The following is a 72,089-nucleotide window of genomic DNA, read 5'->3' as shown; positions in this document are numbered from 1 at the left end:
TGTCTTTCTGGGTGTGTTTAAAATATAAACACATTCAGAATATACAGTGATATGCCTAGAAACACACATAGGCCTCTCTTCAGGTTTTCAAATTGTAGTTTGGTACTTTATTTTCAGATGAAAATTGGAACCTACTATTACCATTACTATACCACTTGCTTTTATTCTCCAGAATACTCCATGGATGTCCATACTGAGAGATGTGTTTGTGTGTGTGTGTGTGTGTGTGTGTGTTTGTGTGTGTGTCTTTATAAATGTCCATATATCCATATGTCCATCCAATCAAGCACAGGAATGCATTGAAGGCTTCTTAATTGTGAGCAATAATCTTTCCACATTTTTACAGGGATATTGCAATGTCTAATATAGATATTTCTCCTCCTTCTTTTCCTTTGAATTTGTCATGACTCTCTTTAAAATTTCGCTTTCTATTACTGATTGCATTGTAAGATTAACATATATCTATTAGTTACCTTTGCTAGAAGAAGGTTAGTCTCTGGAGTTTAGCACTCCATGTAGGTATTAATTCCAGGTGGTGAGGTAGTAAAACAATCATTTGTAGGTAATGGAGGCACTTTGGTTCCAGTTGATGAAGTCGGGTTTTGTCAGTTACCTGCACCCAGTGGAAAACTAGAGAAATGTAATCTCTAATATGGACATCATCACAGTCAGGAACAAGGGGAAGCTTCTGTTCTGAAAAGGATTCCACCATACAATGAGTTTGGGAGGAATTTGCTTGCCAGTTCCTGGATTGTTCTACTATGTATCTGAAATAGCAAAACTACTGGGGCCATTTAGTTTAAAGAAATATAATTGAATAGCTATGGTGAATTATAATTACTAGAATTACTGAAAATCTTACATCTGGTAGATCACTGCGTAGATTGTAAAGGGTCAATTAATGTGTCCTAAGTAATTTTTCTTAGGTATGTCTCATTATGTTGTGGTAATATGATGTATTTAGTTGTTGCTTTTCAGACTCTGAAAGAATCTCCTGTGTTTCCCCTCAAAACAAATCTGTCAGTAAGTTAGCAAAAGGTTCAGTGGCAGGGGTTTGCCATGAGGGCCAGATGAGAACATATAGATAAAAGCCTCAAGTACATTGCCGACTGTGTAAGTAAGGAACAAAGAAATGCAGCTTCTCCTTCCTGTTCTTTCCTATTACTTTTTTCATTTTATTCTTCCTCTTCCTGCTTTTCATCTTTCTTTACTTCCCCTTACCCGTCCTCCTGTATTTTCTCTAATTTCTCTTCTTCTCCTCCTCAATCTTGCACTATTATTTTTCTTTTCATTCTTTAGTATTATGACTAATATAAGTGCTACTACTACCACTTTGAGTAAGTTTATGACTCCTTTTCATTGCACATGTGGGAGCAAGTGAATTATCACTTGGTGTTACTATCTTGGGATATCCTGGGACATGCAAGAATAAATGGCTTCCTGCTTATTAGACTATTTTTCTGAATTCTGTCAACTCTAACAAAGATTAGGTGTACATGAGGCTTAATTAAATATCATCAGAAAGAAATTCATTTGCAGCACTTAGACAGTGCTACTCCCATTAGAACCATGACGAGCCTGTCAAACTCAGTCATCTTCAAAACCTAAGGATGACCAGTGGGGCAATGGGAGCTAATCTGAACAATTAGGAAAGAAGGCTCCCAAAACAGATCTAGCTTATCTCCTGCTATAGGTTCCTGAGAGGTTATATGATGCAGCCCTGCAGTTGTTCTGGAAAGATTTACTCTTTTCTTCATAGATGTCTGGAAAGAATCACATTTATGCCTAGCAGATAAATGTAGAATATATATGTGTATGTCTTTGTATATTTATATTTTGCTTTCATTCTTTTCTGGCAGGTTATTGTTTGTGGATAAGAAATGTACTGTTTATTGAATATTTCCTTTTTGCCCTACCACCTACTTCTTGACACTATTCATTTTTACATCATTCTAGCTTTTTTGGATTATACCTAAAGAGTTATGGAAATAATTTTAAGTGAAACATCATGTAATCTACTTAAAGTAAGTGCTTTAAATCATTAGCAATTTTTAGCTCTCCTCCTATGTAGATTAATATTGTTCGGAGAACTGAACATAACTTAAGGGCTTTGCCTCCTTCTCATCTAGCCTCACAAATTATCTTCTTGAAGCATTAACATCTAGAGAACTCAAGGTCAGAAAACCCCCAAATTTTAGCTTCTTTTAAAAATTTATAAATGAACTTACTTCTTTTCTTTTCATTTCAATTTTTATTTTAAATATAGGAAGTACTTGTGTGGGTTTGTTACATGGGTATATTGCATGCAGGTAGAGAACATAGTACCTGATATGGTTTGGCTCTGTGTCCCCACCCAAATCTCATCTTGTGGCTCCCATAATTCCCATGTGTTGGGGGAGGGACCTAGTGGGAGATAATTCAATCATGGGGGTGGGTCTTTCCCATGCTGTTCTAGTGATAGTGAATAAGTCTTATGATATCTGGCAGTTTTAAAAGCAGGAGTTTCCCTGCACAAGCTTTCTCTCTCTTTGCCTGCTGCCATCCATGTAAGATGTGACTTACTCCTCCTTGCCTTCTACCATGATTTTGAGGCCTTCCCAGCCACATGGAACTGTGAGTCCATTAAACCTATTTTTCTTCCCAGTCTTGGGTATGTCTTTATCAGCAGCATGAAAATGGACTGATACTGTACCCAATAGATAGTTTTTAAACCCACCACTCTTTTCTCCTGCCCTCTCTAGTAGTCCACAGTGTCTATTATTCCCATGTTTATGTCCATGGATCCTCAATGTTTAATTTCCACTTATAAGTGAGAACGTGCAGTATTAGGTTTTCTGTTCCTACATCAGCTTGCTTAGGATCACAGCCTCCAGCTTCATCCATGTTGCTGTAAAGGACTTGATTTTATTCTTTTTTATCGCTATATAGTTTTCCATTGTATATATGCATCACATTTTCTTTATCCATTTCGATCATTGATGAGCACCTAGGTTGATTCCATGTCTTTGCTATTGTTAATAGCATGGTGGTGAATATGTGAGTGCACGTGTTTTTTTTTTTTTGGCATAATGATCGTTTTCCTTTCAGTATATACCCAGTAATGGGATTGCTGGGTTGAATAGTAGCTGTTTTTTTGTGAAATCTCAAAACTGCTTTCTACAGTGGCTGAACTAATTTACATTCACACCAACAGTGTACAAGCATTCCCATTTCTCCACAGTCTCTCCAGCATGTGTTTTTTTTTTTTTTTTTTTTTTTGGATAGGGAAAAAAGTTAACAATAATAATTGACCCTTTAATTTAATTTAATTTAATTTTTTTTTTATTTTTTATTTTCATTTTTTGAGATGGAGTCTTGCTCTGTCGCCCAGGCTGGAGTGCAGTGGCGCGATCTCGGCTCACTGCAAGCTCCGCCTCCCGGGTTCACGCCATTCTCCTGCCTCAGCCTCCCAAGTAGCTGGGACTACAGGTGCCCGCCACCACGTCCAGCTAATTTTTTTTTGTATTTTTAGTAGAGATGGGGTTTCACCATGTTAGCCAGGATGGTCTCGATCTTCTGACCTCATTATCCACCCGCCTCTGCCTCCCAAAGTGCTGGGATTACAGGCGTGAGCCACCGCACCGGGCAGCCCTTTAATTTTAAATGATACCTGGTTATTTAAAATTTAACCAAGGTTTAGTTTTCATATTATAATTGCTTTATTATTTTTGTTGATTTTTACTTTTCAATGTACTTTCTGCAAGTTTTCTTAAGGAATCGTGTGTCAGGATAAATTTGTTTGGTCTTTCTAGGTTAGCACTGCTCGTAATAACTCAAGGCTGCAATGTAAAAAAACATTACTTTCTAGAGAGTGGGGCTACTTTGCTTCCAGTAATGAAGTTGAACCTGGGCCGTCACCAGCACACAGTACAAAACTGGAGAACTCTAATCACCAAACATGGATGGCATCCTAGTTAGTAAGTAGCAAACTTCTGTTCTGAAAATAACTATATCACATAATGGATTTGGAAGTAATTGATAGCAATGGGCTTAGGTTGTCACATCTAAAACAGCAAAATTGTGGGACCATTTGGCTTAAAGAGATACAATTGAATACTGATGGTGAATTACAACTAATAGATGGAATGAGTGAAAATAGTACATCTGGTAGATCAGTAAGTAGATTGTAAATAGGAAATGAATGTGTCATAATACCCATGAGAAATCTGTTTCAGTGAGTTAGTAAAAGATTCAGTTACAGAGGTTTGTCAGGAGGGTAAATGGGAAATTTCACCCAAAGTCCCCTAGTCCATTGACAGTTCAGTAAGAAGTAAGTAATGTAACTTTTTCTTCCTGTTGTGTTTTTTCTTTATTTATAGACAGTCCAGATATTTATTCCCATTTTAAAATACGAAAGCTTTAAGACTTTAATACCTAACTAGTAGTAACGTTAGAATTAGTTATTTTTCAACTTTTATTTTAGAATTACAACTAATAGAAGAAAGACTGAAAATAGTACATCTGATAAATTTGTAAGTGGATTGTAAAATGTAGTGGGTACATGTGCAGGTTTGTTACAAACGTACATTGTGTGATGCTGAAGTCTGGAATATGAATGAAACTTGTCATTCACGTAGTGAGCATAGGACCCAGTAGGTAGTTTCTCAATGCTTACCCATTTCCCTCCCTCCCTCCTCTTGTATTCCCCAGTGTGTATTGTTCACATCTTTATCTCTATATGTATCCAATGTTTAGCTCCCACTTATAAACGAGAATATGTGGTACTTGTTTTTCTGCTTCTGCATTATTTCGCTTAGGATAATGGTTTCCAGTGGCATCCATGTTGCCGTAAAGAACATGATTTTGTTCTCTTTGTAATGGTGTAGTATTCCATGGTGTATGTCTACCTCATTTTCTTTATCCAGTCCACTGCTGATGGGGATATGCATTGATTCCATGTATTTGCTATTATGAATAGCACTGCGATGAACATATGGGTGAATGCACCTTTTTGGTAGAATGATTTATTTTCCTTTGGGTATTTACCCAATAATGGGATTGCTGAGTTAAATGGTAGTTCAAGTTTTAGTTCTCTGAGAAATCGCGAAACTGATCTCCACAGTGGCTGAAGTAATTTACATTCCCAACAACAGTGTTTAAGTGTTCCCTTTTCTTCACAATCTCACTAACATCTGTTATTGTTTTTGCCTTTTTAACAAAAGCCATTCTGACTGATGTGAGATGGTATGTCATTGTAGTTTTGATTTGCATTCCTCCCATGAATAAGTGATGTTGAGCATTTTTTCATATATTTGTTGGCTGCTTGTATGTCTTCATTTGAGAAGTGTTTGTGTACTTTGCCCACTTTTTAATGGGGTTTGTTTTTGGCTTGTTCCTCATAGATTCTGAATATTAGACCTTTGTAAGATGCATAGTTTGTGAATATTTTCTGCCATTCTATAAGTTGTCTGCTTATTCCCTTGATAGTTTTTTCTTGCCTTGATGAAGCTCTGTAGTTTAATATGGTTCCACATGTCAATTTTTTTGTTACAATCGCTTTTGAGGAATTAACCATAAACTCTTTGCCAAGTCTGAAATAAAGAAGGATATTTCCTAGGTTTTCTTTAAGGATTTTTACAGTTTGAGGTCTTACATTTAAGTCTTTAATCCATCTTGAGTCAATTTTTGTATATGGTGAAAGGTTGGGGTCCAGTTTCATCTGCATATGGCTAGCTAGCTATCCTCACACTATTTATTGAATAGGGATTCCTTTCTCCATTGCTTATTATTGTTGGCTTTGCCAAACATCAGATGGTTGTAGGTGTGTGGCTTTAGGTCTGGGTTCTCTAATCTGTTTCATTGGTCTGTGTGTCTGTTTTTGTACAAGTGCCATGCTGTTTTGGTTACTGTAGCCTTGTTGTGTAGTTTGAAGTCTGGTAGTATGATGCCTCCAACTTTGCTCTTTTTTATTAGGATTGCTTTGGTTTAATTGGAATCTTTTTTGGTCCATATGAATTTTAGAATAGCTTTTTCTAATTCTGTAAAAACTTGATATCATCCATTTATATTGAGGTAAACATTAGAAGCACATTCTCAAATTCCCTTTAAAATAATAATCACTGTTAATTGTAGATTGATAATGAATTTATTTAAGAAAAATCAGTAATACTATAATATAAATATTGTTTGGCAGGTCATATTTAAATTACCTGTTTCATAATCATTTTATTTGTATATGTCATTTGCCAGGATATTATGATATCTGCTTGTTATAACAGAAAAATACAACGTAAGTTCATTTTTAGAAATTTTAAACTTTTAAAATGTTTTGCATGCATTCTTATTTCGATATTCTTTGGTTAATGATTGATTGTTGATGTTATTAGGAGATTCTGATTTTTAAAATAGGAATTTAACATATATGTAAATGATACTTCATAGCTTTTTGCTGTACTAATATTGCTTTAGAGTTTGCTAACTTTCTATTTCAAATGTACTTTTGTGTATCACTTAACAAAGGGGATATGTTCTAAAAAATGTGTCCTTAGGCAGTTTTGTCACTGTGTGAACATCATAGAATGTACTTACACAAACCTAGATGTTGTAGCCTACCACACACCTAAACCGTATGGTATAGCCTATGGCACCTTGACTACAAACCTGTACAGAGTGTTACTGTACTGGATACTGTAGGCAAATATAACACAATTGTAAGTATATTTGTATCTCAACATAGAAAAGGTATAGTAAAATATAGTATGAAGTTAAAAAATAGTACACATCTATAGGGCACTTACCAGGAATGGAAGTTGTAGGACAGCAGGTGGCTCTGGGTGAGCCGGTAAGTGAGTGGTGAGAGAACGTGAAGACCTAGGACATTACTGTATACTGCTGTAGGCTTTATAAATACTTTACACTGAGGCTACACTAAATGTATTTTAAAATATTCTTCTTTCTTCAGTAATAAATTAACCTTAGCTTACTGTAAATTTCTATTAACTTAATTTTTTAAACTTTTTACTTTTTTCTAATAACCCTTAGCTTAAAACACAAAGTTGTTTTAAGCTTTCTTTATCTCCTTATTCCATAAGCTGTTTTCTTTTTCTTTTTTACTGTTTAAAAGTTGTTGTTAAAAACTAAGATACAGGCTGGGTGTGGTGGCTTATGCCTGTAATCCCAGAACTTTGGGAGGTCGAGGCAGGTGGATCACAAGGTCAAGAGATTGAGACCATCCTGGCCAACATGGTGAAACCCCATCTCTACTAAAAATACAAAAAAAAAAAATTATCTGGGTGTGGTGGTGCACACCTGTAGTCCCAGCTACTCGGGAGGCTGAGGCAGGAGACTCACTTGAACCCAGGAAGCAGAGGTTGCAGAGAGGCAAGATCACGCCACTGCACTCCAGCCTGGTGACAGAGCGAGACTCCATCTCAAAACAAAAACAAAAAAGTAAGATACACAGACACACACATTAACCTAGACCTATCTAGGGTCGGGAACATCAATGTCACTGTCTTCCACCTTCACATTTGCTCCACTAGTTCTTCAGAGGCAGTAACACACATGGTGTCGTCATGTCCCATAATAACAATGCCTTCCTCTGGAATATCTCCTGGAGAAACTGAGGCTGTTTTATAGTTAACTTTGGTTTTAAGAAGTACAAGGAGTACCTTCTAAAATGATAAATAGTATAGAAAATACATATTCCAGTAACAGTCATTTATTATCATTATCAAATATTATATACTATACATAATTTTGTGTGCTATGTTATGACAACACCAAATCGTATGAATTTTTCAGCTATACTATAATCTTATGGAACCACCATTGTATATGCTCAAATAATAAAAGGTATGGTATAGAAAAATTTAATCCCATAACGTACTTGCTTATTGTCATCACATATTATGTATTGTATGTATTATATGTGCTACACTTTTTTTTTTTTTGAGGCAGAGTTTTGCTCTTGTTGCCCAAGCTGGAGTTCGATGGCGCAATCTCGGCTCACCACAACCTCTGCCTCCTGGGTTCAAGCGATTCTCCTGCCTCAGCCTCCCAGGTAGCTGGAATTACAGGCATGCACTACCACGCCCAGCTAATTTTGTATTTTTAGTAGAGACGGGGTTTCTCCATGTTATGTTGGTCAGGCTGGTCTCAAACTCCCAACCTCAGGTGATCCGCCCGTCTCGGCTTCCCAAAATGCTGGGATTACAGGCATGAGCCACCACGCCTAGCCCTGTGCTACACTTTTATATGAATGGTAGCACTGTAGGTTTGTTTACACCAGTATCACCACAAACACGTGAGTAATGTGTCGCACTAGAATTTTAGGACAGCTACTATGTCACCAGGCAATGGGAATTTTTCAGCTCCATTTGAAACTTATGGGACCACCATTGTATATGCAGTCTGTCGTTGACCAAAACATTTTTATACGGGGCGGAACTGTCATTTCACATACTGTCTCCTTTCATATTCATTAAATGTTATGATTATTAAGAAGTATTAAAAATGTCAATACATATTTGTTATGATTGTTAAATTAGAAAATCTATTATATTTCCTGTCTAGTGTGTAATTATTCAGGAGATACTACTTTTTGCCGTTGCTGTTACTACTGCTACTCTTATGTTTATTATTAACACAAAGAACACTTTTACTTACCACTTTTAACAGGATGGTATTCATAGAAATTGTAATGACTAAATAACCTGATAATATCACACAGGAAGATTTTTAAAAATACATTGAACTATTATGATTCAATGAATATTTTTAAATTCAGTGAATCTAGTACAACGAGTAGGTGTTTATAATGTAAAATTTAATTATCTCTCACAATAAACATGCTTCTCCACATCTCGCTTTAAACCAGTTCTAGATGCCCGGTGTTTACAATATAGCTCTATTTTTCATATGCCATTTGTCATCATATAGACAGACCAGTGTGTTCAATTGTATTTCCAGGATGTTGTAGTTTTTTCCGGTTTTTTGTACAGATTGAAATATATTCTGCTGATTGATATTCAATGTGTTCACCCTTTAGATCACTTCTTGCAAATCCATGCCAAAAGAGATCTAAATGCATTTTCATACAGTTGAAGCCTGGAAAACAAAAAGAAGACGTTGGGAAGAGAGCAGATGTGAGCGGCTTCAGTTGACCGCTTTTGATTCTTTTCAATCCAAGATTCAGATTACATATTTTTAAAAATCAATTCATTCTGTTTTTTGAGCACAGTATCTCTTCTATTAATGTACTGTTGGAATGATTGACTTCTATGTAGTTAGCAAAGTTTGATCCCAGCTATTGCCAAAATATGTATTATTCTGTCATCACTCTTGTTGGGTTTCACTATGTTAGTCCCACATTTGGAGGTGAGTTTGAAGTTACAAAAGAAGCAACATTCAGTTTGCATCACCCTGGGCCAAGTGTGCTTCCAGTTAATGAAGTTAGGTCTTATCTCTCTCCTAGGACCCAGACACCACGGGAACTTAACCACGAAAGATGGGCAGTTAGAAAGGATGGTTAGTCTTCACTAACATTCTGGAATTTTTGTGTATGTATGTGAGGAATTTCTGAATGGGAAATCTCTGTAGTTACAGTCACCTTACCATAATGGAAGTTCATGTTGTGATAATGTACTCACTTATGTGCCTGTCACTATTTTTGTTAAAAATTTTTAACGCGTATTTTTCAAATATTTCTAACAACAGTTCTGGGATAGAAAATTAATAACAATTTCATGTAATGAGGAATGTTGTGAGTGATTTTGAACACTACTAGAATTTGATCAAAGGAACTCATAATGACAGGTAAGTGATCATTAAGTCAGTGTTAATGATCAGTATTAATGCTTAATTATGATTTTTATTAACATTAAAAATTATTGTTATACAGATAGAAAACTTTTGGCCGGGCGCCTGTAATCCTAGCACGTTGGGAGGCCCAGGCGGGTGGATGACGAGGTCAGGAGATTGAGACCATCCTGGCTAACACGGTGAAACTCCATCTCTACTAAAAATACAAAAAAATAGCCGGGCATGGTGGTGGGCGCCTGTAGTCCCAGCTACTTGGGAGGCTGAGACAGGAGAATGGCGTGAACCTGGGAGGCAGAGCTTGCAGTGAGCCAAGATGGAGCCACTGCACTCCAGTCTGGGCGACAGAGCGAAATTCCGTCTCAAAAAAAAAAAAAAAGAAAAAAAAGAAAAAAAGAAAACTTTTATTAGATTAAAGTGACTAGTTTAGGACACCAGAGAAAGTAACCATTGTTTTTCTTTTTTTCATATTGGATTTTTAATGATGCATGTACTTTTATTTTTACAGTAATTCGTGAATCTAAGATACACTTAACCCCAGACGAACACATATTTCTGCATTCCCATATCTTTTTCATAATGAATTCCATGGTAACTTAATAATGAAATCTATTTTTTTGGTTTAAACAAACATGTATTCTGTCCCCATAATCGAAGCTAACATGTGCATTTCTGTGTGAGTCTTGAGCCTGTCATTTGGTAAAATACGGTATTAGACTCTGATTTTTATGTATTATCGGTTCATGAATGTGAAAAATTTTCACCTGTCTAGATCAAAAAGCATTTGGTGTTTTATAATACAACACTGTAATTAAAGTGGTATACATTTGGATTAATGATGTAAACTGAGGATGTAAATATTTTTCTACTATATACACGTTTTCCCATATGTCACAACAGTTTGCACTCTTTTCTAACAAAGTCTCTGTGAATTACTTGGACAATAACCCTGGATGTTCAAATTTTGACAATACCATTGAGGATGCAGTGTGGCAAATATTTTTCCTACTTTCTCTAAGGATTTCTTGAATGATATAACTTGTTGATATTTAGATGTTAAAAATAACATTGCTTTGTAAAATTTCCCTGACTGTAACATCTATGTTCTCAGTGTGCATTGGCAATGAGATAATCTGGGCAAAATGAAATCAAAGTCCTTCTTACAAAGTAGACATTTCGCATCTCCTGATTTTGGTACATTTTGTTTTTGTCAAGAAATCCATGTTATGTTCTTCATGAATATCTAGAAAAGATATGATAAGAACTTTCTTAGCCTTTTTTGTTTATGTTGATAATGTTTTTATCTCCATTATTTTTGGTATTACTGGCAGTCAGGTATATAACTAGGTTTTTACTAAATGTGCTGCTGAGGCGAGCATGTGTAACTAGGTTTTCAAACCCAGCTGTGTTCTCTAGGAGTCCTCCTTATATTTTAGACTGTTCTTGTTAGATTATTACACTTACAGTTTTTACGAATTAGAGTTGAATAAAGCCTTATAGCATCAATTACTAACTGATTTAGAATGCAGTGAAAATGGGTTATAGCAGGTAAGTGATCTAATCATGTGATAATCAAATTGTTTTTACTTCTATGTTGCCTTTTAGGTTCCCAAAGTACTATATCTCCTAGATATGTAATCATTCATCAAATGATGGTTATGACCATAACTACTATGATGATGATTAATTTTACAAGTGTTTCTAGGGTGAAGTTTAATTTTCACCTTTTTGGAAATTTTGGGACATTTAAAGGCTAAATGACTTGCTAATATTCCATTCCAAGTGAACTTTTAATAAAGTCATGTTCTAATGAATTTTAATGAAAATTTTCAGTTCTTGGCATATCTAGTAAAATGGGAACAAATTGTTTAAAAACTATTGCTTTTTATAAATGTTATTCCACGTATCTTTCTTAATCTATCTATAACTACCTGGATCTTCACATGAAACAATCTTTGCCATGTGCCACGTAGACCTCAGGCAGCTGTGAGGATTTGAGGTAATAGAGGCAAGCAGTGAGATGGTAACAGTTAGTTCTCAGAAGGACTTTGCTGAGGTTCACATCCTGTGGTTTTGTATGGTAGGTCTGAATGAGAAATAACTGTGTCACTAATGTATGCGTCTTTAGTAAAAATGGATGCTGTGATTACATAAACATTTATGTTTATATTGTCACTTCTTAAGTTTCAAAATTATTTTACACCTCTCCACTTAAAACTAGTAAAAATCATATAATATAAATTAAATAAGTTTATATAATTTTTTGATGATTAAAGAGTTCACAAATTCAGTTCAGACACTCTATCTGAAACGTTAAGAAGCATCAAATTGATGTTAATATTGGTTGTTTTTATTTTATGAATACCACAAATGATTATCATTTAAAAGATGGGAAATATTGGTGAGTGTGGAGTGTAGTGAATTGTTCATGGCCCTTGATAATAATTAGTGATATAGTTTCCATTGTTTGAAAAAAGGAAATGTCTTTAGTAATTTTTTAAAAAATAATAGATATGGTATAATTTCATAGTAAGTAGAGAACCTAGGCAACATAAAGTATAGGCATACCTCAGAGATATTGTGTGTTCAGTTTCAGACCACCACAATGAAGTATATATCACAAGAAAGCAAGTCACACAAATTCTTTGGTTTCCCAGTGCATATAAAACTTAGGTTTACGCTGTACTGTAGTCTATTAAATATGCAATAGCATTATGTCTAAAAAGTACATGTCTAAATTTAATAATTCTGTATTGGTAAAAAAAATGCTAAAGATCATCTAATCCTTCAGTGAGTCATCATCTTTTTACTGGTAGGGGTCTTGCCTCAATATCATTGGCTGTTGTTGGTAGTTGCTGAAGGTTGGGGTGGTTGGGGCAATTTCTGAAGTTGAAGTTTGCTGTATCAATTGATCTTGCCTTTACAAAAGATTTCACTGTAGCATGCAATGCTCTTGGGTAGCATTTTACCCACAATTGAACTTTTTTGCCAATTTGGAGTCAATCCTCTCCAACCCTGCTGTTGCATTTACAACTAAATTTATTTACTATTTTCAATTCTTTGTTGTCATTTCAACACTGTTCACGGCATTTTTACCAGGAGTAGATTTCATCTCAAGAAACCACTTTCTTTGCTCTCTTGTTAAAGTTTTATCATGAGATTGTAGCAATTCAGACACACCTTGAGGCTTCAATATTTCTTGTTCTCTTGCTATCTCCACCAAGTCTGCAATTACTTCCTCCACTGAAGTCTTGAACGCCTCAGATTCATCCCTGAGGGTTGGAATCAACTTCTCCGAAACACCTATTAATTTTGATATTTGACAGCCTCCTATAAATCATGTACATTCTTAAGGGAATCTAGAATGGTGAATCCCTTACAGAAGATTTTTAATTGACTTCGCCTAGATCCATCATAGCAATTACTATTTATGACAGCTATAGCCTTATGAAATGTATTTCTTAAATAATAAGCCTTGAAAATTAAAATCACTCCTTGATTCATGGGCTCCAAAATGGATATTGTGTTAGCAGACAGGAAAACATTTATCTCCTTGTATTTCTCCATCTGAGCTCTTTGGTGACTAGGTGCATTGTCAATGAGCAAAAATACTTTGAAAGGAATCTTTTTGATTTTTAAGCAGTAGATCTCAATAGTGGGTTTAAAGTAGTAAACCATGCTGTAAACAGATGTGCTGTCATCCAGGCTTTGCTGTTCCATTTATAGAGTGCAGGCAGAGAAGATTTAGCATAATTCTCAAGGGCCCTAGGATTTTTAGTATCATAAGTGATCTTTGGCTTCAACTTATAGTCATCAGCTGCATTAGCCCCTAACAAGAGAGTCATCACCCTGTCCTTTAAAGCTTTGAGGCCACGCAGTGTTATTTCCTCTCTAGCTACAAAAATCCTAGATGGCTTGTTCTTCCATTAGAAAGTGGTGTCATCTGGACTGAAAATCTCTTGTTTCATGTAGCCAACTTCATCTATGATCTTAACTAGATCTGGATAACTTGGCTATAGCTTCTATATCAACACTTAGTGCTTCTCCTTACATTTTTGTATGGCAATGGCTTCTTTCCTTAAACCTGACGAACCCACCTTTGCTAGCTTCAAACTTTTCTTCTGCAACTTCCTCACCTCTCTCAGCCTTGATAGAATTGAGGAGAGTCTTGCTTTGGATTAGTTTCTGGCCTAAGAGACTGTTGTGTCTGGTTTTATCTGTCCAGAGCACTCAAACTCTCCATATCAGCTATAAGACTGATTTATTTCCTTCTCCTTTGCATGTTCACTGGAGTAGAATTTTTAATTTCCTTCGAAAACTTTTCCTTGCATCCACAACTTGGCTCACTGTCTGGTGCAAAAGGCCTAGCTTTTGGCCTATCTTGGGTTTTGACATATTTTCCTCACTAATCTTAATCAGTTTTTAATGTATAGATAGGGATGTGTGACTCTTCCATTCACTTGAACACTTAGAAGTCATTGTAGGGTTTTTAAGTGGCCTAATTTCCATAGCTTTTTTTTTTTTTTTTTTTTTTTGGTCTCAGGGAATAAGGAATCCTAAGGAGAGGGAAAAAGAAGGGAAATAGATGATTGGGGGGACAGTCAGGACACACATAACATTTAACAATTGTTTGCTGTCTTATATGGATGGGGTTTGTGGCACCCCCAAAACAATTACAATAGTAACATCCACGATCACTGATCACAGATCAGCATGGCAGATATGATAATAAAAACAATTTCAGTTCTTTAAACAAGGTCTGTGATCCTAATCAGCAGGAAGTATCTAGAATGGTCCTTACCCCTTTTCTCTCAAGATTGAGGAATGGACATAAAAAAGGGAGGGTTTGTAACAACTTTTCTGTAACAAAGTTGTGAGTTCTTTTACAGTTGCTATGGACCCCCACGTTGAAGGTCACATAACTTGAACATGATCAGATGAACTAAGCGTGCAGCCATGGGAGGGACCTAAGTGCTCAGACCAAGAAGTGGGGACTGAATTAGGAAGTGGACACTGCATGGCAGGACCCAGGATACCACCAGGTTGAGCCCTTGTGTCACCCCATGGCAGGATCCCGTCAGATCCTGCCTCCTAGCATCACCTCATTGCAAGAGCCAGTCAGATCACTCCTCATCACCCTCTGCTTATAAAATCCAACCCAACGCCCGTCAAGGAGAAAGATTTGAGGCTTTCCTCTTGTCTCCTTGCCAGTCGACTCGCAAACAGTCTCTTTTGTCAAAAGCCAGAACGAAGGTATTGGCTGCTCTGTAAGACGCTTGTGGAGTGTTCATAAGTGTTTGTTATGAATTACCTCTTTTGAGTTTATCCTAGGTACTGTTTTAGGCCTGTATTTGAAACTGGATTCAATATCATGCAGATTAAAAAAATAAATGGTTTGTTGTAACAGGACCAACATTACTCCCTGGTAAGATCATTGGGATTTGGAATCCACTTAAACCCCAGAAAATTGAGAAGAATCTAGAACCTGAAGAGGACCAATGGAATAGTGGGGTTTAATATTCACTAATAATAGCAACGAGTACAGGATTAACCTCAGAAATTCCAGGACTTCTATGTTTTAAGTAGTGTCGAAATTGGACATTGCTGTGGCATTAAGAATTAGCCTTGACAGCCACAGTGATGAACGCTGTGATACACTACTCAGTGATGTGCTTATGACATTTTATGTAACTCAAGTAGTTTATACATGTTGCTCCACTCAAACTTCACAGCCAATCTGTGCTATCAAATTAATAATGATTTTTATATAATATAGGTGTTTTCTGGATCAAATGAAAAAATCTCCAAATATATATTATATAATCTAATTAAATCAACATTGAGTAAATGTTAATAATTATCTTTATTGCTACTGTATTTATTAATTAAATTGAGCAAATATAATTTACAGAAGGAATTCATTGCTGAGTGTAGAAACGTTTTGCAAGTCACCACAGAAAATTAATGGAACTGTTCTCTTTCTATGAAATGAATTTGTCTTAATTTTTCGTAATAAATGTTTTGCTGTCTAACCATAATTGGGGAACCTAGGAAAATATATTCAATATTCAAATGTATTAATTTATTTCATTCATCTTTCTTAAATGTTAGCTTCCTAGTCTTTTTTTTTTTTTTTGAGACGGAGTTTCACTCATGTCACCCAGGCTGGAGTGCAATGGTGCGATCTCGGCTCACTGCAACCTCTAGCTCCAGGTTCTAGGGATTCTCCTGCCTCAGCCTCCCGAGTAGCTGGGATTACAGGCACCCGCAACCATACTCAGCTAATGTTTGTTTTTTTAGTAGACACAGGGTTTCACCGTATCGGCCACTCTCAAACTTCTGACCTCAGGTGGTCCACCCACCTCGGCCACCCAAAATGCTGGGATTATAGGTGTGAGCCACCACGCCTGGCCCTTAGTCGTTTAAAATTAAGAAAAATACTTATCCAAGCAAACCTATGTTATGTCTAATAAAGGAAACCAAATAGTTTTGTGTCTATATGTGTGAAAACTTTATTTATCCTACCAATTTTTGATTGATTTCTGTTTTGAATACAATCTTATTTTTGCTGTATGATTGTGGCTGGAAAACAGGCAAAATAACTTTGTCATTTTTTGTCTTTTATTCTTGCCTCATTTCCTTAGCTGTCAACCAGTTCTCTTCATTTTTCAGATAATTCCATAAAGATAACAACCTCCCTCTGTATAATGAATTGCAGTATTTAATAAATAGCCTGCATAATCAGAGTTGTTAAGTCACCAAGAGTTACTTCTAATTGTAGAACTCACCTATCACATCATGAGTTTTATGAACTGTCAGCTCAATATGGGTTTTCCAGCCATTTGCTTCATTTAACATGTCATATCAGCCACCAGTTATTTTTGGAAACTGAATTTGTAAGCCATGATTACCTTGTGTTGATTATTATTATGTAACTGTTAAGAATACCATTTAGGAACTCCTGTGGTAGATTCTCCACATATTTTTCTTTGTATAACTTTTTATTCATATCTTTGATCTGCATTAGAAAATAAGCATTAGAAGAATTTTATCATAGTTCTTTTAAAATAATATAAAGAGTGTTAGGTATGGACAGGCAATGAACTAGAAATGAACAATACAGGACTTACTCATTATTAATGTGGATAAAGTCTGAGTTACATAATCCCTTCAATTTCGTGTATATGTGCTTTTGGGGACATTTTCTTATTTCTGCATGGATATCTGTGAATATATGTATATACATGTGTATATTTTTAGGGAATTTTAACTTTTGAACAAGTCTTCACACAATTATTGCTGGTGGTTTGAGGAAGGTTGTCATTCTTTTTAACCTGTCCTTTTTTCTTCCCACTTTAAACTATCTGTTAGTTGTCGCATTTTACATATTTGTGGGTGGGGAATCAGTGTCTATATATTTAGACTGAACTCAATACAGACAGCCTCATTCTGTACCATAATCTGTGATTTGCAAATTTTGAGACGTCACAATTATAATGGATTGGTAGAGCTTTACTGCCAGCCCTTTCAAGATTTTCATCCTCCAACTGCAGCACCGGTAAATTATTACTAATAGAAATGAGAAAGAAAATATACATGCTGATAGCTACATAGGTCGTGAATAGTAAATTAGTATGTCATTTATTTTAGGTATTAAATGTTTCATAGTCATACTATAATTACGTAGCTTCTTTGTTTCTTTGTAGGTCCCAAAAGAGTCTACAAATGTTGTCTCCTTAATCCTTGCAACTTACCTGAGTCATTGATTCAGTAAAACATTCAATGGCACATGTTTGTTGTTAGGGTCAAAAGAGATAATCCATCTAAAGGCCTCATGGACATTGCAAACCATGTAAGTCATCAGTTATGTAGCTACTGCTGCTTTTCCTTCACCTCCTTGTAGTGATACTGGTAGTAGAGTAGTCGTACTAGTAGAGACTATATTACTAGTACTTTGGTAAAAATAAGAGCATGTTCAATAAACACCTTTTATTAGGTCAGACTGGAGGACGTATAGCAGCAAGATGAATTTCTTCTTATTTTCTGTTTTTCTGAGGTTAATGTGGATGGTTTCTGTGAGGTTAACACTGCGTAGCAGTCTTAACTTAATGTTGTTCTATGATCACATGATTATCTGTGATTACTATGCTTATCTGTATATTTCTGGTTTTTTTCCATTTCCAAATGTATGTTCTACACATGTCCTCAATCACCATGACAAATCAAAACATTAGGATACTGTCTCTTTGGTACTGATTTGTCGTGTGTATGAAATGTGGAAATCCATATGAAAATCTGAACTACATATCTGCCAGACATGTAATCATTCAGCAGATTTTCCTGTTAGTACTACTGCAAGCAGTACTAATACTATAACTAATGGTATCAGTCCTAGTAACACTGCTATTACATTAGTACTAAGAAGCATATCATCAGTTATCACTCAAAGGATTTCATTGGTGGTTTTTCATATACATATTGTAATGTGTTCTGCTTTGTTCTGCTTTATTATTCATTTTACATATTTTTCTAGAATACTCTGTGGATATCTATGCCTGCAGAGATAATTTACTTGCAGTGCAAGCATTGAAGCCACTGCAAACACAGGTAAGGGGAAGTCAATGGTTGAAGATGACAGACTCCTGATTTTACTCATCCATGATTGCAAACTATAAAATATTATGTCCTTACCTGATTTCCTTACTTTAATTTGGTATAATTCTTGCACAGAAATGGTGAGTGGGACATTCTCATCTGGTTCCTGATCTCAGGCGTCAAGCATAAGAACGTTAACAATTAAGTCTTAATTTAGCTGTGTTTTTTCATAGATGCCATTCAAGCAATTGAGGATATACTCTGTGCTATGCCTGATTTGCTGTTATTATGTTTCAGATATGGATGTTAGATTTAGTCACATATCTCCCTGCATCTAGTGAGATGGTCTCTTTTTTCCATTTTAATCTGTTAATGTTGAAAATTGCCAGGCTTTGCCTGGGTTCCCATTCTCTGCACTGGAGTCGATATTCTCTCTCTGAGAAGTTGGCAGGAGAATGGATGGACTGTTCTAATGTGTCCCCTCTCTCACAGATCACTCTACAGTGTCTGAAGGCAAGCTTTTCTGTATATATCTGGGTTTTATGTTGTTTTAGACACCAGATAAATTTGGTCACTGTTCCTCCATCTGATCTGGAAACTGTAGTCTCCACTTACCAAATGGTAGGAGCCTGGAAATCCCTAGACATGTAGAGGCTTATGTACAAGAAGCTCATAATTTTTACATATTATCTATTCCTTACCACCTTACCTCTGATATGGCTCATTATTTTTGAGACCATTCCAGTTGTATGATTACAAGACTAGGATTTTAAAATAGTTTTCAGTAAAGCATTGCACCACCTAATTCATCTGGTAAGGGGTTTAAGTCCTTAGCAATCCTGAAGTCTCCTCTTGGAAGGGTTTGTATTTTCCAAGAACTGAGTATGCGGTTGGGCACTTCTACAAATCCATCTTTCTTTTTTGATAAAATTCTTATTTTTCTAATATTGATTGATGGCTAATGCTGACAGTTTGTGGAGGTATTTAGTGTAGTATCTCTTTGTTTTCTCCCAACCTTACTAATCTAGTGTTTTGGGTTTTTTTGGTTTTTTTTTTTTTTTGAGATGGAGTCTCGCTCTACCACCCAGGCTGGAGTGCAGTAGCCCATCTCTGCTCACTGCAAGCTCCGCCTCATGGGTTCACACCATTCTCCCACCACAGCCTCCTGTGTAGCTGGGACTACAGGCACCCGCCACCACGCCGGGCTAATTTTTTGTATTTTTTTTAGTAGAGACGGGGTTTCATCGTGTTAGCCAGGATGGTCTTGATCTCCTGACCTTGTGATCCGCCCACCTCAGCCTCCCAAAGTGCTGGGATTACAGGCGTGAGCCACCGCGCCTGGCCAAATCTAGTGGTTTTAATGTTTTAATCAATCTAGATAGACAGTGATATCTCCATTTTTAATGCATTGCTGTATTAAAGAAATTCTCATTCCACATCATCACAGTCAGTATGTCCCAAGCGAGGCACTTAGGAGAACTCTGCCTTCCCATCATAAATCTGAAAGTACCTGCTGCCAGCTGTTCCTGTATTGCTCTCTCATGCATCAGAATTATCAAGATCTCGGGACCATTTGGTGTAAAGAAAGACAGTTAATAGCGCTGGTGAATTATACGTGATAGAACTACCCACATACTTATAGATGGTTAAGTAGGTTGTAAATAGGAAATTTCATAGGTAATTTTTCTTCTCTAGATGTGCCTTTTATGTTGCCATAAGCATAATATCTCCTGTGTTATATTTGAGGATCCAAGCGTATCTTCACATGTTTTTTCATTAATCTTCATGACAAATCCGTGTCAGTATGTAAAAGATTGTGAGGACATATGAGAAGATTCACATAAAATTCCCAAGTACATTGATGTGGTGTAAGTGAGCATTTCAGAAATATAAATTATTGTTGTTGCTCTTGTCCTTTTATTTGTATTTACCTTTATTTTTTCACATAACTTATGAAATAAGGCAATGAAATATAAGGAGATACATAGTAGTCTCTGACTCCATGCCAACTGGTGTATTCAGTGCTTGTTCTTGCGTGGTAAACAGCTTATCATCATCTGTGTGAGATAAACATCCTAAGGCCAATGCAAGAAATAAATACTGGCACAACTGGGTCAAAATAGGCATCATTTTTCAGAAGTTTGCTCTCACAGCTTTTCTAGACCACTAAGGGTCCCAGATATTGGGCATATTTCTTCTCTGCTGCTCCTATCAACAATTACGTTTGTTTTGGTGAATAAAGGATATGAAACTTTGCTACCTTTGTGTCACGCTTTGTAGCAGAATAATAGATGAATGATCACGTAGGTATTGGTAATTTCATGGTTGGGAGTGAGTGCAAGGTTCCAATCATGGCCAGGAGAACTGGATTGGGGTCAGGTATCTCCCCACATATTGTCTTACAACCTCCCTCTGATTCAGATTATTTCAGGGAAAATCAGAGCACAAAAGGCCTGTAGGAAAATTCAAAAGTTATGAGTTAAAAGTGTAGTTTCCTCTCAAAGGATGGATGAAGAAAATAAGTTTCTGTCTTTCACATCTCTAATGTACTTTAGCTTCACTTAGGAATTTTTGCAATTCTTGTCATTTTTATTCTATGTATTTGGAATGAAGGAATATATGGAGAAAAGAAGGATGTGGTGGGTGTATTGGAGGGTTTTTTGTGTAAACTTTAGGGAGATCAAACCACATGAAATGCTATATATATAAAAAACTTCCATTTTTAGAAGTTTGAGAAGATAAAGATACTTCTTAAGAAAAGGAAACATGTCCAAGCTTATTCTCTCCTGCTCCTGTCAATCATCTAGGTAAACATGGAGAAGATTAGTGGGTCTCCACTTAAGGAGGGATGCAGTTTGGAGAGCAGTGGGATGAGCATTCTCTAGGACTTATGAATCAAATTGTTCAGGCATCATGTTCTATTGAGGGGAATGATAAAACCTGCAGGGGACAATGGTGGGGCACAGGGCAGCGCTTCCGCAATCAGCCATGCTGTGTGCAATGCCCTACTCAGAAAGGTGCCATTTATGTAGATTTTATGTCACTGGCTCCTTTCTGGGTAGAGCAAGGCTCACCATGTATATATTTGTGGTGGCCTTTGTACCCGTGTTGGAGTAGAGCTGCAAAAGCCTCAAGCTGCCTTCCCTGATAACAGGAGAACCTAGCTGGCCATGTGGACCTCAGGCATCCTCAAGATGATTTCAGTGGTGCATTCCTACCAATGTGAACACCTACAGGTTAAAGAAGAGAAAGATGAGATGAAGATCGTTCCTAATAGAGTAATAGAAAACGGTAACAAGCTTGTTCTCACCTGGTCCTGGCAATCACTGGGTAAACATAGAGCAAGTGAGAGGGTTCTCACTGAGTCAGGCATGACAGTTGGTGGGCAGTGGGCTGGACATTCTCTAGGACTTAATAATAAGTAAGTTCCAGATTCAGGCATCCTGCTGTGTTGAAGGGAGTGATAAAAGATGCAGGGGACAATGGTGGGGGATGGGGCGGCACCTTCACAATCAGCCATGCTGTGGGCAGTGCCTTACTCAGAAAGGTGCCAGTCACTTACACTACATGTCACTGTGTCCTTTCTGCGTAGAGTAAGGCTCACTAAGTACAAGTTTGTGGTGGCCTTCGGACAGGTAATAGGGTGGAGCTGCAGGAGTTGTCTTTAATAATGCCGGGAGATCCTAGCTGGCCACCTGAACCTCAGGCATCCTTAAGACGTGAACACCTGTAGAGAAGAGAGGGATAGAAGACGTGAAGTTACTTCCTAATAGAAGAACAGAAAATGGAACAAGATGGCCGGGCGCGGTGGCTCACGCCTGTAATCCCAGCACTTTGGGAGGCCGAGGCGGGCAGATCACGAGGTCAGGAGATCGAGACCATCCCAGCTAAAATGGTGAAACCCCGTCTCTACTAAAAATACAAAAAATTAGCCGGGCGTAGTGGCGGGCGCCTGTAGTCCCAGCTACTTGGGAGGCTGAGGCAGGAGAATGGCGTGAACCCGGGAGGCGGAGCTTGCAGTGAGCCGAGATCCCGCCACTGCACTCCAGCCTGGGCGACAGAGCGAGACTCCGTCTCAAAAAAAAAAAAAAAAAAAAAAAAAAATAGAAAATGGAACAAGTTTGTTCTCTCCTGCTCCTGGGTGTGATCTGGGCAAACACCGAGCAGGTGAGAGTACTTTTACTGAGTGAGATACGCAAATTGGAGGGCAGTGAGCTGGAAATTCTCTAGGAGTGATGAATAAATGAGATCAGGGTTCAGGCATTCTGTTGCGTTTAGGAGAGTGATGAAAGCTGCTGGGAGCAACCATGCGAGACTGGGCAGCACCTCCGTATTCAGCCATAATGTATGCAGTGCCTTTTCTAGAACAGTTCCAGTCACTTGGATTATATGTAACTGGTTCCTTTCTGGGTGGAGTAATATCACCAAACACAACTTTTGGCTGGCCTTTGGACTCCTGATGCAGTGGAGCGTCAGGGGCCTTTCAACTGCCTTCTCGAATGCCAGAAGATCCTAGTTGGTCACGTGGACCTCAGGCATCCTCAAGATGATTTCGATGGTGCACACCAAACAATATGAGCACTTATGTGTTAAGGAAGCAAAAGATAAAAGATCAATATATGTTTTGTAGAAGAGGAGAAATCTGGAAAAAGTGTGTTCACTACTGGTCTTGGTAATTATCTGGCTAAACAAAGCAGATGAGAGGGTACTCACTGAAGGAAGCATGCAAGTTGAAGGGCAATGAGCTGGGTATTCTTTGGGACTTATGAATAAGTTAAGTTCGGGGTTCAGGCGCCATGCTGTGTTGAGGGGAGTGGTGAAAGCTGTAGGGTATAACTGTGCAAGATAGGGCAGTACCTCCACAATCAGCCATGCTGTGTGCAGTGCCCTGCCCAGAAATGTGTCAGTCGCCCAGATTATATGTCACTAGTTCCTTTCCAGGTAGAGTAAGGCACACCAAGTATAAGTTTGTAGTGGCCTTTGGACCCATGATAGTGTAGAGTTGCAAGAGCCTTCAGGTACCTTCCCTGAGACCAGCAGATCTTAGTTGGCCATGTGGACCTCAGGCATCCTCAAGATAAGTTAAGTGGCTTGTCCCTAACAACATGAGCACCTACAGGTTATAGATCAGAAAGGCAAGATGAAGATAATTCCTACTAGAAAAATAGAAAATGGGAACAATCTTGCTCTCTTCTGGTCCTGGCAATCATCCAGATAAACATAGAGTAGGTGAGAGATTCCTCACTTAGGGAGGCATATACCTTGGAGGGCAGTGGGCTAGACATGATCCAGGACTGATGAATAAATAAGTTCAGGGTTCAGACATCATGCTGTGCTCAGAGGAGTGATGGAAGCTACAGGTGGAGAACACGCAAGATGCGACAGCACCTCCACAATTAGCCATGTTGTGGGCAGTGCTCTACTCAAAAAGCTGTCAGTCACTTAGATTACATGTGACTGACACCTCTTTGGGTGAAGGAAGGCTCACCAAGTACACTTTTGTGGTGGTCCTCAGACTGGTGAGGGGGTAGACCTGCAAGCAACTTGAGCTGCCTTCATTGATCCCAGGAGAACCTTGGAAACCACCTGGAATTCAGGCATCGTCAAGATGATCATTTCTAACAACGTGAGCACCTACAAATTAGAGAAGGCAATGACAGAAAAGATAGTTACTTCCTAAAAGGAGAAAACAGGAACAATCTTTTCTTGTCTTGGCCATCATCCAGGTGAACATAAATCAGATAAGAAGGTCGTCACTGAGGCAGGCATGCCAAGTTGGAGGGCAGTGGGCTGGAAATTCTCTAGGAATTAAGATTAAGTTCAGGGTTCAGGCATCCTGCTGTGTTGAGTGGGGTGATGAAAGCTGCAGTGCACGATGGTGGATGATGGGGCAGCACCTCTACAATCAGACATGCTGTGGGAAGTGCCCTACTTGGAAAGGCATCAGTTGCTTAGATTACATGTAACTATTCCCTTTCTGAGTAGAGTAAGTCTTACCAAGTACAAGTTCATGGTGACCTTCGGACAGGTGATGCAGTGGAGTTGCTGGAGGCTTTAGTTGTCTTCAGTAAGGCCGGGAGATCCTAGCTGGCCACCTGAACCTTAGGTGTTCTCAAGGTGATTTCAATGATGCATTTCTAACAATGGAAATACCTATTTTTCAGAGAATAGAAAGATAGAAGAAATGAAGATACTTCCTAATAGAAGAACAGAAAACGAGCTTGTTCTCTCATGGTCCTGGCAACCATCTGGGCAAATATGGAGCAGTGAGCATGTCTCATTGAGTGAGACATGCGTCATGGAGGGCAGCAGACTGGACATTCTCCTGGACGGGGGTTGACCTTGCAAGATGGGCCAGCACCTCCGCTATCAGACATGCTGTGTGCAGTGTCCTACTTAGAAATGTGCCAGTTTCCTAGATTATACATCACTGGTTTCTTCCTTGGTAGTGTAAGGCTCAACAAGTATAAGTTTGTAGTGGCCTTTGGACCCATGATAGGGTGGAGTTTCAAGAGCCTTGAGGTACCTTTCCTGATACCAGGAGACCTTAGTTGGCCATGTGGACCTCAGGCATCGTCGAGATATTCTAAATCGTCTGTCCCTAACAACATGAACACATGCAGGTTATAGATGAGAAAGACAAGATGAAGATAATTCCTACTAGAAAAATAGAATGAGAACAATCTTGCTTTCTCCTGGTCTTGGCGATCACCCAGGTAAACATAGAGCAGGTGAGGGGTTCCTCATTTAGGGAGGCATGTACATTGGAGGGCAGTGGGTTAGACATGATCCAGGACTGTTGAATAAATAAATTCAGGGTTCAGGCATCATGCTGTGCTCAGGAGTGATGGAAGCTACAGGGGGAGAACATGCAAGATGGGACAGCACCCCCACAATTAGCCATGTTGTGGGCAGTGCCCTACTCCAAAAGGGGTCAGTCACTTAGATTAGATGTTTCCAGCTCCTTTCTGGGTAGAGCAAGATTCTCCAGGTACAATTTTGTGATGGCGTTCAGATTGGTGAGGAGACAGACCTGCAAGCACCTTCAACTGCCTTCATTGATCCCAGGAGAGATTTGGAAGCCACCTGGAACTCAGGGATCCTCAAGATGATTTTAATGATCCATTTCTAACAATGTGAGCACCTACAGGTTAGATAAGGTAATAATAGAAGAGATAAAGATACTTCCTAAAAGAAGAAGAGAGAACGGGAACAAGATTTTTTTTCTTCTCGTCTTGGCCATCATCCAGGGAAACATAAATCAAGTGAGAAGGTCTTCATTGAGGCAGGCATGCCAAGTTGGAGGGCAGTGGGCTGGAACTTCTCTAGGACTTAATAAATGTGTTCAGGGCTCAGGCAGCCTGCTGTGTTGAGGGGAGTGATGAAACCTGCAGTGCGTGATGGTGGGTGATGGGGCAGCACCTCCACTATCAGTCGTGCTGTGGGCAGTGCCCTATTCAGAAAGGTGCCAGTCACTTAGATTACATGTCACTGTTTCCTTTCTGAGTGGAGTAGGGCTTACCAAGTACAAGTGTGTGGTGGTCTTCAGACAGGCGATGAGTTGGAGTTGCTGGAGCCCTAAGTTGTCTTCAATGATGCCAGGAGATCCTAGCTGGCCACCTGAACCTCAGACATCCTCTAGATGATTTCAGTGGTTCATTCCTAATAATGAGAATACCTATATGATAGAGAAGAGAAGGATAGAAGACGTGAAGATACTTCCTAATAGAAGAACAGAAAAACAAGCTTGTTCTCTCGTGGTCCTGGCAACCATCTGGGTAAACATGAAGCCAAGTGAGAGTGCTCTTGCTGAGGGAAACATACATGATGGAGGGCAGTGGGCTGGACATTCTCTAGGATGGGGATTCACATTGCACGATGGAGTAGCCCCTCCCCATTCGTCCATAATATGTTCCAGAAAGGTGCCAGTCACTTAGATTATATGTAACTAGTTCCTCTCTGAGTGGACTAAGGCTTACCAAGTACAAGCATATAGTTGCCTGTAGACCCCTGATGTGGAGTTCCAAGGGCCTTGAGCTGCCTTCCCTGATGCCAGGAGATCCTATTTGGCCACATGGACCTCAGGCATCCTCAAGATAATTCTACTGGTGCATTCCTAATGATGTAGACTCCATCATGTTAAAGAAGAAAGTGATAGAAGAGATGAAGATACTTCCTAGTTGAAGAATAGAAAACGGGAACAAGCTTGTTTTCTCCTGGTCTGGGCAATCATCCAGGTAAACATAGAGCAGGTGAGAGGGCACTGAGGGAGACATGCAAGTTGGGGGCTTGTGGGCTGGGCATTATTTTGAACTGATGAATAAATAAGTTCAGGATTCAGGCATCATACCGTGCTCAGAGGAGTGATGAAAGCTGCAGGGTATGAAAATGCAAGATGGGGCAGCACTTCCCCTTTCGACCATGCTGTGTTCAGGGCTATTCCCAGAAAGGTGTCTGATATGGTTTGGCTGTGTCCCCACCCAAATCTCACCTTGAATCATAGTTCCCATAATCCCCATGTGTCATGGGAGGGACCCAGTGGGAGGTAATTGAATCATGGGGGCGGTTACTCCCATGCTGCTGATCTCATGATAGTGAGTTCTCACAAGATCTGATGGTTTTATAAGGGGCTTTCACCCGCTTTGCTCAACACTTCTCATTCCTGCCGCCATGTAAAGAAGGACGTGTTTGCTTCCCCTTCTACCGTAATTGCAAGTTTCCTGAGGTTTCCCCAGCCATGCTGAACTGTGAGTCAATTAAACCTCTTTTTTCAATAGAAATTACCCAGTCTTTGGTATGTCTTTATTAGCAGCATGACAATTGACTAATAGAGTGCCAGTAACTTAGATTACATGTAATTGGTTTTTTCTCTGGGTGGAATAAGAGTCACGAAGTACAAGTTTGTGGTGGCCCTCAGACTGGTGAGGGTATAGAGTTACAGGCACCTTGAGATGTCCTCATTGATCTCAGGAGATCCTTGGTGGTTAGCTAGAACTCAGTCATCCTCAAAATAAGTTTCATGGTCGTTTGCTACAATGTGAACACCTACGGGATACAGAAGATAAAGATATTTCCCAAAAGAAGAAGCGAAATCAGGAACAAACTTGTTCTCTCCTGGTCCTGGAAATCATCCAGATAAACATAGAGCAAGTGAGAGGGTCCTCAGTGAGGCATACATGCAAGTTGGAGGGTAGTGGGCTTGGGCATTCTCTAGGACTAATGAATAAATAAGTTCAGGGTTCAGGCATCATGCTATGCTCGGAGGAGTGATGAAAGCTACAGGGAGAGAACATGCAAGATGGGGCAGCATCTCCACAATTAGCCATGCTGTGGGAAGTTCCCTACTCAGAAATGTGCCAGTCACTTAGATTACATGTCACTGGGTCCTTTCTGGGTAGAGTAAGTACAAGTTTGTGATGGCCTTCAGACTGGTGATGGAAGTGGAACTGTAATCACTCTTGAATTGCCTTTCTTAGACCCAGCAGAGTCCTGAGAGCCATCTGGACCTAAGGTGTCCTCAAGACCTTTAGACTCTAAGGGTAGCCAGTGGACCACTGGGGGTTAATCTCAACTGAAAGAAAATAATTTCCCTAAATGATCTTCTTCCTCTTCTAATAATAGAATTAGATGACCAATCCAGGTTTGGGGTTTTGCAGGAAAAATTTCCAGCTTTCCTTGTAGATATCTGGAAAAGATATGGTAAGTTTTTGCCACACAGCTTTATTTGTCATGTGGCAAGAATATATAGAGATTCATGTTCAACTGTAATTTCCAGGATGTGGTGATTCAATTTTGTTTCATATACTTATTGAATATGTATTATCTTTATTTTTTAATTTGCTCGTTCTGTATGACATTTTATGTATATCCCTGCTTAGATAGACATGTTTGTTTTCATTCAATTCAAATCTTGAAGTTCTAAGAAGACACACTGGGGAATGCAGAGGTTAATGGCTTCTAATAGTTCAGCTGCAATTTCAAATGATACTGCAGGGTTTCATCAGCTCATTCAGTTGCTTTGAACTCACCATCTCTTTGTCATACATGATGATACTCTTTGAATAATTGCTTTTTATGGTGACCGTACGGTTTGGTTTCTAGTATTCCAGAAATTCATTATCTCCTTTTATAAGGTCACTCTGTTGAATTTCACTAGTTGGGGAATGCATGTGATGTTGTGAATTCAAAGTTGTAAAATAAGCAACATTCTCTTTGCATCATGTGGAACAAGGTTGCTTCAAGTTGATATGTTTGAGTCTCCTAATCACCTAGCTCCCAGACTCCCTAGCGTGAATGAAATTAATTTTCACTTAAATGCAGGGCTTCATTTGCTTGTGAGGAATTTGCCTATACAGCGATGGATGTAAGTGGTATGTGAATATAATCACTAGTGTGTCTGTCAGAATCTAGGTTACAAAAAAAATTAACATATATCTCTTTGCCTATATTAATAACAAATCTATCATATATAGATAGTAACAATTTTATAAGACCTGGTATATCGAAGATGAATTTAATCCTTGAATATGATATAAATACCCAGACTGGTAGATAAGTTAACATTAAGTCATTATTAATGCTTAATAATTACAGTTTTACTCAATTAAAACTGATAATTTTCATACAGGTGGGAAGCATTGGTGAGAGTGTGGTTAAGAGACTTAACTGTGACCTCAGAGAAAGAATTTGGGATATTTTTTAAATTAGTTTTTAATTATAAATTTAGTTTTTCCTCACAATAACCGGTGAATCCAAGAGATATATACAGACAAATTTTTATATTCCATATATATTTTTAACAGCATTCACTCAATGGTACGTTAATATTTAAATCCAGTTTCTCATTTTAAACAAACATGTATGTGAAGCTTAATTGTATGTGTCAACTTGGCTAAGCTATGATACCCAGTTTTGATCAAACACCAGTCATGTTGTTGTTGTGAAGGTAAATTTTACGTGAGATTAATATTTAAATAAGTAGACTTCACATAAAGCAGATTATCATTTATAATATGGATGGGCCTCATCCAGTGAGTTGAAGGCCTTAAGAGGAAAAGACTGAGGTCCCCAAAGGAAGAAGGAATTCTACTACCAGGCTGCCTTTTAGACTTGAGTTGCCAAATCAAGCCTTCTATGATCTTCAGCCTGCCAACCTTTTCTGTAGAGATTGAACTTGCTTGCTCCAACAACTCTGTGAGCCAGTTCCTTAGAATAAATCCCTTGTCTCTCTGAGTCTCTCTCTCTTTCTCTCCCCTGCCCTTTCCCTCGCCTCTTTCCCTCTCTTTCTTTCCGCCTTCTCTCTTCATACACGCACCACTGATTGGTTCTGTTTTTCTGAAACCATAGTGTAATATCTACACTAAGTCACTATTAGAGAAGCTGATACGTGTAATATGCCTTCATTGTCCAACAAATGGGAACATTCACTGAGTTCTGCATAATATGAAAGATGTATACATATATATCATATAACAAATGTGAAAACATTGACATCTTTCCTCATGAAATGCTTTTTCTAGTTTAAGTTTCAAAATTTCACTACTTAGTGGGGTTTAATTTAGGATTAGTGATATAAACTAGGGATAGATATTTTTAACTATTTATGTGTTTTCCCATATATCATGGCAACACATAATTATTTCCTAGCAGACTTTTTGAGTTTTTTGGGGAAGTAAAGCCGTGACTTAATCCATTCTTGCTACTATAAACAAATACCATACACCAGGAAGTTTATAAACAGATATTTATTTCTTACAGTTCTGGAGGCCGGGAAGTCCAAGATCAAGACAACAGCAGATTCATTGTCTGTCAAGAGCCCATCTTCTTGCTGTAACTTCACATGGCAGAAGGGACAAGGCTGCTCTCTGGGGCTTCTTTTATAAGGGCACTAATCCTATTCATGCAGGGTCCACCTTTATGACCTAATAATTTGCCTAATAACTCCACCTCTTAATGCCATCACATTGGTTCTTAGGTTTCAACACACGAATTGTACGTAAAACATAAAATTCAGACCATAGCACTCCACGTGTTAATTTTCTAACTTTGAATGATACTTCTTATTCTTCCTTGTTGAGAATTTTCCTTGATAATCTATTTAATTTACATTTAGGCATTAAAAATATCATTGCTTTGTCGGATTTCCCTAAGTGTAACATTTATCTTTCTGACTTTGCTTTTGCAATGAGGAAATGTGTGCACACTGAAAATCTTTACAGAATCGAACTCAGTCATCTTTTGACGTGGGAGCATGACATAGTTTTTGTTTACTTCAGGAAAGTCATGCTATGTTCTTTGTAGATATGTAGAATAGATGTTATAAATTTATTCCTAGCATCTCCTTTTCTTTTTATGTTAATTAAATTCACATCTCCATCATCTTTGCTGATTATTGCAGGTAGACAGGTAACATGCCTAGTTTTGCCAACTCACTTCCCTCTCAGCTTTCATTATTTTTTAGCTCATTTAGTTGGATGATTGCATTCAACGGTTTAATGAATTAGAATTCAATAAACTTTCTGAACCCATTGACCTGTTAGGAACTGCTTTATCATGGAATAGCAAGTTAGGTGGATAGTACCTGAGTTCCTTTTCTCCTTTGCTTTGTTTTATTTTTATTTTGAAAGTTTTGCCTTTTTTAGTGAAGAATGCTTTACCTAAATTATCTATTAAAAAGTACATTCAAAATTATTTAATTTGATAAATGGTAAAGTAGGCATCACTGGCTAAAAATTAAAACACTGATAATTTCTTGCTAATAACATTTCATGAATGAATTACATTCCCCTAAGTCCTTTTCAGGTTTTCTGTTACAGTGTAGGCTCGCTTTTATTCTGAGAACTGGGTGGTAAATCTGAAGATTTGGAGAACTTTGCTTTCTGCCCATCCTGTGTCGGCACTGTGTCCTCCTGAGTCATTACCATTTGAAGACATTTTGGTAGAATGAAAGTGGAAGGAATTTCTCAGGCTAGATAAAAATAACCCAAAATATTAAAGTATTTTGTTTAAATATTACTATTTTTGGATTATTTTTATCTAGTCTGAGAATGTCCTAAAAGAACTTTCTTATTGGTAGTCAAGTAAGGAGTTAACAAATAGGAAATTACCATATCTTAATTAAATGGGTTTAGGAACGTATATATATTGACTCTAGTGATGACAGTAATGTTCTTGCTTCTGTGTTGTTTTGCAGTCTCCCAATATATTTTTACATTACCTCATTTACTCCTCATAAAAAATCAGGGCTATAGAATTATTAATGTTTATTTAGTTATTGGTTGTTCCTGATGTCTACCCATAACAATGTCCAAGTTCTTGCCCAAAAGATGTATAACCATTCACCAAATGATGCTTGTTACTATTACAGCTACTCTATTAATACAGCCATAAGGGGTGCTACTATTATTAACTTTACAAGTATTGCTATGTTGAAGTGCAATTTTTACCTCCTAACAGGCAGGAAATGCTTGGATGTTCATAAAATAATATAAACAAATTGCCGACTGTTGATAAGATAAATTCTACTCTTAAGTTTACCTTTAATAAAAGCATATTATCTTGATTTTTAATGAAAATTTTCAATTTTTTACATGTTTAATAAAATGGGACTCCATTAATGATTAATTTAATATTTTTATAAAGATTCTCCATACCTGTTTTTATCCACTGTAACTATCTAGATTTTATTTAACAACTATAGTTTTGTCATGTTCCACCTAGACTACAGGCATGCTTGAGGACTTAGGTATTAAAGGCAAGTAATGGAATAGTGAGGGTTAGCTATCAGGAGATACAAGGACTTTGCCTAGGCTCCCATTGTGTGGATTTGTATGGTCTTAATAGAAAATAACTGCCATTAACATGTATGCTTGGCTGGGTGTGGTGGCTCACGCCTGTAATCCCAGCACTTTGGGAGGCTGAGGCAAAGGGAGGACCAGTTGAGGCCAGGAGTTCGAGACCAGCCTGGCCAACATGGCAAAACCCCGTCTCTACTAAAAATACAAAAATTAGCCAGACGTGGTGGCATACGCCTGTAATCCCAGCTACTTGGGAGGCTGAAGCAAGAGAATTGCTTGAACCCAGGAAGCAGTGGTTGCAGTGAGCCGAGATGGCACCACTGCACTCCAGCCTGGGTGACAGAGTGAGACTACATCTCAAAAAAAGGAAAAGTATGCTTTTAGTGGAAATGGATTGTATGATTATGTAGACATTATGTGTCTTAATAATTTTTTAGGTTATAAAATTATTTTGTAAATTTCTTCAAACCTAATACATTCTGATATAAATTAAAAAATAAGTTTATATAAATCTACAGTTGACTCTTGAAGAACCCAAGTTTGAAATGCGTGAGTCCACTTACACGTCAATTTTCTTCCATGCCTGCCATCTTTAAGACAGCCAAGACCAACCCCTTCTCTTCCTCCTCCTCCTCAGCCTACCCAACATGAAGGTGATGAGGATGAAGACCTTTATGATGATACACTTCCACTTAATGAATAGTATATATTTACTTTTCTTACTTTATTGTAAGAATGCAGTATATACATATACAAAATATGTGTTAATCGACCTTTTATGTTATTAGTAAGGCTTCTGGTTAACAGTAGGCTATTAGCAGTTAAGTTGGCAGGGAGTCAACAGTTATACACAGATTTTTGACTGTACAAGGAGTCAGTGCCCCTAACCCATGCTTTGATCAAGAGTGAACTGCATTTTTTTATTATTAGTCTACAGATTTTATCTAAGCACTCTACCTAAAAGATTAAGAAGCATAAAGTCGATGTTAATATTGGATGTTAATTTTTTTTACTATTCTTTATATTAGCATGAACAAATTTTAATTATTGTTTTAAAGTGTGGAGCCATTGTTGGATGTAGAACTAAGTGACTTGATCATGATTTAAGAGAAATGAATGATGTAAATTCGTTTTCGTAGCTTGAAAGCATGATTTTTTGTTTTAATTTTTTAAATGATGGGTATGCTGTTATCTCACTGTAACTACTGAACCTAGACAACCTGTAGGGAAACCATCTACATTTCATATCCCTTCCTCAACGTATGTAAACTTCTTGTTAAATTAATATTCTAAAATATTTTGCATGTTTGCATAAGAAGGTACGTCCCTGTGAGAAGCTAAAATGTGGTTTTGAGTATCCATGTGTTTTTAATTTCTCTAGAAATATCCTGTGCACATTTTTTAATCTGGTTTGATTTATGGATATGAAGTCCTGGATATTCATCCAGAATAAACTATATATTGGCTTCATAATATGTATGAAATTCAACTTTTTTTTGTTTTCGAGACATAGTCTCACTCTGTCACCCAGACTGGAGTGCAGTGGCACCATCTCAGCTCACTGCAACCTCCACCTCCCGGGTTCAAGCAATTCTCCTGCCTCAGCCTCCCGAGTAGCTGGGACTACAGGCACACACCACCATGCCTGGCTAATTTTTTGTATTTTTAGTAGAGACGGGGTTTCACTGTGTTAGCCAGGATGGTCTCCATCTCCTGACGTCATGATCCACCCACCTCAGCCTCCCAAAGTTCTGGGATTGCAGGCGTAAGCCACTGCGCCTGGCCAAAATTCAACTTTTTAATCCATGTAGTATACATGTGGTTTTGTTATATGAAATAAGCATGCATATTTTTAAAAGTAATTGAGTATAATACATCGGCTCCCAGTTCTATTCAACACTTATCCATATGATTTCTTAAGCCACTATCACACTTAGTAATTACTATAACTTTTGGTAGTCATAGTAATTTCCCTCCCGTGAAAGAGTATTCTATATCTTCAATATTGTTTTAGTTTTCTTAGCAGTATCTTTCAAATATCATTTTTGTAATCTTGAAAAAGTCCATCTAATCAAATTGTTATCTTATTATTTTTGCTTTTGATATTATATTAAAAATTTTTGACCTAATATCACAAATAATTTATTGTATATTTTCTGATAGAAATTTAATAATATTCCTTCTTACACTTCGCATTATAATCCATTTTGAGCTTTTATGTATGGTGTGAATTAAAGATGAGATTCTTTTTTCCATACAGATATCTAATTTCTGCAACACACCATTTGTTGAAAAGTCTGTCTTATCTCTATTGAGTGTTGTTGAAAACTTTATCAACGATTAATTGATCTAATTGGTTTGAGTTTATGTTGGCCCTCTCTTTTCCATCTCATTGATCAATACGTTTGTTCTTACCAAAAAAACCCACATTGTCTTTAATCCTGTAGCCTCATAGAAAGTCTTTATAATAGTTTTTAGAATATGTAGTATAAATCATTTAACTTTGTTCTTTTTTGAAGTTGTTTAGATATTCTGTCTTTTGACTTTCTATATAACATTTTTTATTTGTGTTCTTTTTCATATTTATTGTGTATATTTGAGATATACAACATAATGTTTTTATATACGTAGTGAAATGGTTACTATAGTCAAGCACATTAACATGCCCATCATCTTGCATAGTTACCTTTTATGTATGTATGTGTTAAGAGCACCAAAAGTGTACTCTCAGCAAATTTCAAGTATACAGCACAATATTATAACTATAGTACTTATTTTGTATATTAGATCTCAAGACTTATCCATCCTACATATGTGCAAGTTTGCACACTTTGACCTACATCTCCCGACTCTTCCTTCTGCCCCCCATTTCTGGTAACCACCATTTTATTCTGTGTCTATATATTTGACTTTTTAAAGATTCTACATATAAATTACATCTTGCAGTATTTTTCTGTAGGTGGCTTGTTTCATATAGCATAATTTCCTCCAGGTTCATCCATATTTTTGCAAATGGCAGGATTTTTAAATATATAAACATATAATATTTAATTATATATTTATATACCACAACTTCCTTATTCATTCATCTGTAGATATACGCTTTGTTTCTACATCTTGGCAATTTTGAATAATGCTGAAATGAACATGAAAAAACAGATGCATCTACAAAATCCTGATTTGTCTTTCAGTGTATACTCTGCAAAGGAATTGCCAGGTCATATCTACATAACTTTTAAATTGAACCTTCCAATTTATTCTAAAAAAAACTTTTTTGGGTTTTGATTGGGGTTGCGTTGAATTCCTTTATCAACTGAGGTGGGTGAGTTAACCTCTTAATTACACTGAGTCTTCTAATCCAAGAATATGATATGTATCTCCATTTATTTAGTACTTTTTTTTCTTGGAATGTTTTGCAGTTTCTAGTTTATAAGTTTTCCATATTTTCATTTGATTTATTTCTAAATATTTGTTATGCTATTGTTAATGAAACATTTATTTATTTATTTATTTATTTATTTATTTATTTATTTATTTTTGAGACAGAGTCTCACTCTGTCACCCAGGCTGGAGTGCGGTGGCTCCATCTCGGCTCACTGCAAGCTCCGCCTCCCAGGTTCATGCCATTCTCCTGCCTCAGCCTCCTGAGTAGCTGGGACTACAGGTGCCCGCCACCAAGCCCGGCTAATTCTTTGTATTTTTAGTAGAGACAGGGTTCCACCATGTTAGCCAGGAGGGTCTCGAACTGCTGACTTCATGATCCGCCCACCTTGGTCTCCCAGAGTGGTAGGATTACAGGCTTGAGCCACTGCGCCTGGCCGAAATATTTAATTTTATGTTTTAATTGTTGGTTGTAGTTATATAGACATGGAATTGATTTTTATTTAGTGAACTTACATCCTGCAACTCTGCTATATTCATTTGTTAGTTCTAGTAGTCTTAGAGTTATCTAAATACACGATCGTGTCTTCTATAAATAGTTTTACTCCATTCTTCCAAACATGTATTATTTTATTCTTTCTTCTTCCTTTATTAACAACTCGGGAAATTTATCCAGGTGCAATGATAAATAAATATCCTAAGTGCCAATGTTCTAGATTTGTTCTCAATCTTACATAGAAAGAGCCTTTCACTATTTAATATGTTGTTGGTTGTAGGTTTTTCATAGATATCCATAATTAGACTGAGTTAGTTTCCTTCTTTTCCAAGAGTTTATTTTTACCATTTAAGGATGTGCAACTTTGCCAACTGCTTTTTCAGCATCTGTTGAAATGATCATATTCTTTTTTCCTTTAATCTCTTAATATGGTACAATACATTGACTGATTTTAGAATGTTAAACCAATCTTGTGAATACAGAAATATCACTCCTATATATCTATTTCCTCTTCCTCCTTTTTGTGCTATTATAATTATACGAAATACATCTATATATACTTCAACCCCCAACAATGTATTGCTATAATGATTGTTTAATTTTATGTCTGTCAAAGAAGCTTAGAAAAGAAAAGAGAGCAAGTCTATGCTTACAAAGTTTGTTACATTAACCTGCTTACTCACCATTTCTGGTTATCTTTATTTGTTCCTTTGTGTTTGAGTTACCATACCATACCATATGGCATAATTGACTTATTCCAATAGAACTTTGCCCTCACTCAACTTTTTGCTGTTATTTTCAAATATCTTTCTTTTCTGTATATTCTCCAAAATACAATACATATTGCTTTACACAATAGTTTTTTGTTTGTTTGTTTGTGTTTTGAGACTGTCTTGCCCTGTCACCCAGGCTGGACTATTGGACTATAGTGGCATGATCTTGGCTCACTGCAACCTCTGCCTCCTGGGTTCAAGCAACTCTCCTGCCTCAGCCTCCTGAGTAGCTGGGATTACAGGTGTCCACCACCACACCCGGCTAATTTTTGTATTTTTAGTAGGGACAGGGTTTCACCATGTTGGCCAGGCTGGTCTTGAACTCCTAACCTCAAGTGATCCAACCACCTCAGCCTCCCAAAGTGCTGGGATTACAGGCATGAGCCACCACGCCCGGTCGTATACAATAGTTTTGTTTTGTTTTGTTTTGTTTTTTTGAGACAGGGTCTTGCTCTGTCACCCAGGCCAGAGTACAATGCCATGATCTTGGCTCACTGCAACCTGCACCTCCCAGGTTCAAGCAATTCTCCTGCCTCAGCCTCCTGAGTATCTGGGATTACAGGTGCCTGCCACTGCGCCCAGCTAATTTATGTATTTTTAGTAGAGACGGCATTTCACTATCTTGGCCAGGCTGGTCTTGAACTCCTGACCTCATGATCCACCCGCCTCAGCCTCCCAAAGTGCTGGGAATACAGGCGTGAGCCACCACGCCTGGCTATACAATAGTTTTTAAGTCAGTTTAGAGTAGGAGAGTGTTGACAAAGAGTCAAACTCTAAAATACTTGAAGAGATTTATTCTGAGCCAAATATGAGTGACCATGGCCTGTGACAGCCTTCAGGAGGTCTGAGAACATGTGTCCAAGGTGGTGGGTGTGCAACTTGGTTTTATACATTTTAGGGAGGCAAGAGACATCAATCAAATACACTTGATAAATACATTGGTTTGATTCAGAAATGCAAGACATTTTGAAGTGGGAGGCTTCCAGGCTATAGGTAAATTTAAACATTATCTGGTTGACAGTTGGTTGAGTTTGTCTAAAGGTCCGGTATTAACAGAAAGGAAATGTTCAGGTTAAGATAAGATTGTGGAGACCAAGGTTTTTTGAAGTCTCTTAGTAGCTGCCCTTAGAGACAACAGATAACAAGTGTATCCTATTCAGACCTTTAAAAAGTGCTAGACTCTCAGTTAATCTCTTCAGGATTGGGAGGGCCAGGAAGAAAAAGATCTAGCTATGTTAATAGAGATCCTTTACAGATGGAAATTTTCACCCACAAAGTTAGGACAGCTTTGCAGGGCCATTTCAAAATATGGGGGAGAAAAAAAATGTTTTGAGGTAAAATCTTTTGATTTTCTTAATCACATAATGTTATGCCAGAGTCAGATTGGAAAGAAAGTCACAGTATATAGGGTTAAATGAAATCCATCTGATGAGAATTTATCATTTACAGAGCATGACTCCCCAGACACCTTAGATAGAAATTTGGGCAAGATGAAACAAAATCAGAGCTTAGTCCTCAGGAGAGAAGAAATACGTATTTATATTGTCTTTTAATGTTACAAAATTGCCTTTATCATGGCTCTTTGTTTTTTCATGTGGATTTGAATTAGCACATGGTATCACTTTCTTTTCATTTTCAAAAACTGCCTTTATTAAGTATCTTGTCAGCTTGGTTCACTAGCAACAAATTCAGTTTGTTTTAATTGGAAATGCCTTAATTTTGCCTTCATTTTTACCCCTGGGTTTATGATTCTTGGTTAACAGTTTTGTTGTTGCTGTTGTTTTTTCTATCAGTGCTGTAATAGGTAATCTTATTTCTTTCTGGCCTCCTTTGCTTCTGATGAGAAGTCAGATCTTATTCTTAGAGTTTCTTTTATGCATGACAAGTCATTTTTCTCTTGCTGTTTTCATGATTTTCTTTTTGTTGTTGTATTTCAGCATTTTTGCTATGATGACTTGGTATGCATCTCTTTGCATTTATATTACTTAGAGTTTGTTGAATTTTTAGATGTTCAAAATTATGCTTTTAATCAAATTTAGAAAATGTTCAACTATTTTCTTTGAATTTTTTCTGTTCTGTTCTCCGTATCCTCTTCTTGATTTCCTGTTAAACATGTGTTGGTATGGTAAATGGTGTCTTGTGCTTGTCTGAAGCCCTGTTGAATTTTCTTCATTTTTTTTTCTTGTTTTTCTTATTAAAAAACTTTCTCTTTCTTCAAGTTTGTGATTTTTTTTGTCTGCCAGTTGAAATCTGCTGTTAACCTTTTCTGGCGAAATTTATATTTCAGTCTCTGTCAGTTTCAATTCCAGAATGTTATTTGGCTCTTTTTAATAATTTCTCTTTCATTATTGATATTCTCTATTGCCATGAAAGCTTCCTTTACATCATTAATTATGGTTTTCTGTTTTTCCTTTGGACATATTTGTAATGGTTGCCTTGAAGTATTATCTTTTAAATCTGACATCTGGGCTCTCTCATAGTTTCTGTTCCCTCATTTTATTCTTGTGTATATGTCAAACTTTCTGTTTCTTTGCATGTCATGAATTTTTTTTTCTTGAAAACTCAAAAATTGAGGTAATAGATTCATTAACTCTGGAAATTTACTCCCTGTATCTTGTTTTTGTCCTTGTTTAATTGTTTAGTGACTTGCTTGAACTATTGTAAGTATTCTTCTTCCTTAATGTGACTCTTCTGATGTTTCTTCTCAGAGGATGCAGACTTTTGAGTACACAAAGGTACCATGGGATAACAGTAGCTTTAGCAGAGATGTATTTGTCAATTTCCCTGATTTCTCAGTTAAGCTGTCTGTCTCATTTGGTGTCACAGCAAATTGTTAGATTTTATTAATTGCCAGCTGTTTGTTCTGTAGTTTTTGGTATTTTCTTTCTAAATTTTTCATTTTTCATTTTCATGGGTACGTAGTAGACGTATGTATTTATGGAGTATATGAGATATTTTGATACAGGCATGAAATGTATAATAATCACATCATGAAAAATGAGTTATCTATCTCCTGAAGCATTTATCCTTTTTATTACAAAGAATTCTAATATACTGTTTTAGTTAATTAAAATGTATAATGGAATTATTTTGACTATAGTTATATTGTGCTATCAATATTAGGTATAATTTCTTCTTCTTATTTTTGTACCCATCAACCATCCCCACCAACTAAAAGAACCCTAAAAAACTTAGCAGCCTCTGGTAATGAACCTTCTATTCACTATCTTCATGCATTCAATTGTTTTGGTTTTTACATCGGACAATAAGTGAAAAGATGTGATGTTTGTTTTTCCATGCCTGGTTGATTTCACTTAACATAATGACCTCAAGTTTTGTCCATGTTGTTGCAAATGACAGAATCTCATTGTTTTAAGGCTTTTCTATGTACTTCATTATGTATCAGTATAACATTTTCTTTATCCATTCATCTGTTGATGGACATGGTTTTAGTGTGTTTTCATGCTGCTGAAAGAGGTTTTCATGTTGTTTTAGTCTGTTTTCATGCTGCTGAAAGAAAGAGATTTAACTGACTTACAGTTCCACATGGCTGGGAAAGCCTCACAATCATGGTGGAAGGCAAAGAGGAGCAAGTCTTGTCTTACATGGATGGCAGCAGTCAAAGAGGGAGAGCTTGTGCAGGGGAACTCCTCTTTTTAAAACCATGGATCTCATGAGACTTATTCACTACCATGAGAATAGCACGGGAAAGACTTGCCCTCATTTCAGTTATCTCCCACCAGATCCCTCCCACAACATGTGGGAATTCAAGATGAGATTTGGGTGGGGAGTGGGGACACAGCCAGACACAGCCAAACCATACCATTCTGCCCCTGGTGCCTCCCATATCTAATGCCCTCGCATCTTAAATCCAATCATGGCTTCCCAACAGTCCCCCGGAGTTTTAACTCATTTCAGCATTAACTCAAAAGTCCACAGTCGAAAGTCTTATCTGAGACAAGGCAAGTCCCTTCCACCTATGAGCCTGTAAAATCAAAAGCAGGTTAGTTACTTCCTAGATATAGTGGGGATTTAGGCATTGGGTAAATAATGCCATTCCAAATGGGAGAAATTGGTCAAAACTTTTATAAATAAAGTTTCGGTGCCACAAAAGAAATAGCACATGAATATAAAATTTTCTTTTTAATTCTCAGCAAGGCAATGTACTTCTATAGAAGGGTGCACCCTTACAGATGGAGCAATGGTGAGCACACACTTGGACAAAGGAGGGGAAGGGGTTCTTATCCCTGATGCATGTGGCCCCTGCTGCTCTGTTGTTCCCTTATTGGCTTGGGTTAGACAGCACAGGCTAAACTAATTCCAATTGGCTAATTTAAAGAGAGTGACTGAGTGAGTGGTTTGGGGAGTCAGGGTGGAGCAGGTAAGGGTGAAGCAGGTAATTGAAGTGAGTCAGGATGGAACAGGTGATCAAAAAAGGTTGCTTTACGAGGAAGTTAAGTTTAAAAGTAGAAGGCAAAGAATTGAACATTCTGACATATTGCTGCTTTGAAGAGAAATGTAGAATTCATATCTAATAAGTCCCTCCTCTTGCATTTTCCTTACAGCTTTCTCTTCAAACTTCTTTAACATGTCTTGGCTTAGTTGTTCTGCTTGATTTTCCAAAAGAAGCTTCTCTGGATAAGGTGGAGGATAATTAAGGGAGGTTTTAGTAAGTGCTGTTTCTATGAGCCTCTGCACCAACCCACGGATGCATGGTATGACACAGCACCCAACAAGAATAAGTACACCCATTACGGCTGCGAGGGAAGTAAGAATTGAGGCTGTTATTCCTTTCCGTTTACTAAGCCACTTTTCTAGTCATCCTGTAAAGGGGTCATTTACCCCTGACTTGCTGGCTAACTCATTGGATAGAGCAGTCAGACCTTGCAATGCCTTTGTTATACTTCCATCAGGGGTGATGTTGTTTGGGATGAAGGTACAACATTGAGTTTTAATCATGATGCAAACTCCTCCTCTTTCTGCTAATATCATGTCAAAGGCTATCCTATTTTCCCAAGCCATCTGGCCAGTAGCCCCTAATGGCTCAGCTATTCCTTTAACAGCATCTCTAGTGTAGTTAATAAATCACTGTTGGTTGTAGTAGATGTAGTTTATCCAATCTATATTTTTATTAGTTGTCACCCACCAAGATATTGACTCATATCCTGCAGCTATTTGATTTCGGGCTTTAAGTTGATCTGGTATTCCCCTTGGGACTCCAATTGCGTTATATAGAGGTGAGAGTCAAAAGACCCATAAGGGACTTCCCTCGCTTTATAATGTCTTATTTTTCCTTCCTCTGGTTGATGAAATGCCAGGATGAAAGGGATAGCTAATTGGACTAAAGAACAAGTGCCACTCCAGTTATTCAGCAGAGTGTCCAGTAAAGGTCCACCACAATACTACCACACATCCACTCGGGGATGAACAAGGGCTGACTGATTGATAAGCTCTTGAAAATTCTTAAGCTCACTGCATCCCTTCAGGTCTTCAAGTAACACTAAGCTTCCTCCCTGTCATGAGAGACATGAAGTGAACTTAATGTTGGGAGACTGAAGCTGGATGGCCCTCTGGGGCTAACCCACAGGGTGCCAGATTTCGGGATATAGCAGAGCGAGAGCATGGCACCACTTGTTACTCCAGGCTGTGGAATCCTGGAAAAGAGCTACTATGCAGCCCATGCCTGGTCAACTGGAAGACCACCCTAGTGGAAAGGGGACAATCTGGGTGTCTGGCCTGCTGTGTGCACAAGCATAACAATTGCTTTTGTTTAACGTGTGGATGGAATATTTGATCCATTCCAACCAGGCATTTGCATCTTGGTATCCTGTCTTAATTGCCAAAGTTTGTTTTAAGTCTTTTTTTTTTTTTTTTTAATTTTTTTTTTTTTATTATACTCTAAGTTTTAGGGTACATGTGCACATTGTGCAGGTTAGTTACATATGTATACATGTGCCATGCTGGTGCGCTGCACCCACTAACGTGTCATCTAGCATTAGGTATATCTCCCAATGCTATCCCTCCCCCCTCCCCCGACCCCACCACAGTCCCCAGAGTGTGATATTCCCCTTCCTGTGTCCATGTGATCTCATTGTTCAATTCCCACCTATGAGTGAGAATATGCGGTGTTTGGTTTTTTGTTCTTGCGATAGTTTACTGAGAATGATGGTTTCCAATTTCATCCATGTCCCTACAAAGGACATGAACTCATCATTTTTTATGGCTGCATAGTATTCCATGGTGTATATGTGCCACATTTTCTTAATCCAGTCTATCATTGTTGGACATTTGGGTTGGTTCCAAGTCTTTGCTATTGTGAATAGTGCCGCAATAAACATACGTGTGCATGTGTCTTTATAGCAGCATGATTTATAGTCCTTTGGGTATATACCCAGTAATGGGATGGCTGGGTCAAATGGTATTTCTAGTTCTAGATCCCTGAGGAATCGCCACACTGACTTCCACAATGGTTGAACTAGTTTACAGTCCCACCAACAGTGTAAAAGTGTTCCTATTTCTCCACATCCTCTCCAGCACCTGTTGTTTCCTGACTTTTTAATGATTGCCATTCTAACTGGTGTGAGATGATATCTCATAGTGGTTTTGATTTGCATTTCTCTGATGGCCAGTGATGATGAGCATTTCTTCATGTGTTTTTTGGCTGCATAAATGTCTTCTTTTGAGAAGTGTCTGTTCATGTCCTTTGCCCACTTTTTGATGGGGTTGTTTGTTTTTTTCTTGTAAATTTGTTTGAGTTCATTGTAGATTCTGGATATTAGCCCTTTGTCAGATGAGTAGGTTGCGAAAATTTTCTCCCATGTTGTAGGTTGCCTGTTCACTCTGATGGTAGTTTCTTTTGCTGTGCAGAAGCTCTTGAGTTTAATTAGATCCCATTTGTCAATTTTGGCTTTTGTTGCCATTGCTTTTGGTGTTTTGGACATGAAGTCCTTGCCCACGTCTATGTCCTGAATGGTATTGCCTAGGTTTTCTTCTAGGGTTTTTATGGTTTTAGGTCTAACGTTTAAATCTTTAATCCATCTTGAATTGATTTTTGTATAAGGTGTAAGGAAGGGATCCAGTTTCAGCTTTCTACATATGGCTAGCCAGTTTTCCCAGCACCATTTATTAAATAGGGAATCCTTTCCCCATTGCTTGTTTTTCTACGATAGCTATCTTGTTCTTGTGGTTAGATGGAGGAGGAGCAATTATCCCGTTGTGAGAGGTTTTGGAAGAAGGCTTAGAGGAAGGTGGAGGTGGCGGGGGATCAAAGAAACGCATTTCAAAGAATCTGATAGGGTCTGTCCCTGAAACCTCAGCCCCCATACCATAAAACCGGCTTAAAGAAGGGAAGAAAAGGAGAAGAACTTTGAGGATTCGAGATAATAACCTGTATAGGATTGCACTGGTTTAGCTGACAGTTTGGGGGCTGGGGGGGTGCTGTCCCTCTAGTAAAATGAATGTATGGTTTTAGGAAATTACAAAAACCAATTGGGGCATTCCATCCTTGCTCTTTAGTGGTCCACAGAATGTTGGACCAACTATTGCATAAAAGCTCTGCACTGGAGGGACAAGACTCCTGGTTGACCCTGGAGTCTTAATGAAAATCTCCCCAGATTAAATGGTCCCAATTCACTAATGCCCAATCTGAGGAGAGTCAGGAGGGACAGAGGTACTTTTCTGAAGTAGAGAGCTGTGTTTGACTTGGCAAGTCCCCACAGGATATAACAAGGCAAGCATCAAATCCTGTAGTTTGAGATGAAGTTGACTTCATTATGTTAATAACTAGATGGTCAGCAATAGAGTGAGGAAAGAAGAAAGAGTAATAGAATAGATGAAAGAGAGTTAAATTTTTCTTAGCTTTGGTTTGGTAGGGTTTTCCCCTGGGACTATGGCCTTCAACTCTGGAGGGATTGGCGCTTTCTTGACTCGGGTGTGTTGAGTCCATTCCCTTTCCTCTGTATGAACAGCAGTCTTGGTGGTTAGCAGCACAAAGTAGGGTCCTTCCCAGGCTGCTCGAGTTTTCCTTCTTTTCACCCTTCAATGAGCACGTGATCCTCAGGCTGGTGCTGGTTTACCGGAAATTCTAGGGGTGGTACCTGTGCTAAAAGACGTTTAGTTTTGCGAGAAAGGAAAGTGGAAGATAAACCAAGTATATCATTTCTAAGAAATTAATCTTTTGTTTTAAATGTGGGGACATCAGCAGTCGACTTTATAGTCCTTGGTGCCTTCTTACTGAGAAATTTCCTTTAGCCTCTATTTTTATTAGTTTTTAGACCAAAGAAAGCCAAATACCATTTCATATTTGACAATGCTTCCTGTATGATTTTTTATACCAGATAAGCTAAATGTCACCTTTATATTAGTGTGTTATTAATGCTAAACTCAATTTTAATAAAACCTTGTAGACATATTTATCCAATTTTAACGTGTGACAATAAGATAAGATTTTTATAGACGCTTTTTTTTTTTTGAGACGGAGTCTCCCTCTGTCGCCCAGGCTGGAGTGCAGTGGCGCGATCTCAGCTCACTGCAAGGTCTGCCTCCCGGGTTCGCGCCATTCTCCTGCCTCAGCCTCGCAAGTAGCTGGGACTACAGGTGCCCGCCACCACGCCCGGCTAATTTTTTGTATTTTTAGTAGAGACGGGGTTTCACTGTGTTAGCCAGGATGGTCTTGATCTCCTGACCTCATGATCCACCTGCCTCGGCCTCCTAAAGTACTGGGATTACAGGCGTGAGCCACCGCGCCTGGCCTTATAGACATTTTTTAACCTTTTATAATTTTTGTTAAAGAGCAGGATGGTGATTTAAGAAAACCCTGTTGTGCTTTTATTTTGATTTCCAGTTCACAGAAAGACTGGATGATACCCCTTTAACAATATGTTTACACACAGAATTTCTTTTACAATTAACATTTTAAAACTTGCTTAAACCTTTAAATCAAATTTTTTAACCTTTTAATGTAGGTAAAAAATCCACATTCTTATGCCGCTTTATAATCCTTTTACCAAAAGTATATTTTACTTTCCTTGCACACCTTGCACATAAACTGTTTCTTCAATAGTTTTACATTCAGGAGGCCTAATTACTTTCAAATTGTACAATATTTCTTTCATAAATTCCCTTTTATAACTTTTTTTCCACGACTTTCACAGTCATCAACATACCTCAACCTTCTGACTTGTTGCAAACATCCCTTTCTTTAAACAACCAGTTAATTTATTTTAGGACAAGAATTTACCATATAACATTCTTTCTATATAAATTCTTCCCCTCCCCCCACTTTTTTTTTTCTATTCTTCTCCAGATCAAACTTCCTTCATGTCTGTGGGCTAGACTGCCTAAGGCTGCAAGATTAGAAGTTAGGATAATACATGTTACACTGTTAACTTTTAGCAAACTTTACTTTTGTTGAAAACCTTGTAAGTTTGGGATTTCATTTATCCTTTGCTATTAATAAGACCTTGTTTAGTCCAAATTAACTTAGAATTGGTATAGATGGTTCCTTCCTGGTTGTGTAAATACTTAAAGCTTGGCTGAGTGCAAACAGCTCGCCCGTTTGAGCAGACCAATTATTAGGCAATTTTCCTAACACTGCTTCTACAAGGGTTTCCCTGTCAATTACTGAATACCCATTGTGCCTTTTTCCCTCAATCACCCAGGAGGAACAATCTATTGTCCTGTCCTAAAGGGAGTTCCTCCTAGGTATGGTCTGGACCTTTCTATAGTAATTAATTAAGATTTAGATCCCCTGTTAGGAAACCTGCTGGGTTAAGGGAATTTTTAGTGGTTAATGTTGAATCATCTTTTTTTTTAACAGAGTCTCCTCATACTTCCTTCTTTTGGCAAAGCAGTTATCACTACAGATTGAATGTATCTGGGCCATCCACAGGTTACTGGGTTAAGGATTTTTGATTAGGAAGGCTATGGGTTGTCAGTGGCCTCAGTGCTCTTGGGCTATGCCCTTGTTTACGCTGACAACAAGGTGGTATTGGAGTGTTATAGGGTCACGGAGAAGACCTTCAATTATCAATTATAGGTTTTAAATTTACCCTGGCTTTTAAAGGAATGGGGTACACTGTTTTCTCTTTATTACTTCTCTTTCTTTCTCTCTTTGACTTTCTGTCTCTTTCTGACTCCTTCTCTCTCTCTCTCTCTCTCTCTCTCTCTCTCTCTCTCTCTGTGCTTTCCCTCTCCCTCCCTCCTCTCTACTGGTCTTTCCTTGCCTCTGCCAGCCACGTATGCTGCTGTTCTCCCCTCTCCTTCACCTTTCCCTAGAGGAGGGACCAGCAGGAGTGGAACTACTCTTCCTTCCCCCAAGAAGAAAGAAAAGTGGGGGTTTATGTGAGGTCCAACCCTTGAAATTAGCGGAAGTCTCAACCCCTCAAACCAGGGGTGTCCTGCCTTGTCTGCCCTGGAAGTCTCAACCCCTCAAACCAGGGGTGTCTTGCCTTGCCTGCTCTGGAAGGCTCAACCCCTCAAACCAGGGGTGTCTTGCCTTGCCTGTCCTGGAAGCTTGACCTGTTTCCCCCCTTTTCCCCTCTGAAGGTCCTTTGCACACTTCCCACTCACAGAGAGGACCCATTCACTCCATCCAGCAGCAGGACTTGTCACCATCCACATGAACAACACTGCAAGCAGAGTTGTTTGTGATCATTCACGCACACACACATTCAGCCCTCCAGAATCTGACCACCAAGGAACTACTTCACTGGCTCCAGTGGCTTCTCCTTCCTTGGTCTCTGCACAGTCATTGCCGCAGAATGTGAGTATCCTTTACCCTAGGTCGCTGGCCAGTTTCTTTTCACGTTGCTGAGAGCTCGGGTTATTTCCTGCACTGGGTGAGTCCTGATTTCTCACCCCTGAGGCTGCCATAAGGAGGCGGGGCATGCCTTCTCACGAGAGAGAACCAGAGACCGCCCCCAGAGGGGAATGTAATCATGGATGAGCCCCTAAATTGTTATAAAGTTTCGGTGCTACAAAAGAAACAGCACACCAATATGAAATTTCCTTTTTAATTCTCAGCAAGGCAATGTAATTCTATAGAAGCGTGCGCCCTTACAGATGGAGCGATGGTGAGCACACACTTAGACAAAGGAGGGGGAGGAGTTCTTATCCCTGACGCATGTGGCCCCTGCTGCTGTGTCATTCCCCTATTAGCTAGGGTTAGACCACACAGGCTACACCAATTCTGATTGGCTAATTTAAAGAGAGGGACAGGGTGAGTGGTTTGGCGGGAGTCAGGGTGGAGCAGGTGATCGAAAAATGTTTATTTATGAGGAAGTTAAGTTTAAAAGTAGAAGGCAAAGAATTGAACATACTGACATATTGATTCTTTGAAGAGAAATTTAGAACTCATATCTAATAAAATAAAGGAGTTACAGGGCCCATGCAAGTCTCAAATCCAGTGGACCAGTCAAATCTTAAAGCTCCAAAATGATCTCCTTCAACTCCATGTCTAATATCTAGGTCACATTGATGAAAGAGGTGTTCCCATGGTCTGGGGCAGCTCTGCTCCTGTGGCTTTGCAAGCTACAGCCTTCTTTCCAGCTGCTTTCACAGGCTGGTATTAACCATCTGCAGCCTTTCCAGGTGCACAGTGCAAGCTGTCAGTGGCTGTACCATTATGGACCTGGAGTATGGTGGCCCTCTTCTCACAGCTCCATTAGGCAGTTCCCCAGTCCAGACTCTGTGTGGGTGCTCCAACCCCACATTTCCCTTCTGCACTGCCCAGCAGAGTTCCTCTATGAGAGCCCTGCCCCTTCAGCAAACTTCTGCCTAGATATTCAGGCATTTCCATACATCTTCTGAAATCTAGGCAGAGGTTCCCAAACCTCAATTCTTGACTTTTGTGCACTCGCAGGCTTAACACCACATGAAAGCTGCCAAGACGTGAGGCTTGCAGCCTCTCAAGCCACAGCCTGAGCTCTATATTGGCCCCTTTTAGTCATGGTTGGAGCAGCTGAGACTTAGGGCACCAAGTCCCTAGGCTGCACATAGCATGGGGACTCTTGACCTGGCCCACAAAAACCACTTTTTATTCCTAGACCTCTAGGCCTGTGATGGCGGAGGGGGCAAAGAACTGCCCTGAAGATCTCTGAAATGTCCTAGAGACATTTTCCCCATTGTCTTGGGGATTAACATTCAGCCCCTTGTTACTTATGCAAATTTCTGCATCCGGCTTGGCTTGAATTTCTCCTCAGAAAAATGGGATTTTCTTTTCTATCACATTGTCAGGCTGCAAATTTTCTGTACTTTTATGCTCTGCTTCCCTTATAAAACTGAATGCTTTTTACAGCACCCGTAACAGCACCCAGCAGCACCAAAGTCACCTCGTGAATGCTTTGCTGCTTAGAAATGTCTTCTGAAAGATACCCTAAATAATCTTTTTCAAGTTTAAGGTTCCACAGATCTCTAGGGCAGGGACAAAATGCCATCAGTCTCTTTGCTAAAACATAACACAAGTCACCTTTGCTCCAGTTCTCAACAAGTTCCTCATCTCTGAGACCGCCTCAGCCTGGACTATCAGTATTTTTGTCAAAGCCATTCAACAAGTCTCTAGGAAGTTCCAAACTTTCCCACATTTTCCTTTCTTCTGAGCCCTCCGAACTGTTCCAACCTCTCCCTGTTACCCAGTTCCAAAGTCACTTCCACATTTTTGGGTATGTTTTCAGCAATGCTCTGCTCTACTGGTGCCAATTTACTGTATTAGTCTGTTTTCACACTCCTGAAAAAGACATACCTGAGACTGGAAAGTTTACAGAAGAAAGAGGTTTAATTGACCTACAGTTCCACGTGGCTGGGGAAGCCTCATAGTCATGGTGGAAGGCATGGAGGAGCAAGTCACATCTTACATGAATGGCGGCAGGCAAAGAGAGAGAGCTTGGTAGGGAACTCCTTTTTTTAAAGCCATCAGATCTCATGAGACTTATTCACTATCATTAGAAGAGCATGGGAAAGACTTGGCCCCACGATTCAATTACCTCCCACTGGGTTCCGCCCACAACACATGGGAATTCAAGATGAAATTTGTGTGGGGACACGGCCAAACTATATCAGACATTTAGGTTGCTTCCAAATCTTGACTATTTTGAACAGTGCCACAACAAACATAGGAGTTCAGATAGATCTTTGATATATTATATTCCCTTCTTTGGGGCATATACCCAGGGGTAGGATTGACAGATCATAAGGTAGCTCTATTTTTAGTTTTTTAAGGACCCTCCAGACAGTTCTTCATAATGGTTGTATTAATTTACATTCTTATCAACAGTATATGAGGGTTCATTTTCTTCATATCCTCATCAGCATTTTTATTGACTGCCTTTTGGATATAAGCCGTTTTAACTGAGGTGAGAGGATATCTCACTATGGCTCAGATTTGCATTTCTCTGAAGATCAGTGATTTTGAGTGCCTTTTCATATACCTGTTTGTCATTTGTATGTCTACTTTTGATAATTTTAAATCTTTTGTCCATTTAGATCTTTTCCTATAGAATTGTTTGAGCTCCTTATATATTCTGGTTATTAATCCCTTGTCAAATTGGTGGTTTATAAATATTTTCCCTGATTCAGAGGGTTGCATCGTCACTTTGTTGAATGTTTTCTTCACTGTGCAGAAGCTTTCTAACTTTATGTAATCTCACTTGTCCAGTTTTTTCTTTGGTTTTCTATGCTTGGGAGTTATGACTTAAGAAATTTTTGCCTAGATCAATGTCTTAGAGAGTTTCCCCAATGTTTTCTTCTAGTAGACTCATAGTTTGAGATCTTAAATTTAAGTCTGTAATAAATTTTGATTTGATTTTTGTATATGGTAAGAGATTGGTTCTAGCCTCATTTTTCTGCATATAGATCCAGTTTTCCCAGCACTATTTATTGAAGACAATGTTCTTTCTTCAAGGTATGTTCTTGGCAACTTTGTTAAAAATGAGTTCACTGAGGGTGGGTGGATTTGTTTCTGGGTTGTTCATTTGCCATTGGTCTATTTGTCTATTTTTATGCCACTGCCATGCAGTTTTGATTACTATAGCTCTGTAGTATAATTTGAAGTGAGGTAATATGATTTTTCCAGTTTTGTTCTTTTTGCTTAAGACAGCTTTGACCTTTCTGGGGCTTTTGTGATTCCACATAAATTTTAGAATTGGTTTTTCAATTGTTGTGCAGAATTTCACTGGTATTTTGATATAGATTGCATTGAATCTGTAGATTGCTTTCAGTAGTATCAACATTTTAACACTATTAATTATTCTAATCCATGAACATGGAATATTTGTCTTTTTTTATGTCTTCTTCAATTTCTTTTATCAGTGATTTATAGTTTTCATTATGAAGATCTCTCACTTTTTGGGTTAATTCCTAGGCATATCATATTTCATGTGGCTATTGTAAAAGTGATTACTTTCTTATTTCTTTTTCAGATTCTTCACTGTTGGCATATAGAAATGCTACTGATTTTTGTATGTTGATCTTGTATCTGGCAACTTTACTGAATTTATTTAACAGTTGTAGTAGTTTTTCTTTTAGAGTTTTTAGGTTTTTCCAAATACAAAATCATATCACTTTCTAACAAGGATAATTTGACTTCTTCCCTTTCAATTTAAATGCCCATTATATCTTTCTCTTGTCTCATTGCTCTAGTCACCACTTCCAGTACTATGTGGAATAACAGTCATGAAAGTTGGCATGTTTGTCATGTTCCAGGTCTTAGAGGAAAGCCTTTCAATTTTCCCATTCAGTGTACTACTAATAGGGAGCCTGTCATATATGGCTTTTATTATTTTGATGTATATTCCTTCTATGTCCACTTTTTTGTGTGTGAAGGGATGTTGAATTTTATTAAATGCTTTTTCAACATTAATTGGAATGGTCATATGGTTTTTGTCCTTCATTCTCTTGATATAATCTATGACATTGATTTGCATCTTTGGAACCATCCTTACATCCCTGGGACAAATCTCAATTGGTCGTGATGAATGATCTTTGTAATGTATTTTTTAATTTGGTTTGCTAGTATTTTGTTGAGGATCTTTGCATAAATATTTATTAAAGATACTGGCCTGTAGTGTTCTTTTTTTTTTAATGTGTCTTTGGCTTTTTTATCAGGATAATTCTGACTTCATAGAATAAGTTCAGAGATATTTTTTCTTCTATCATTTTGACTAGATTAAGTAGGATTGATATCAGTTCTTCTTTAAAGCTTTGGTAGAATTCAGCAGTTAAGCCATTGGGTCCCAGGCTTTCATTTACTGGGAGACTTTTTATGATGGCTTCAATTTCATTACTTGCTATTTGTCTATTCAGGTTTTGGATTTCTTCCTGTTTTAGTCTTGGTAGGTTTTATGGGTCTAGGAATTTATCCATTTCCTCTAGATTTTCCAATTTATTAACACATAGTTGCTCATGGTAGCCACTAATTATCTTTCTGCAGTGTCAGTTGCAATGGCTCTTTTTTTATGTCTGATTGTATTTACTTGGACCTTCTCTCTTGTTTTCTTAGTCTGGTTAAAAGTTTGTTAACGTTGTTTAACTTTTCAAAAAACCAACTTTTCATTTATCTTTCATATTGTATTTTTCCATTTCCATTTTATTTATTTATGCTTTGATATTATTTCCTTTTTTTAACTGATTTTGGGTTTTGTTTGTTCTTACTTTTCTAATTCTTTAAGGTGCATTGTCAGTTTTTTTCTTTAAAGTTTTTGTTCCTTTTTCACATAGGCTCTTATATCTATAAAATTCCCTTTTACTACTGTTTTCATTGAATACCATAGGATTTGCTATGTCGTGTCTCTATATACATTTTTAAATTTTTTTTCTTAAGCTCTTCATTGACTCACTGGTCATTCAGGTGTATATTATTTAATTTCTATGTATTTGTATAGCTTCAAAAACTTCTCTTTTCATTTTTAGTTTTATTCTATTGTGTTCAGAGAAGATGACTGATATTGTTTTAATTATCTGGAATGCTTTCAGATTTGTTTTATGACCTAACATATGATCTGTCCTTGAGAATGATCATTGTGTTGAGGAAATGAATGTGTATTCTACAGTCATTGGGTGAAATGTTCTGTAAATATCTACTAGGCCAATTTGTTCTATAGTGCAGATAAAGTCTGATGTTTCTTTGTTGAGATTCTGTTTGGGAGATCTGTCCATTTCTGAAAGTTTGGTTTGAAGTCTCCAGCTATTTTTGTATTGTGGTCTATCTCTCTCTTTATCTCTAATAATATTTGGCTTATATAGCTATGTGCTCTAGGGCCAGGTAAATATACATTCAAAGAGAATTGGATCCCAAGTCCAATATTACTGTATTTTTTGCAGACTCATAGAGACACAGCCTTGGTGGCCTTTTATATGATCTGCAATAATTCTTTGGATAACCAGCCAGAGACTCTTGTTATCATCCCTTTCTTTCTCCCGAACAGAGTCAGTCTCTCTCTCTCTCTCTCTCTCTCTCTCTCTCTCTCTCTCTCTCTCTGCTGAGCCACCTGGAACTGAGGATGCAGTGACACAAGTACTCCTGTGTTTCCCTCTACTGGGACTTCACTGGGTTAGAACTGAATCCAGCACAGCACTGGATCTTGCCCAAGGTCCATTGACTTATGTTTACTCAAGGCCCTATGGCTCTCAAATCAGCAGGTGGCAAAGCCAGCCATGTTGGTGTCCTTCCCTTTAGGACAGTGAGTTCTCCCAGGCCCTGGGCAGGTCCAGAGATGCTGTCTGGGAACCAGGGTTTAGAGTCAAAAACTTAGAAATTTGCCTGATGTTCTACTCTGCTACAGCTACACTGGCAAGCAAAGCACAGTATAAAGTCCTTCCTACTCTTCTCTCCCCTTTTCACAAGCAGAGGAACCTGTCCCTGTGGGAACCACCACCACCAGCCCATGGGGGAATTCTGCTGGGCCATCTCTCATGTTCAGTTAAAACCTAAGGGCTCGTCAGTGAGTTTGTGTGAATTCTCCCAGGTCTGAGACTCACCCTTCAGAGAAGTGGGCTCTCTTCTGGCCCAGGGCACGTCCAGGAATGCTGTCCAAGAGCTTAGGCCTCAACCTGGGGACCCCAAGGGCCTGCTTGTTGCTCTACACCACTGTAGCCAAGCTGGAACCTAAGGTGAAAGACAAAGTCCCCTTTACTTTTCCCTCTGCTTTTCTAAAACAGAAGGAGTCTTTCCCTGTAGCCACCATAGCTGGGAATATACTGAGTCACACTAAGAGTCAGCACATCTCAGAGCTCATTGTCCATGGCATACTCCTGAGGTATCACTGCTGCTTATGTAGGGCCCAAGGGCTCTTTAGTCAGCAGGTGATGAATCCTGCCAGTACTGGGTCATTCCTTTTTGGCCCAAAATGTGTTTAGAAATGTCATCTGGGAGCTAGGTCCTAAAATGGGGGCCTCATGACTCTGCCTGGTGCCCTATCTTACTGTGCCTGAGCTGGTATCCAAGATGCAAGACATAGTTCTCTTTACCCTTTTCCCTCCTCCCATTAAGCAGAAAGAAGGAGACACTTTCACTGCTGTGAGTTGCACTGCCTGGAGTTGAGGGAGGATTGGTGTAAGCACTGCTTTAGCTGCCCTGGCTAGTGTCTCCCTCAGTTACTTGCCACCCCAGTCCTAGTCCTCTGGCTCTAAGTCCATCCCAGCACTAGGAGTTGTCCAGGAATTGCAGTCCCTGCATCCTAGACTGCCCTTCAAGTGTACATAGGACCCCAGAGCACTTTAGTCTGCAGTAGCAAGGCTTGCCAAGAAACTCGAGTTTGGACCAATGGGATGGGCAATTCCCCTCTGGCTAGGTCTGGTCCAAATGTTGCTTCTGTATGTGGTCAGTGGCTGAGCCCTGCACGGCTTTGCTCTCTGCTATGATAGGGTAGCACTCATTTCAATGCTAGATCCCCTCAGTCACTACGCTGTCCCTCCTCCAAATGCACAGACTCTCCAGACTGCAGGGCTGCTGCCAAGGGCATGGGCGGGGAGGGGGGCATCATTGATTCAAGACAGTCTCTCTGACCCTCTTCAATGCTTTTTTTTAATTATATGAAGTAAAAACTAGGTACTGTGATTGTGATTGCTCATAGTTGCTCAGGTTCTCATGACAGTCCTTTTTTGTGTGCAGATAGTTGTTAAAACTTGGTGTTTCTGAAGGGTTACAAAGAGTGTAAGCTTCTATTTCATCATCTTGCTCTGCTATCCACTCTTGTTTTTGACCATGCCCTAGAGAGTGAATTTGCAAAGCTGCTTATTGTTACCATCCCAGAATTGAAAATTTCTCACTACTTTTGATTATCTGGGATTCTGTTTATTTACCTGAGCTGTTACTTCTGGAGTTCAACATTAACCTAACTTTCTCTAATTCTCTAGGTTTCTACAGAGAGTATTAAAATACATGTTTGAACATGGTGATATTAAAAGAATGTCATGTTGATTTATTGTGTTATGAGTGCTAATTTTTTTTGCCATGTCTCAGAAGTCAGACAGCACTGTCTTGTTTAATACTGTCTGAAATCTGACGCATAGGTCATTATGCGGTATACAATTTGAGGCTAGCTCTTTCACTGTTGTGCGTGTAGTCATCGCAAGCATAGATTCTTTAGGGACTTTATTGTGTGAAAGATGTTTAGCCATATTAAAAGGTAATGACTCATTATCAGAGAGCATTCTAACATCCAGCTCCTGCTGAGTATTTGGGCTCTAGTTGGGAGCCTGATATGGTTTGCCTCTTTGTCCCCACCCAAATCTCATCTAGAATTACAATCCCCATGAGTTGGGGGAGGGGCCAGGTGAGAGGTGATTGAAACATGGGTGTAGACTTCCCCCTTGCTGTTCTCATAATAGTGAGTTCTCATGAGATCTGGTTGTATCAGAGTTTGTGGCACTTGCCCCCCTCACTCTCTCTCTTCCTCCCACCATGTGAAAAAATGCTTGATTCCTGTTCTTCTTCTGCCCTGCTTGTAAGTTTTCTAAAGCCTCCCAGACAGGCTTCCTGTTAAGCCTGGGGAACTGTGAGTCAATCAAAACTCTTCGATTCATAAATTACACAGTCTCAGGTAGTTCTTTATAGCAGTGTGAAAATGGATTAATATAGAGCCAATCTTGTTATTAATATGAATTCTTAGATGTTAAGCTATTTTCTATGTTTTCCATCAAATTTGTCTATTATAATTCATTGTATTTGTGACATCAGCTGCTTCACCTTATTTCTGCAAAAATGTTAATGTAGTAAAAGTAGTCCTATTTAATATTACTATTTCATGACTTTTGTTAATAGAAAATTTGAAAACTTATGTAAATAGACGAAGCGCCTGACCTTATATAAGTAATATATAATTATGTATGCTGCTTTTGTTCTTATTAAGTTAATATTCATTCATGTATACATGTGAGGTTATATTAGTCAGGGTTCTCTAGAGGGACAGAACTAACAGGAAGGATATATATAAATATAAAGGGGAGTTTATTAAGTATTACATAACATGATAGTGAGGTCCCACAATAGGCTGTCTGTAAGCTGAGGAGCAAGGAGAGCCAGTCTGAGTCCCAAAACTGAAGAACTTAGAGTTGGATGTTCGAGGGCAGGAAGCGTCCAGCGTGGGAGAAAGATGTAGGCTGGGAGGCTAGGCCGGTCTCTCATTTTCACATTTTTCTGCCTGCTTTGTATTCGCTGGCAGCTGATTAGATTGTGCCCACCAGATGAAGGGTGGATCTGCCTTCCCCAGCCCACTGACTCAAATGTTAGTCTCTTTTGACAATACTCTCACAGATATGCCTGGGATCAATACTTTGTATCTTTAATCTAATCAAGTTGACACTCAGTATTAACCATCACAGAGGTGAACTTGAAATTGGTGTGATTAGATACCATTTGGTATGTCACAAAAAAAAGGCCTTGCCCAAGTATTTTTTTTCACTTTTCTTTTCTTTTTTTTTTTTTTTTTTGTGAGACAGAGTCATGCTCTGTCACCCAGGCTGGAGCGCAGTGGTGCGATCTTGGCTCACTGCAACCTCTGCCTACCCAGGTTCAAACAATTCTCCTGCCTCAGCCTCCCGAGTAGCTAGGATTACAGGCGTGCACCACCATGCCCAGCAGATTTTTTGTATTATTAGTAGAGATGGGGTTTTTCCATGTTGGCCAGGCTGGTCTCAACCTCAGGTGATCTGCCCACTTTGGCCTCCCATAGTGCAGGGATTACAGGTGTGAGCCGCCACGTCCAGCCCACATTTTTTAATATATTTTCTCTCTTAAATATTTTGTTAGAAAAAAGAAAAGATAATTGTTATTGCTAAAATAGATACAGAGAAAGTGATAATTTTGTGTTACCATTCCCCTTCTGAGTGTACTTCCAGCCACGCTTCCAGGTATGCATTAGGAGCAACCAGTTATATGGGTACCCACATTCTCCTGTTGCTCAAGCAGACATGTACTTTTTGTTACTATGCATTTTCATGTACTGTAGTCTTATGTAGACACATGGGGAATTTGTTTTCACTTTTATTCACCTTAGGAAAACAAGGTTATAGTGTGTATATATATATGTGTGTGTGTATATATATATGTGTGTGTATATATATATGTGTGTGTATATATATGTACATATATGTATATTATTCAGTAAATTGCTTTTCTACTCAAAAACTTTATGTATATCCTTCCAGCTCAAATTTTGTGTCTCATGTAAACTAATATTTAACTTTCTTATTCCCTCAAATACAGAATTATCCACCCCCACCAAAAAAAAAATTCTTTATAAATTTGCTCCTTTGGCCCATCTTTTAAAATTATTTTTGCTCTTATGACAAAGTCCCTTTATTCCTTAGTGATGGTATAAGAATTTTTACATATTACTTTAGTCTTGAGGTCAGCTTGATTAATTTTACTATCTTATCTTTGCTCCTAACCTGCAATAACGTTTTGCCAAATACCAGTAGTAAATTAAAATGTTTTTATCCACCTGTATTCTTGACCTAAAATTGTAAAGTATTTTCAGGCAAATGAACATTTTTTACAGTGTTGAATCTTCCAATACATGATTATGGGTATATGTCCAGTGATCCTTTATTTTATATTATACTATAAAGTTTTAAATTCACTTAATATGCTTGCTAAAGTATTTTTTACAATGTTAGTGATTGCTAACTTACCTTTTAAGTTTTCTGTTGTCCGTCAGTTTTTGTTTTTTGCAATTGTGTGTTCTACTTGATTATCTTTAGACTACATAGAAACTATTTTTTTTAACCTATGTCTTTTTTGCATGCATTTCTAAATTGTTGGCTTCCATTTATTTTAAGTTATATTATTTTGAATTGTCTCTAAGGATAATAGTATTTTTATTATAGGGTCCCTTGAAATAATATCACCAAATATTTACTACATCCAACAGATTGCTTATGGATCCTCATTTCATGCCTCACCTCCCAGTCCTTGTATTTGAGGCCAAGGTTGTTCATTTCTGCTTTAGTGGGAACTTACATTAAAACTTCTTTGATGGGCCTTGATGTCATTTGTCTTAATACTGATTATTAACCATAGATTTAAATGAGAGTGCTGACCATGCTCCAATGTAATGATAGGTAAGGGCTGGCAACCCCAAATGTGTTACTTGATCCTGGATTCTGATGTTCTGATAGTATTAATATGTATATGCTGGTTAAAAAATAATAAAAACATTTTTACATTTTCGGCACATTTGATGCATTAGATAAATGGGGAATACGAATATATACCGTGAGTAGTAAATAATTCTGGTAGGGATTAAGTGAGACAAAATAAAAGTCTAGAGGGCAACGGCTGACCCATGGAAAGCAATGCAAATATAGGAATTCTTATTTTTTTTTCTATTTTAAGTCCTATTGTCTTTGCTACTATCAGGTAAATATATTCTCCTTTTTACATATGGAGTATCATCTTATTTAAATGACCTACATATTCATGCTTTGATTTTCAAATGTTGAGCTCCTGTAAGGAATTGTGCGGATATGTTATAAATTAAGAGTATATGTGTTGATTATTTCTAATTAACATCAACTTTGTTCAGCAACGTCTCATTATAAATGCTTGAATCGCACTGTTTAAATAATTTTAGTTTTAAAATTTCACTTAGGGTGTATTCATTTTATAAAGATTCATGGAGCTACACACGTGCTCTGTGTACTTTTCTGTGTGTATGTTATGCCTCGACAGAAATAAAACAAACACCACCCCACAACAAAACAGTAATCACCTGGGTTTAGCAGACCAGATACCAGTTCTTACTCTTTATTATCCCAGAGTTACTTTTTTCAGCCCTATATAAGTAGCAACTAACAGTAATTTTGCTTTCTCCAATTTACTACAGTATTGTATTTGTATTTAGTAATGATTATAGCTAAATTATAAAATTTAGAAAACTCAGCCACTTTACAATATATAGTCTGCCCATCCCCCACATGGATATATAGCAGGTTATAAAGACTTTTTCTTTATTGGTAAATATTTCTTTTTTTTTTAATAAATATTGAAATAGTTGATTCTTATGTTTTAATAATTTTATATAACTTGTTTCTCTTGTCAGTATAAGTAAACCTTAATTAAACAAGTATAACCACTGTCATTAATTATTGTTATTATTAGCTTTAATGCAGAATATGTGTATTATCTTCTTTTGCATATGAATAAATCTCACAGCTTTTACAGGATCAGTTACTTGCTTAAAATCCTAAAGCAAATGATTAGCCTAGCTTCCTTCTTACCTAAGAAATTTATATTTTCTAATAAAAGCTATAATTAGTGTTTTTTTAGCCTAACTAGTCACATTAAGTAAAAATATATTAAAAATAAATTAATGACCTCCTCCACAAATGTTTGCTTCCATATCTTTGTTTTAACCAATGTTAAGTGTCTGTCCCCTCTATTTTCACATTCTTCTTCATGCGTAAACATCTATACAAATCTAGAACATTGCACAGGTTAGGGACCGAGTAGGTATGTATGGAATCAATGATATACACATATGTACACATATATATTCTGATAGATATATAGATAACCAGGATTCTTGACATCAATGCTTTTCTTTATTTTTTTAACTAGCAAAACAGTATCACAGTATACATATCATGTAGCAAATTGGTAGTTGAATAGAGGTATTAATCTAAGGATTCTAGAAGAATTACTCAAAGTACTTACATGCTGTTAGGTAGGTATATGTCTTCTAAATAGGAAATCAATATAGTATGAAAGAATGTGTTTTGTCAAGAATGGAAATAATACTGTGATGATATAGTTATGTGTTTCTCTGTGGCTCTTGAGTTTCTCCAAGTATTTTCATATACGTTGACTTGTTTATACCTCATGACAATGCCGAGGTGTAGAATTACAAGTAGAACACACAGCTCAAATATCTTGTAATGAATTAATAAGCTAATGCACATGCTGCAAGTACTCCATCTATCATGTAAATAAGCATCAAATGGGTGTAAATTATTATGATAATTAGAGACATTAATATCAGGTATTATTCCCCAGGATAGAAAATTAGATGCCTTTATTCGTTAGATCACTTATTAAGCATTCCATAGCAAGAGAGTACTCTAAGTAACTCTTGAGGTTTTAAGTGAATTTTATTTATTTTCTAATAATACACATAACACTTTTTCAACCTCATAGGTGATACAAGGTAACGATATATGGTGAGAAATGAAAAACTAATCTTCTCCCACAAATTATTCAATTCTCATTAATTTTTAAGCAATGTTACCTGCTTCATTGATAGAACTTAATAGCATATTAAACTGCAGTGAAAGTTGCTCCTGGATATTTTCAGAATGGAGTTGTTTGCTAGTCACATTAAAACTAGATCATGTTTTATCTCTTAAGAATACCCCAATATCATTTCATTAGGGGTGTTTCTCTCTCTCCTCCTTCCCTTCCACTCTCTCCCCCCCTTACCCTTCCTCCCACCCACCATGGTTTATATTTTAAAATTAAGCTCTGTTTTGTAGGTATGATGATCTTGTCCGTTTTTGTGTGTCTGTGTGTGTGTGTTGTTATTTTTTCCTTGATCATTCCAAAGGATCTTTAACAGAAAATATACTTATTTAAGGTGAGATTACATCTGTTCTATTACATTGAAAACCTTCCTGTAATATGCTCCCTTTTGCTCATATTTTTTCAGCTTTTTGAGGTATAATTGACAAAAAAATTGTATATATTGAAGGTGTACAACTTGATATTTTGATATATGTAGACATTGTGATACATTTACTGAAAACAAGCTAACACATAACCTCACATAGTTCTGATTTTGTGTGTATGTGGTGAGAGTATTAAGATTTACTATGTTAGCGAATTTCAAGTATGCAATACAGTATTAACTGTGATTACAGTGCTGTACATTAGATCTCCAGAATTTATTCATCTTACAACTGAAAGTTTCTACCCTTTGACGAACATCCCCACTTTTTCCTCCTTACCTTCACACTCTGGTAACCACCATTTTACTCTCACCTTCTATGATGTTAACTGTTTAAGGATCCACATCATAAGTGAGATTATACAGTACTTGTCTTTCTGTGTCTAGCTTTTTTACTTAGCATAATGTACTCCAGTTTCAACCATGTTGTTGTAAATGGCAATATTTTTTTCCTTATTATGGCTGAGTTGCATTCCATTAGCTAGCTAGCTAGATAATGTTGTTTTCATATCTTAGCTGTTAGGAATAATGCTGCAATGAACATGGGGGTGCAGATATCACTTCAGGATAATGATTTTATTTCCAATAAATATGTACCCAGAAGTGGGATTGCTGGACATAGGTAATTCTATTTTTATTTTTTGATACATCTACATGTTCTTTTCTATAGTGGCTGTACCAATTTGCATTCCCACCAATATTGTAAAATGATTCACTTGACACCCTCACCAACACATATCATTTGTCTTTTTGATAATAGCCATCTGAGCATGTATAAGATGATATCTCATTGTGGTTTTAGTCTTCATTTCCCTCATGATTCATGATGTTGAGCATCTTTTCACTTATCTTTTTAGCCACCTGAATGCCTCCTTTGGAAAATTGTCTCTGCAGATTCTTTGCCCATTGTTTAATCTGTTTGTTTTTTGTGCTATTGTGTTATATAAGTTCATTATATATTTTTGATATCAACTCATTATCAGATATATGGTTTGCGATTATTCCAGTTTGTCTTTTCAATGAGTGGATTGTCTCCTTTGCTGTGCAGAAGCTTTGCAGTTTGGCGTAATCTCACTTTTTACTTTTACTTTTATTGCTTGTGCTTTTAGGGTCGTTCTAAAAAAAAAAATCATTGCCAAGAACAATGTAAAAGAACTTTTTTCTGTGTTTTATTCCAGCAGCAGTTTTAAGGTATTTTGTCTTATGTTTAAGTATTTAATCCATTTTGAATTGATGTTTGTGCGTGGTATAAGATAAGAGTTCATTTTAATTCTTTAGCATGTGGCTATTCAGTTCTCACAACACCATTATTAGTGTATTCACTCCTCCTTATGTATTCTTGGTGTCCTTGTCAATGATTAGTTGACTTTGCATACGTGGGTTTATTTCTGTGATCTCTTCTGTTCCATTGGTCTACGTGTCTATTTTTATGATAGTACAATACTGTTTTTATTACTGTAGCATTGTAATGTAGTTTAAGAAATGTGATATACCAAGGGTTTGTTCTTCTTACTCAAAATTACATTGGCTATTCAGGGCCTTTGTGTTTCCATACAAATTTTAGGATTTTTTAATTTTTATGAAAAATGTCATTGGAATTTTGGTAAGGATGGCATTGTATCTGTGGATCGCTTTGTATAGTATGGACATATTAACAATATTCTTTAGTTTTTATTTCTGGGTACATAGTAGGTGTATATATTTGTGGGGTTCATAGCATGTTCTGATACAGGCATGCAATGTGAAATAAGCAAATGATGGACAGTAAGGTAGCAATCCCCTCAAGAATTTATGCTTTGATTTACAAACAATTCAATTATACTCTTAAAGTTATTTTAAAATGTGGAATTGTTATTGACTATACTCACCCTATTGTGCCATCAGATCATAGGTCTTATTTATTCTAACTATTTTTTGTACTCGATAACTATCCCCAACTCCTGCCCCAGACCCTACTATTCTTCCCAGCCTCTAGTAACCAGACTTCTACTCTCTATGTCCATGAATGCAATTCGTTTGATTTGTAGATCACACAAATAAGTAAGAACATGCAATGTTGCCTTTTTTTGGTCTGGATTATTTTACTTACGTAATTATCTCCAGCCATGCATGACAGCCAAACAGCTAATATCACACTGAATGGGGAAAAACTGAAAGCCTTTCCTCTAATATCTGGAACATGACAAGCACGCCCACTTTCACCACTGTTTTTCAACATAGTACTGGAAGTCCTAGCTAGAGGAATAAGACAAGAGAAAGAAATAAGGGGCATTCAAGTTGGAAAAGAAGTCAAATTATCCTTGTTTGCAGATGATATCATCTTATATTTGAAAAAACCTGCAGACTCCTCCAAACAACTATTAGGACTGATAAACAAATTCAGTAAAGTAGCCAGATACGAGATCAACATACAAAAACCAATAGCATTTCTATATGCCAACAGTGAGCAATGTGAAAGGAAATAAAGTAATTCCATTCATAATAACAACAAATAAAATTAAATACCTAGGACTTAATTAAACCAAAGAAATGAAAGATGTCCTCAATAAAAACTATCAGAAATTGATGAAATAAATTGAAGTTGACAGGAAAAATGGGAAAATATTCCATGTTCATGGATTAGAAGAATCAGTATTGTTAAAATATCCATACTGCACAAAACAATCTACAGTTAGTTACAATCCCTCTCAAAGTACCAATGCACTCCTCAGAGAAATAGAAAAATCAATTCTAAAATTTATATGGAACCACAAAAGACCCAGAATAGTGAAAGCTATCCCAAGCAAGAAGAACAAAACTGGCAGAATCACATTACCTGACTTCAAACCACACTACAGAGCAATAGCAACGGAACAGCATGGTACCTGCATAAAACAGACACATAGACCAGTAAAACAGAATAGAAAACCCAGAAACAAATCCACACACCTACAATGAACTCATTTTCAACAAAGGTGCCAAGAACATACACTGGAGAAAAGATGGTCTCTTCAATAAATGGTTCAGGGAAAACTGGATATCCATATGCAGAAGAATGAAAAAAGATACCTGTCTCTCACCGCATGCAAAAATAAAATCAAAATGAATTAAAAACTTAAATCTAAGACCTCAAACTATGAAACTACAAGAAAACATCGAAAAACTCTCCATTACATTGGTCATGGCAAAGATTTCTTGAGTCATATCCCACAAGCACAGGTAACCATAGCAAAGATGGACAAATAGGATCAAATCAAGTTAAAAAGCTTCTGCATACCAAAGGATAAACTCAAGAAAATGTAGAGAAAACTCGCAGAACGGGTGAATATATTTGCAAATTATCCATCTGACAAGGGATTAATAACCAGAATATATAAAGAGCTCAAACAACCCTGTAGGAAAAGATCTAATAATCTCATCAAAAATGGGCAAAAGATTTGAATAGACATTTCTCAAAAGAAGACATACAAATAGGAATAGGAAAAGGTGCACAATATCATTGATGATCAGAGAAATGCAAATCAAAAGTACAATGAAATATCATCTCACCCCAGTTAAAATGGCTTATATTCAAAAGACAGTCTATAACAAATGCTAGCAAGGATATGGAGAAAAGGGAACCCTTGTATATTGTAAGTGGGAATGTAAATTAGTACAACTATGGAGAACATTTTGTGGGTTCCTCAAAAAGCTAGAAATAGAGCCACCATATGATCCAGCAATCCCACTGCTGGGTATGTATACCAGAAAAAGAAACTAGTATATTGAAGAGATATCTCCATTCCTGTGTTTGTTGCAGCACTGTTTACAATAGCTAACATTTGGAAAGCAACCCAAATGTCCAAAGATGAATGGATAAAGAAAATGTGGTAATCATACACTAGGGAGTGCTATTCAGCAATAAAAAATAATGAGATCCTGTTATTTGCAACAACATAGGTGGAACTTGAAGTCATTACTCTAAGTGAAATAAGCCAGGCACATAAAGACAAACATTGCTTGTTCTTGCTTATTTGTGGGATCTGAAAATCAAAACAATTTAACTCATGGAGATAGAGAGTAGAAGGATGGTTACCAGAGGCTGGGAAGGGTAGTAGGGTGTGGGAAGAGAGGTGGGGATGGTTAATAAGTACAAAAAAAAGTAGTTGGGAAGAATAAATAAAACCTATTTCATAGCACAAAAGGGTCACCATAGTCAATAATAATATAATTGCACATTAAAAAATAACACAAAGGCTATAGTTGAATTGTTTGTAACATGAGATAAAGGCTTGAGGAAATGGATTCCCCATTTTACATGATGTGATTATTACCCATTCATGCCTGTATCAAATCATCTTGTGTACCCCATAAATATATACTCCTACTGTGTACTCACAAAAGTTAAGATAAAAGATAAAAAATAGAGAAACCCTAGCCTACACCATAGTCATGAAAGTTAATACCAACGCCTTTTTCTAAGACTGTTATAGTTTCAGCTCTTACATTTAAGTTTTAAATGCATTTTCAGTTAATTTTTATATATGGTGTGACATAGGATCCAATTTTTCTTTTATATGTTGATATGGAATTTTGTCAGCATAATATGTTTGAAAGAATATCTTTTTCCTCATTAAATTTTTGTACTATCTTGTTAAATATCAATTGATTACCAATGTAGGGCTTTCTTTCTGGACACTCAATTCTATCTCATTGATAGATCAATGAATATCTCTCTGCAGCACCACACTGTCTTGGTTATTATAGCTTTTTAGTGAATTTTGTAACCAGAAAGTCTGAGTCTTCTATATTTCTTATTCAAGGTTGTTTTGGTTATTCTTCATCCCTTGTACTTCCATATGTATTTTAAGATCATCTGTTCATTTTTTAATGCAAGCAGTTGGAATTTTGCTAGAGATTGCATTGAATCTGTAAATTAATTTGGGAAGTAGTATATCTTAACATTATTACATTTTCTGATCCATGAACAGGAGAGGTCTTTTGTTCATGCCTTTAGGTCTTCTTCAATTTTTTTCAGTGATGCTTTGGAATTTTTAGTCAATAAATCTTGCACTTCTTTTTCATATTTATTCCTATGTATTTCATTCTTTTTTAATGTGATTATGATTGAATTGCATATCCTTAAATTCACTTTGGATTGTTCATTGCAACCATAAGGAAATAAAATTTATTTTTGTATATTGATATTTTTGTGTCCAGCAACTCTGCGGAATTTACTTATTAATTCTAATAAAGTTTGTGGATTTTGATGAATTCACAATTATTTCATTCATGAATAGATACAGTTGTACTTATTATTTAACAACGTAGACCCTTTTTATTTATTCATTTTGCCTGATCCTCCTAGCTAGAACTACCTGTAAAATGTTTAATAGAAATGATTAAAGTGAATATCTTTGCTTTGCTATTGATACTCAAGGGAAAGCATTCAGTCTTCAACAATTACGTATGATGTTAGTTGTGGGTTTTTTATATATGGCCCTTATCAGGTTTAGTAAGTTTTACTCTATTCTTAGTTTTGGGGGCATTTTTATCATGAAAAAGTGGTAGGTTTTGTCTAGTGTTTGTGTGTGTGTGTGTGTGTGTGTGTTGAGAAATGAATAGTCTTTCTCATTTCTTCTGTTGATATGTTGTATTATATTTGTTTTATTTTCAGATGTTAAACCATCTTTGCATTCCTGGAAAAAATCCCACTTGGTCCTAGTGTGTAATCTTGTTTGTATGTTGCTTGATTCAGTTTGGTAGATATTGTTTTGTGTGGCACAAGAAAGTGAGCCCACTAAATCACACAACAAATCATCCTAATGAATATATGCTATAATTTCCTCCCCATAATGTAAATGAGGAAGCTCCTTTGCTTCATGGATTATTTTCTGGTCTAACCCCACTCTCCACCTAACACTAACTCCTACCCAAATCTAACATCCCCCTACCCTAAGTTTTATTCCTGTATTTTTCCTCTCTGCTCTGCAGTTGAGCCCTTGGGTACCAAGTTTGATGGGTTTTGGTAGCTAACTCTTCCAGGGCTATCCTGGAAGCCATCCAAAAACCAAACTCACTGGAGACTTTTGGTGTAAAAATTGAACAATTTAATAGTCACCAATTTTTCTGTAAAATCTCAAAGTATAATTTTGGTAGACACATGAGTCTTAGTTCAGGCTACTATAATAAAGTACCATAGACTGGGTGGCTTATAAACAACAATAGTTTATTTCTTATGCCTCTGGAGGATGGAAGTCTGAGATCATGATGCTGGCATGATCTGATTTTGGTAAGGGCCCTTTTCTGTGTTGCAGACTGCCAAATTCTTGAATTCTCATGGCAGAAAGAGCTAGCTAGTTTTCTGACTTACTAAAAGGGCACTAATCTTATTCATGAAGGTTTCACCTTCATTACCTGATTACCTCCCAAAGTTCCCACCTCCAAAAACCATCAAATTGGGGGTTATGATTTCAATATATAGATTTTGGGGAGATACACAAACATTCAGACAATAACAGATAAAGCATGCTAAATCATTAAGCATGTATACACACAGGTTTTATTTTTATGCCATTCTTATCTCTTCTTCCACCCAAACCAGATGGTGAAGAATCACTATTCAGCAAATATTTTTGGTCTTAAGAATATTATCATGGATATCTCATAAATATTTTTGCTTAATGATGGGAAACTCAACTTTCAATCCTTTATGGATTGCATTGGAGTGTATCATTTCAAATGAGATTCTAATCTGACAGTTTTTCCCAAATATCTAATGAACAAAACAAAATATAATGGGCCGGGCGTGGTGGCTCACACCTGTAATCCCAGCACTTTGGGAGGCCGAGGTGGGTGGATCACGAGGTCAGGAGATTGAGACCATCCTGGCTAACATGATGGAACCCCCAACTCTACTAAAAAATACAAAAAATTAGCCAGGCGTGGTGGTGGGCACCTGTAGTCCCAGCTACTCGGGAGGCTGAGGCAGGAGAATGGTGTGAACCCGGGAGGTGGAGCTTGCAGTGAGCTGAGATCACGCCACTGCACTCCAGCCTGGGTGACAGAGCAAGACTACGTCTCAAAAAAAAAAAAAAAAAAAAAAAAAAAAAATATATATATATATATATATATATATACACATACATATATATAATGAACCAATTTCATTTTATTGATGTCTGTCAATTTTTGAGCTCAAAACACATTATTACAATTATTGCAATTGATCACAAATTCAATTATTTGTATAGTGAATACCCTTTCTATAATTTCTTTTTAGGTTTACCTTGATTACTCTCAGAAGTACATTATCACAAATGGAGTTTTAATAATAATTTACCAAATTCTCAAAACCTTTTAATAGGGATTTCAAGTTTCTTATATATAGAAAATATATGCAAATGTTTAAAATTTAACAGCTTTATAATATCAGATTTTCATATTCTGTGGCATGGGTTGGTATTTGTTTAAGCTCTTCAGTATTCTTCAAACCTTCTGTTTATAATTAATCTTTATAGTGTACACAATTTTCAAATAAGAGTTATGAATATATATTAAAAAGGGGATCTTAAAATACTCATTCCGCAATATGCCTCTTTTCAAATTTAAAAGTGAATAATGGATATCCATGTAGCTTAATTTATTTTAGGATTTTACATTCCTACTTAACACTAAGTCATGGTTATCCTCCTTTTCCATATGATTCTATTGTGTTATATCTTTAAATTCATTTTTTGTTGCCCATGCAAAATGCATTAGTTTGCATTGCCTGGGTGTTTAATTATATTTTGCTTTACAACCATGACTGTGCTCAACACTATTAGATGATTAATTCTGTTTAAGAATTCTTTGTCAATTCTTGTATAATACTCGTTGTTGTAATTAATGTAGGATCAATATCTATAGTAGTAAATATGCCCCATTACCTTTTTTTTAGTTCTCAAGTAATATTGTCTATATTATCTCACCTAAGAGCTACATACTTTTCCAGTTGAAATTTAAATATATTTTTAAAATTTCTAATAAGGTAACATTACATTTTTATTTTTAATTTAACTGTTGTGAAAAATCAAAGATTTTTTGAGAAAATATAACAAATTTTGATATTGACATTCCCTAAGCCACATAATGTACATACATGGTTTTGTGAACTACTTTCACTTGTTTAGAAAAAGTTTATCGTTTTTTGTATAGAACTTGAGGAATTCTTAATAAATATCGTTCTAAATTTTCAAATGTTGTGAATTACAAATTCATACTAAATTTGGTTAACTTTTCAAAATAATTAATGGTGGTGTAATACTGATGAAATAATAATTTGTCTAGTTTTATTTTCAATCTGCCCAACTTGCTTAAGGCTGTTTTAGAGGAGAAGGGGAGATTCATGGGTTGTATGCTTTGCTAATATCATTCATGTGTTTGCACTGCAAAATTAACATTAGTCCTCACTTTACATAGTCACAACGGGTAGTTATTAAAACCGAGGGAGATAATAGACTTGATTTGCATCTAGGCTTTCCTCCCCACCCCTCATACTCTGCCTGCTAGAACCCTGCTGTGAAATCTGGGCCCTCGGTTAGTCTCTTTAGAGAGGAATTTTTGCCAGATTCTCCAGATTTCCATAGTCAGTCACCTAAAACCACAACACATGAGAGATATTTAGGTCTCCAGCCACCTTAGCCTCTCTGCTGTTCCTCAGACACCCCCGTTACAGTCTCCCTCAGATTTTCGAAATGACTGCTTGCTCTTTCTGAAGAGTCTTCCTCCCAGCTATCAGTTGGGTTGACTCTTAAAACTCAAGGATCTTTGGTCCAATGTCACCTACTCAATCATGCCTACTATGACCTCTCCAATTAATACAGCATTCTCATCTTTGTCTTTAGCTTTCCCAATCTCCCACCTTGCTTTACTCACTTGCTTCTTTATCTCATATCGCATATCACATTCTAGCATGGTTTTTCATTTATTCATTATGTTTTCTGTAGAGTGAAAAATCGTCTAGGCTTGCTTGGAAGTAAGGGGTGGAGGGGTTTCCCAGGTTGTGGAACTTTTCAGTTTTAAAACCAGAAAAGTCCCATGCAAACTGGGATGAGTTGTCTTAACTTGTTTCCTTGTCTTCCTCCTCCCAGCAGAATGAAACCATCATGACTGGAGATCTCTGGTTTGTTCAGTGATTTATCCCACACATAAACAGTGCCTCACACATAGGCAGTTAATATTTTTTTTCTGAATGATGGAAGGAAGAAATAAAGAATAAGAATTACAGTGCTTACATCTTTGTAGCTAGGCATGTAACTTCTAAATGGGTCTGCTGTATGATATTTTTGGAGAACAGAATCAAATTTACTAAAATAATATAATTACTTAGGTTTCTGAGTCACTTTTTAGTTCACAAACATACGATTTACCCCCTATCCTGCCTCATTTAATTCTAGTAGCAGTCCTGCAGCATAGAATGAATAATATCTATGGCATCAGATGTTTTTGAGGGTAAAGAGAGGTTATTCCCATTAAGGCATTTCCACACTCTGTGACACCTGAGTAAACGTTCAGTGAATGTTTCTAACTACATTATGATTCTATCGTTATTGTTCTTTTATTATGATGAGACAGTCATTGCCTTCTTTTTCGGAATGGGAAGTTTGAGACTTGGAGAAGATTAGTGACTTGTTTCAAGTCAGAAAACAAGAGAGTAGCTGGTGCTAATGTTTTTAAAGATTTTCTTTGTCAATTTGTTCAATACAATGTCAGTTTCTCTTAGTGTAACCAGAGAAAGATTTCTAAGCTGTATATGTAGATATGTCCATATTTTAGTTTTAAAATACAAAAATATAATTCCTAATTGTGCATTGTTATATGAAAAAATGTGTATAATAATTTATTATGTGTCTATACAAATGTATTGGCACCTGTGATCCTTGAGACAAACTTCTAAATTAGCAATAATGGGAGAATCTCTTCCATAAGATTGATGTGATGATTAAGACAATTACCAGATAAAAGCACTCAGCACATTGTCTGACTCATTGTCACTCTCAGTCAATTCTAATTGTGTTGGTTTTATTACTAATAATACTATTACCATTTCTCAGAATAGGGATTTTTATTGCCTGAGAAATTTGAAGCTGGGAGGAGTAAACTTCGTAGATGATGAATGACTTTTCTGTGTTTAAATAAATACATAAACATAGATGTATACTGACATAGTGTTTAGAATTGCATTTTACCAAGCTGGATCTTATAATACGCATTCTGCAATTTGATTTTCTCACACAGCAATACATTATAGATATCTATAGAGTTTATATTCATATGTTTATATTCACAGTTTATATTCATGTGTCTTGAAATCCACAGATGAATGTTAGTACAAGTTCTGATTTCCAATTTTTCCTCTCTCTGATGTCAAAATTATTTAATATTATTGGTGCTATTAGTTGTGTTCCTGAGATCTACAGAAACTTACCAGAGAGCATTACATGATATCTTAATTATTATAGCTTGAAACTACAATTTAGACTCTTTTCTTGCAGAAGTCTTTCTTTTATTCCTTTCTTTTATTCCTTGAATACTTTCATCTCATTATGCTTTGAGATCAGTGTTAGTTTCTTAAATTTACCTAAATATCTCATTGGGGTTTCTATCATGTCAATACTACAAAGAATTTGAATAAAATCATTTTTGCAACAGGGCTTTCTCTTCCACCAACATGTACATAACTCTGAATATGTGTACTGTTTCATAATTCTCCAAATAGTTTTTACTCCTCTTCCTTTCTGTATTGAATGTTACCTAATCAATTTGTGCATGAGATTTATACAATTTTTATGGTAAGTAGAATTGAGTAAAAATTGATTTTTTGACTATCACTGCCTATCATAAATTTCTTAAGTTATTTATATGTATTTTCTGTCTCAACCTAATGACTCTCTTATTTCCCAAAGACTTTTTAGTTTTCTCAAAATGATTAATACCTGATTTCAATGTATGGAGATGTAAAAATGAAACCACTTAACATTTTGTTATCATCAGTTAATTGCTTTTTATTGCAGACCAAAACCAGCCAGTCAGCACTAGTCCAGGCTGTTTTAGGGATTATGTCCTTCCCTTCTCATTGACACGTGGTCCTTTAGAC

At 37.3% G+C, this 72,089-nt stretch overlaps 6 non-coding genes across 6 annotated transcripts; all 6 read left to right on the top strand.

Moving 5' to 3' along the window:
• Positions 1-17,532: 17,532 nt before the first annotated feature.
• On the top strand, positions 17,533-17,611 carry MIR891B (microRNA 891b). Its single transcript, NR_030590.1, has one exon. It is a non-coding gene; the product is annotated as a microRNA 891b (primary transcript).
• Positions 17,612-21,389: 3,778 nt separating this feature from the next.
• Positions 21,390-21,466, top strand: MIR892B (microRNA 892b). Its single transcript, NR_030593.1, has one exon. It is a non-coding gene; the product is annotated as a microRNA 892b (primary transcript).
• Positions 21,467-21,920: 454 nt separating this feature from the next.
• On the top strand, positions 21,921-21,995 carry MIR892A (microRNA 892a). The gene has a single exon (NR_030584.1). It is a non-coding gene; the product is annotated as a microRNA 892a (primary transcript).
• Positions 21,996-23,803: 1,808 nt separating this feature from the next.
• Positions 23,804-23,880, top strand: MIR888 (microRNA 888). The gene has a single exon (NR_030592.1). It is a non-coding gene; the product is annotated as a microRNA 888 (primary transcript).
• Positions 23,881-24,312: 432 nt separating this feature from the next.
• MIR890 (microRNA 890) lies at positions 24,313-24,389 on the top strand. The gene has a single exon (NR_030589.1). It is a non-coding gene; the product is annotated as a microRNA 890 (primary transcript).
• A 1,448-nt stretch (positions 24,390-25,837) lies between these two features.
• On the top strand, positions 25,838-25,914 carry MIR892C (microRNA 892c). The gene has a single exon (NR_106783.1). It is a non-coding gene; the product is annotated as a microRNA 892c (primary transcript).
• The last annotated feature ends 46,175 nt before the right edge of the window (positions 25,915-72,089 follow it).

The sequence above is a fragment of the Homo sapiens genome, chromosome X (genome assembly GCF_000001405.40).
Source record: "Homo sapiens chromosome X, GRCh38.p14 Primary Assembly".
Lineage (NCBI taxonomy): Eukaryota > Metazoa > Chordata > Mammalia > Primates > Hominidae > Homo > Homo sapiens.
Note: the sequence above shows the minus strand (reverse complement) of the source record. Positions and strands in the feature narration are given on the sequence as shown.